Source organism: Eretmochelys imbricata, chromosome 7 (genome assembly GCF_965152235.1).
Source record: "Eretmochelys imbricata isolate rEreImb1 chromosome 7, rEreImb1.hap1, whole genome shotgun sequence".
In the NCBI taxonomy this organism is placed as follows: domain Eukaryota; kingdom Metazoa; phylum Chordata; order Testudines; family Cheloniidae; genus Eretmochelys; species Eretmochelys imbricata.
In genome coordinates, this window is record NC_135578.1 from 124844704 (window position 1) to 124904359 (window position 59656).

Below are 59656 nucleotides of genomic sequence, written 5' to 3' on the forward strand. Positions count from 1 at the left end.
TGGCTGAGCGGGCAGTTCCCAGAGTGCCAAAGAACAAGGGGGCAGGAAATCACAATGGAAAATCAGTGTGGGGGAGAGGGGGCTTCATCCTGGTGGGGGGCAGGGAGCGACCCTCTGCGGGCAGGACATTCGGCCCAGGCCTGGGGTTGGTGTGACGAGCCGGGCTGGGGGCTGCAGAGACGGGCCGAGGACTGTTTTAGCTGGGAAATGCTTTATTCATGCAGCGCCAGGCGTGAGTAGCCCAGGCTGGGCCAGAGCCCGGAGCCCGGCGGGTGGCTGGAGGGGAGGCCAGGCCCGAGGGGGAAGGAGCCAGGCTTGCATGGCCCCTGCAGCTGGGAACTTGTTCCCTCCCGCGGCTGCCATGGGCTGGGGGCTGCCATGGGCTGGGGGTTGCAGTGGGCCGGGGGCAGCCTGGGGGCTGCAGGGGGTGGCCGTGGGCCTGGGGGCTGCAGGGGCTGGGGGTGGCCCTGGGCTAGGGCTTGCCCTGGGTGTGGGGCAGCCCTGGGCTAGAGGGGCAGGCAGCGGTGCTGGTCGGGGCCCAGGGAGACGCCACGGCGGCAGTGGCAGGAGCCCTGCTCGTTGTGGCAGACGTGGTCGCACAGGCCCGGCTGCTCCCGGCACTCGTCCACGTCTGAAAGGGAAGGGGAGGGCGTCACCCCACTGAGCCCAGCGGGGCCATGGGCACTGGGCTCCCTTGCCCGCGGGCCAGGCCCGGGGCTGCTGGGCGGGATCAGGGAGGCGGTGCCAAGCTCTGTGTGACGCCCGGGCAGGGGGGTGGGCAGGGACAGCTGCGCCGGGGGGGGGGCCCCAGCTGCCCCTGGGGACCAGAAATCAGGGCCCTGGGACCTGCGTACCCATCCCATCAGCGGAGCAGCGAGGGGTCCTGCTGGGGCGCGAGAGGGGCTACGACCTCCTAGCACAAGGGGTGGGGGGACAGCGCTCTCATGCGCCACCTGCACCCCACGCAGGCCCAGGCCACAGGCACCCAGGGCGCTGGTGCCCGCCCTCAGGCCCTGCCCCGCCCTCGGCCGAGCTTGGAGCCAACAGGGCCCCCAGGCCAGGGCGTGGCCCCCGCAAGCAACTCAGCAGGCAGGTGCAAATAGACAGGATAGAGTTTATTGGGTCGCTTCCCTGGGGAGGGGCTGGAAGACTGAGCCGGGTCCAACTCCAGACAGTGGGGTCAATTCGCTAGAAAACACAGCGGTGAGCGTCCTCCCCCACAGCGAGTGGGGCCGGGTGCATCCTCAGTGGCCCAGATAGGGGCCAGGTGAGGCAAACCTTGCAGGCCAAACCAGCAGGCACATGCTACGGAATCGATTCGACTGAGCATCCATCTCTGTTAAGGGCAAGCTCCCACGACGGGGGCGCTGACGGGGTCACAGGGCGCCTCCCTGTCTGTTTTCTCAGAAAACATGCAAGGGGTGATTGGCACATGGCTCTGCCTCCAGCACGGTCGCTGCTGTGGCCCGGGCGGGTCCGTGCCCTTCTCAAAGATGGCCGCGGCACGGCCAGCGCTTCGAGGGGCATTGGACAGGGTGGGGGAAAGGGGCAGAGAGAGGAGGACAGAGAGGCGGAGGGACGGAGAGAGGCAGAGAGACCGTCCAGTCCGTACACACAGGTCATTGGCAAAGGTTAAAGTGCATAGAAGTGAAGGCAGAGTCCGAGGCCCAGCGGCAGGACGGGGGTTGGGGGGCGCCAGGCCCAGAGCCGGCTCCCTGCAGAGGGGTATCCACCGAAAAAGGCCACTTGCGCTGCACAGAGAAGGAGAGAGAGAGGAGGGGAGGGAGGGTCAGTGGCAGGCAGCTGGGGCAGAGGCGGGTCAGGGCCAGCCCTGCCATGGGGCTGGGAGCTCTGTGCTTGGACCAGCTCCAGGAGCATGGGCAGCTTCACGTGGCCTGCGGGGGGCGCCGAAACACCCTGAAACAGGTACCCAGGCTCCCCAGAGCGACCTGGGACTTGAACCGCCCCTGGGCCGCGGCTGGCCTGGCTCTCCCCCGGCTGCGGCACTCACCCACGCAGGCCGTGCCGTCCTCGCTGGGCTCGAACCCCCGGCCGCAGCGCCTGTTGCTGCGGCACCGGTACCCGCCGTACGTGTTGGCGCAGACGGGCTTTTCCCTGGGGCACACGAAGGGGAACGCGGCGCACTCGTCCGTGTCTGGAAGCGGACAGGGCACAGTGTGAGCCCTGGGCTCCGGGGAAGGCGCTAGGGCTCCCCACCCGCCCAGAGACGACAGCCCCCACGGCTGGGGCCCCAGCGCCCCCAGAGTGCAGCCCCCAGGCCGGCCAGGCTGCAGCCCTGCAGCAAATCTTTGCCCTACAGCCATGCAACAGCGCCCCACCTCCCACCCCCGCCAGGCTGCAGCCCCCCTGCCAAGTAACCAGCCCAGAAATGCCCTGGCACACAGCTCCTCCCCCGGCCATGCCACAGCCCAAGGCCCCCCGCCTGCCTGCCACGCAGCCAGAGCGATCCTGTGGCTCCTGCCTGGCACAGCCCCTCCCGCGGGCGCCTCACAAGCAGCGACTCACCAACACAGCGTCCGTTCTCGTGCTGGGAGAATCCCTGGCCGCACTGCATCAAGGGGAGAAGCAGAGACCCGGGGGGCTGGGATTAGTGTGGGGAGGGGCTGCCCCAGGCCTCCCAGCTCCTCCTGCTGGGCACTGGTCAGTGAGGGGCAGGCTCAGGGCCCACCCTGTCTGCAGCCAGGCAGGGGGCACGGGGCACTGACTCCCCAGCGCTCTGGAGCCCACACACCAGGGACGGCGTCGCACAGGGCAGGGCAGCTGGCAGGGGTGGCTGGGCCTTGCCTGCCTGGGTGAGCCTAGAGGCTCCATGTCCCTTGGCCTGTCCCATCCAAGCGGGTGTCTGCGTCCTGTCGGCTCCTTGTGCCACGTCCCCCGCCCTGCCTCTGGGAGGTGCCCCCGGCCCGGCCCTGCCCCACTCCGTGCCAGGTGCGCTGCATGGCACTCACCTCCAGCGAGGCGGGTGGGAGCTGCCCCTCAGCACCCTCGGGGTAGGGGATCTCCAGCACTGAGTTGATCTCGCTGCTGGCCACAGCCCGGGCCACGACCCTGCCATCTGGCCACGTCACCTCCAGGCTGCTGGCTTCGTCCTGGCCTGCAGAGGAGAAGCCATCAGAGCGGGCAGCCGCAGGCCTGGGCCCAGCCTGGAGCAGGACTAGAGGGAGCAGATCTCAGCAGAGAAAGCTGCTGTCTGCCCAGGGGACCCTCCTTTCCCTGCTGAGAGCAGCAGCTTGGGGGGCAGTGGGGTGAGCAGGGCGAGGGCCCAGCACCAAGACGCTGTTCGGTCTGGTTCCCGAGCGCTTGGCTGCCCTGCTCACCCCGCAGGCCTGGCTGGGCTGGAAACAGGCGTGGAGGGGTCGGGGGCTCATGGGGCATGGAAACACTCACCTCTCTGCAGAGCAGCAGCTGGGGAGGGCAGCAGGGGATGCTCAGCTCCCCCTCCCAGCCCAGGCAGCGGGCACCTTGCTGCAGCCAACGCTTTGAGCCCCAACAATGAGACCCTCCAAGCCCCCCAATCTGTTAGCCACCGACTATCCAGGACAGAGCGTTTTAAAGGAACAGACCCTTCCACAGCGGGGCCAGCAGGGGGCTGTGGGTCGGGAGTGAGGGGCACAGGCAGGTCTGGGGGGAGCCCAGGGCTGGTCTAGTAGGGGGCAGTGGGTCACAATTATGGGGCAGAGGCAGAGCTGGGGAACACAGCGTGGGAGTCTAATGCTGCCCTGACCCCATGTCTCAGCTCCAACCAGGAGCCAGAGACAGATGCCCAGGGCTTCCTGGGGGCCGGGGCAAGGGCCAGGCTTCCCTCAGACCAGGGGTCAGGCTGCCAGCGACTCACCTAGGCCAAAGTGCGCCACGGGCTCCATCTCGCACAGGTAGCCCGAGCCACCGTCGATGATGCGCAGGTGTGCCCCGCTGCGCCGGGTGAACAGCACCACCCTGGCCCCCCGCGCAAAGGCCCCGAAGCGGGTGCGCGGGATGACGCGGAGCCAGTTATTGCCAGCGCCCTGCAGGGGACAGACGGGTGAGACGAATCGGGCAGCGGGGTGGGGATTTTCTGGGAATAGTTTGTATGAATACTCTGTGTGCCTCAGTTTCCCCCTGTGAAGAAGTGGGACTGTTCTTAATGTTTTCTCTGAATATTGGGTGGGTGCCTCAGTTTCCCCTAGGCATTTCTTAAGTATCTAGGTGGGGGGATAAGGGGGTGTGATTGTTGCAGAGCCGGAGAGGGCCAGTGTGATGGTGTCTGCACAGAGAATGGCCGACACCCTGTCTCCTGGCCACTGATGGCCTGGGCCCCTCCCCTGCAAAGGTGCCAACTGAAGGGGTTGGAGAACAAAGAGATCAGGTGGCCTCCTGACCGGGAAAGACACAAAGGCAGAGGAGGGGCTGGAGAGTTTCAGTTTGGAGCTGGCTGGGGAAATGGAGGGAGGCCCACATGGGGCTCTGGCCTCCGTGCCCCCCAAGATGGACCTGACTGAGGGGTCCTGTTCTCTGTACCTACAAAGCTCTGTTCTAGACCATGTTCCTGTCATCTAATAAACCTCTGTTTTACTGGCTGGCTGAGAGTCACGTCTGACTGCGCAGTTGGGGGGCAGGACCCTCTGGCTTCTCCAGGAGCCCCGCCTGGGCGGACTCGCTGGGGGAAGCGCACGGAGGGGCAGAGGATGCTGAATGCTCCGCGGTCAGACCCAGGAAGGTAGAAGCTGTGTAAGGTGAGCTGTGAGTCCTGCAGACAGGCTGCTCAGAAAGAGGAGGCTCCCCCAGAGTCCTGCCTGGCTTCGTAGGGAGCAGTTCCAGAGCATCACTCGGGGACTCCGTGACACCCCCCACGCTGCTTTGTCACCTAGGGGTGGAGAAGGGCTGGATACTTGGGTGTGTGGGCCAGGCTGTAACTTCCTGCTCTTGGTACTACCCAAGGCCTGCCTAGCTCTGTTCCACATCCCTCATAACCCTCCTGATGTAACCATTCCGGCTGCGGCCCTGCAGGGGCTGGAGGTGGGGGGCATTGTGCTCCTTGGGGGTCCAAGTCTCTCTCAGGTGGACTCGCTGGAGGGAGCTCACAGCATGACCCAGGGGTGCTGAAGGCTCGGTCCAAGGAGGCAGTGAAGCCGAGGGGCTTCCCCTAGTGACAGAGCGAGCCCCTGGGAGGGTCTGGCTCCCTGAAGGGGGCCTTCTCGGGCTGTTGAAGAAAACCAGCCCTGTGGGTTGGTGATGGGGGAGCAGAGGCAGGCTGGGGAAGGCACCACGAGGATGGGAGGTTGCTGAACGCATCAGAAGTATTTTGCCGTAGGTGACTGGCAGCCAGGAAACAAGAGCAGCCAAAAGGAACAGCAGGAAAACGGCATGTGACCTGCCCCTGGGGGCACTGCCAGCCTCCGCAGGGAGAGGGGGCTCCGTGGGGGGAAGCGGGCAGCCGCTGGGACGGCTGGAGAAGGACGATCAGTCCAGGAAGCAGGTTCTAGGAGGGTCTGAGAGCAGCAGAGGCAGCAGCCCGCGCAGCAGCAGGGCCTCCGTGCGATCTGGGTCCCCAGTCTCGCAGGGGGTGTCCTCGCGACCTGGGTCCTGACAGTCTGACTGGAGTGGTGGGGAGCTGAGAGCAAAGGGGTGAGAGGACCCGGAGGAGCGAAAGCACGAGGTGGAGCAGCAGGAGAAGGAGCAGCAGGAGAAGCGGGAGCAGGAGGAGCCGAGGGGAGAGAGGCCCCACCAATGGGTATGTGGGGAAAGGCTGCCAATTCCGCAGGGAGCCTAGCTCCCCAATTGGTGCTCCAGTTTCAGTGGGGGGCTGAGATGCCGATCTCACTGCCCTTGGGAACACCTGCAGATTGAACTCAGGGACCCTGCGGCCCAGCTCCGCTCTGTAACCCCTTCCTCAGCCCCAGAGCGCTAGGAGCACACGGCCAGGTGGATGGAATCCATTCTGCGGCTATGAACAGGTCAAACAGGCTCCGCTGCTCAGGTCTGAATGGAGCCCGAGGCTTAGGGGACACAGTTCTGAGGTGTGCAGAAGGCCCCGGGGGGGGACCTGCATGGAAGCCGCCCCCCAGCTGAGGTCACCACACTGCAGGGGGTGCAGCCTGGCGGGGTTGGAGCAGCTCCGTGACCTGGGGCCCCTGACAGCTTGGAGGTGGGGGGAGCGGAGCGGAAAACGTGGCTAGCGGCCAGGAAGCCAAAGGATCTGCACAGCGCAGGCAGGCTGGCAGAGCAGTTCGTGGGCAGCAGGGCCAGGCATGGAGAGACCCGGAGGGACTGGCCCAGGTCGGGGACCCAAAGAGGGGCCACCCAGGGGTGCCCCAGAAGCAGGACTCTAGTAAGCCCAAACCAGGGGTGACGGTGGATGCGGCCGACCCCCTCCAAGGGACCTCAGAGACCTGTGTTGTAATTTCTGTAGGCAAAACACCCCAGGGTTATGGAAGCAGCAGCCAAGCAGAACCCATGACCGGTTAACTCAGCAGGAGCCCGGCGGGGGCACTCCAGCTCCCCACGGGACAGCCTGGCTGTGGCTCTGGGAGGAAGCTCTGGCGTGATCAATGTACAGGCTGCGCAGGGCAACCCGCAGGGAGCAGGCGTGTTTGTCCCCAGAGGGTGGATGGGAAGAAAGGGTAGGTTCTGGACACAGGTGCTGGGGTGATGTTGGCACAGCCCCAGTGGGGGGGCCCAGATCAGTTAGTGCCCCACGAATCTTGCGCCCTGGGGGGGTGTTTGGCCCCTCAGTGAAGAACTACTTGAGACAGGGGCCAAGAGGCAGGGGTGCAGGATCAGTGACCCGCGGAGGTGCTGATGGGGGATGATCTGGACATGTGGCTGGACATGTGGCTGCAGCCTGCACACACTCCCCAGCCTTGACCCGGGGTCGCAGACTGCCCGAGGGGGAGGGAGCCTCCGGCTGGGGGAGACACACTCCCGGGGACCAGGCTGAATAGGGCAGAGCCAGAGACTTCGTCTGGGGGGAAGCGGGGTGACACAGTGGGAATGTGCTTAATGTTTACTCTGAATACGCGGTGTGTGCCTCAGTTTCCCGTGTGTTACTCAAGTATCTAGGCTGCAGAGACTCCAAGAGGGCAGGTGTGACTGCTGATTGGCTGTCTGGGCACAGAGAACCTGGCACTTTGTATCCTGGCAACTGATGGCCAGAGCTCGTCCCCCGGCAAGAGGAAGAGACAAAGGACTGGGGGTGGGTGGGGGCAGCTGGGCGTGTCTGAGGCTGGGCGGCTGGAAGTGAGTCAGTCTTCTGGTTTGGGTCTCCGGGGAGAGGGCCCAGGGCTCTGGATCCCCCCGCAACAATGGACTTTTCTGAATGTCCCCGATTTCTGCACTCACAAGCTCTGTTCTACACTGGGGGCCCGACGACTAATAACCCGTCTGTGTCACACTCTGGCTGAGAGTCACGGCTGGCTGCGGAGTGGGGGGCAGGGCCCTTTGGGGGCGGGTGAGGCTTCCCCAGGGGTCCCATCCAGGGGCACTCGCTGCCGGGAGCTACCGGGGTGAACGGGGCCGAACGCTCCGAAGTCAGGCCCAGGAAGCACCGACGCCCAGGAGGCTTCTTGCCCTGGTAAGCGTGTGCCCTGAGGGGAGCCACACTGCCCGAGAGCCCTGCCCGACTTCATTCAGAGCGGTGCCCGCACCCCCAGCCTGTGACTCCGTGACAAGGGGAAACTGAGGCACGCACAGCAGTCATACAAAGTCTTTACAGCAAAGCCCCACTGTGGCCCAGCATGGGGCCCCAACGCACCTGGGTGCCCCTGAAGACTGAGAGTGGCTGTGCCATGGACTCGCCATGGGACAGGATCAGGTCCAGAAGCCCATCGCCATCGAAGTCAGTCACTGCACCCCCTGCAACGACAGCGGGGGCTGGGGGTCAGCCCCCATCGCAATCCCCCACCTCCCCGGCCCAGCTCTGCCCGTCTCTCACGCCAGCCCCTCCTAGCCCCGGTGCAGCCTGCACCTGGGACCGGCTCAGATGACCACAGGCTTGCAGGGATGATCCACCCCATGCCCAGTAGCCACGGTCGGTCGGGCTGCAGGCAGCCCAGAGGGACAGCAGCCGGGGAGGCAGCCCTGGCTAGAAAGGGCCGTTCCTTGCCTAAGATGAAAGAGAGTCAGTGTCAGAGGCAGGGGTAGAACCCAGGAGTCCTGACCCCTTAGAACCCACGCTCCTCCCAGAGCTCAGGATGGAACCCAGGAGTCTTGGCTCCCAGCCCCCCATGCTCTGACCACTAGATCATGCTGCCTGTCAGTAGCCTCTTCAACTTTCCTGACTGTCACCCTGCAGCACGCACGGAGCCACCCCAAGGTTCTGGTCCCTGGGGATGGGGTTACATCAGCAGCCACTGACCTGTGCTAGGCTTGGCTCCCTGGGGCCCCGCATCGAGGGGGCAGCACCCTGACCCCGACCCCCAGGAACTGACGGCGTCACTGGGCAGACGAGGGCGCAGAGGGGCCGGGCCAGACCAGGGCCCTGCTGTTCTGGGGCAGGGATGGGAGACAACAATGGAGCCATTGATCCAGCCGCCCGCAACCCGGAGCCAACCCAGGATTCGCCCGCCTGCTCCACCTCCCGCCCAGCGGCTGCAGCTCCCCACCCAGCCCTGCAGGCGCCCCCTGCTGACCGGGGCTGACTCATGTGTCACCCCACTGACCCCCACAGCGCCCCGGGGTCCCCAGGCAGTACAGCTTGGGGGCATCTCAGCACCTGGCCCTGCCGGGGTTGGCCCAGCCCCTGGGGGTCAGGGGAGCCCAACAGCAGGAGTGCAGTGTGGAGGACTCACCAGTGCCCCGGCCCTCGGGCTCCATGGCGTCTCCTGGGTTCAGCTCTTCGATGACGGGATCCGAGTGCTCCCTGCGGACGATCCTGCAGGGGACGAGGGTGAGAGCCAGGCCCCGGGCCCCCAACCCCACCGGCTGCCCAAACCCCTCCATGTCTGCTGGCCACGTGACCCCCTGCCACAGCGAGCCTCTGGCTCCACGCAGGGTCCCTGGGCTGCAAGGGGTAGGGTTGGCAGAGGGTGCAGCCCCTGTCGGGCGAGAGCCTATGCCAGTGCTGCAGCCCTGCCTGGCACACACAGCATCGCCTCCCTTCAGCACCAGGCAGGGACAGGGCGTGGCCAAGGGGCTCGGAGCCCCTGATGGAGAGACTGTGCCAGGATCCAGCAGAGCCAGATGGGCCTTGGTGTGGGTGAATGGCTGGGGTCGGAGGGTGGCCCTGTGGGGACTTAGCAGGCCCTATTCCCTCCTCTGAAATGGGGCAGGGCCTGTGTGACACAGCAGGGCGTGGGGCAGATTTAACCTGGGAATGTTGCAGGGGAGTTTCATTGGGGATGGGAGACTTCCCTTGAGGGAAGATACCTGAGCCTGTAACCTGAGCCAGGAGGGGGGTTGGGGCGGTGACACCTTCTGCCCAGGAAACTGGACAAAGGCTGGAGGAGGAGCTGCGGGGAGGCTGGGGAAGACCGCTGGAGGGGTTTCCAGTTTTGGGAGTTGGCTGGGGAAGAGGAGGGAGCCCCAAGGCTGGGGTCTAATCTCCCTGCCCCCCAGAAGGGCCTGACTAAGGGGTCCTGTTTATGCCTTCAAGCTCTGGTCTGGACTGTGTTCCTGTCGTTTCTAATAAACATTCTGTTCTACCGGCTGGCTGAGAGTCATGGTGAATCGCAGGAAGTGGGGGTGCAGGGCTCTGACTCCCCCTCATGCCGTGTCAGCCTGCCCCTGCGGCTGAGGCTGAGGCTGACCTCGCTATTGTATCTGGGCAGCCTGGGCCCTGGGCACTGCCCCGCAGGAGAGACAGCCCTGACCTGAAGAGCTGAGGCCCTGATCCGGCAGTGGGATTTGTGTGGGCCTGGCCGTGGGGCCCGTCCTCCCACACAGCAAATGGCAGGATGCGGCCTGAGCCCAGAGGTGCTGCTGTGAGAGGGTGTGGGGAACAGGGGGCGGGTGGGGGCAATGGGATAAGGAGGGCATGGGGGGGAGGCTCAGGGGCAGGCTCAGGGAGCTAATCCATCCTGGGAGCTGGGTCAGGGACATGAGGGGAGATGTGGGGCCCGGGCTCAGCCCATGCCAGCTGGCTGTGCAGAGCGGTGGGAGCAGAGGGGAGGGGTAACCTGGCTGGGGGATGCTCTGTGCCCACGGCCAGGACATGTCTCTTGGCATTGGCTGTCGCCATTGGCGGGGAGCTCACCCGCAGCAGCGTGTTGGCTGGGGCAAAGCAAGGGTGCCCCCCAGAAACCAGCAGTAGAGCCAGCAGCTGGAGGGGAAACCCCACAGGATGGCTTAACCCTTTCCCTGCCCACTGAGCAGACCCAGCTGGCACTGCCCGGGGGGCACCATAGAGCATGCAGAGCTGTGCCCCCAGGAGGCCCCGTCTGCGGGACACGCTGTCACCGCACAGGCAGCCGGGGCCTGGTTGCTGCACTGATACTCTCCATCTGGGACAAATGAGCGGTTTGGTGCTAATGAGCCATCGATCCCCACAATTAATGAGGGGCTGCTGCACAGAACCCAGGGCATTAGCACTGTGAGTGAGGGGCTGATAATGACATTGCAAAGGGCTTCGTCACAGCGGCTGGTGCCCATGGGCTCTTGAGGGCACACCTCCTGGCTCCTGGGCACTGAGCACACCTCCATGCCAGGGGCATCGGAATCCAGTCTGCCCGCCCTCCCTACCTCCTGGACACGCAGCTGTGGCCCCTGGCTCTCCTGGGCATGTTGCCCATCTCCTGGGTGGGCAGGTGAGCTGCTCTCATCCCCCGCCAGGTAGGCAGCCTGCCCTGTGACCCTGCCCCGGCGGGTGGCCCTACCGGAAGAGGCGGTTGGCAGAGGAGCCCCGGTACGCGATGTTGTTGAAGAACACCTCCAGCTCCTGGTCGTTGTCGAAGTCGGCTGCGAGGACAGTGCGGACGGGGGACGGCATGGAGAACTTGGGGGTGGCGATGTCCTGTGGGACAGACGGGTCAGGGGTAGTAGTAGGATTTATTTTTTGTATAATTTAGAATGAAGGATAAAGAATAAGAAGATCATAATGTAGCCATGACTGTTTTTCTTCTGCTTTGCAATTTGATGTTTCTGTTCAAAACGTTCCGTGTTGTGTGTGAATGAGGAATGGGTGTTAAGAGATAAGTGTGAAGGCAATCACTGAACCAGATGGTCTAGGGAGGAACCAGAGACAGACTGTCATAACCATAAGGGTAGCCTAAAATTCCTCCTTACCTGTAAAGGGTTAAGAAGCTCAGATAACCTGGTTGGCACCTGACCAAAAGAACCAATGGGGACAAAAGATACTTTCAAATCTGGGGAGAGGGGAGACTGTTTGTTTTGGGTTCTTTGTTTGTGTGGCCGTTCTCTCTTGGGACTCAGAGAGGCCAGACAGAAATCCATCTTCTCCAGCCCATCCTAATCCAAGTCTCCAATATTGCAACCAGTATAGGTAAGCCAGGCAAGGTGGATTCGTTTATCTTTTGTTTTATGTGAATTTTCCCTGTGTTAAGAGGGAGTTTTATTCCTGTTTTCTGTAACTTTAAGGTTTTGAATCTGGACACCCTGTAAAGTATTTTCCATCCTGATTGTACAGAGATGATTTTTACCTTTCTTTTTTTTTTTTTTAAATAAAATCCTTCTTTTAAGAACCTGACTGATTTTTCCATTGTTCCAAGACCCAGGGGTTTGGGTCTTTGATCATTTTGTAACCAATTGGTTAGGATATTATTCTCAAGCTTCCCCAGGAACGCGGGTATAAGGGCTTGGGGGGATTGCTGGGGGAAGAGGAACTCCAAGTGCTCCTTTTCCCTGGTTCTTTGTTAAATCACTTGGTGGTGGCAGCATACCTCAGTCCAAGGACAAATAGAGATTTGTGCCTTGGGGAAGTTTTTAACCTAAGCTGGTAGAAATAAGCTTAGGGGGTCTTTCATGCGGGTCCCCATGTCTGTACCCTAGAGTTCAGAGTGGGGAGGGAACCCTGACACAGATGCAAGGGCACCAGGAGGCTGCAACATGCCCCATTTGAGATGTCAGAGGAAGGCAGATTGATGACTCAAAAGATGAGATGGGCACCCATCAATGGGGACAAGGTAGCAGTGATCAAAACCAGCCTGGGGCAACTCCCTGAGAGACTTGATGAAAGAACAAGATCCAGGATGAGAAGGACAATGTAAGAAAACAAGCCCTCGTCAGATGACGATTGATTACAGCGTGAGGGTGCAGACCTCATGGGTCCCAAGGGAGGAAAATCATGAGAGAGAGAGAGAGAATGTATACGCTAATTGTTGTATCTTCAATAAACGCGGCATACTGCCTTTTCCCCTGAAAAAAGATCCCGTGTGCTTCTTATAAGCATAACAAGGGCCATGGAGTGATGGGGGAGCTGCAGCGCTCGGTGGGCTGGGCAGCACAGCTGGAAGTGCCAAGGGATATCTTTAGGAATGTGGTGTGCCTCAGTTTCCCCTGTGCTGTTCCCCCGTGGGTGGGATAGGACTCTTTCCTCTCAGGACAGGCTGAGACAAGGGTGGGGCGTCGCCTGGCTGTTTGGGCCTGGCCCCAGATCAGTGGAGATTTGAGACGCCGATGGCAAATCCAGTCCCCAGGACACTGACACCCAGCACCCCAGGGGACAGAGATCTCCCCGCCTCTGCGCAAGGAGGCTGAGACATGCCCCACAGCTGGAGATCAAAGGGCTGGGATGGGGGTGGGGGGCTCAGAGGGGGCTGCTGGAAGAAGTCGGGGTTCTCACCAGGAGTCGGACCAAGGAGGTCAGAGCCTGACAGAGCTGGAACCCAGGGGCTCCCTACAGCCTGGCCGGGCTCTGGGCTCCCCAGAAGGGGCAGTGAGTGTCTGTCCCCAGGGAGAGCTGGGACAGCAAGCCCCCGGGGAGGGTGTGGAAGGCTGGGGAGGCTGGGGGCCCTGGTCCCGGTGCCCCTCGGCAGCGTGTGTGCCCCACACTCACCCGGAAGCGGACCCGCCCGCCGGCGCTCATCTGCAGGTAGAGGCGGTGGGGCCCATTCCAGTTGCCGTAGACGATGTCCACTTTGCCGTCGCGGTTGAAGTCGGCCAGGGCCACGCCGCGTCCATGCTGGTAGGGGTCATCCAGGCCTGCGGGGCAGCAGAGGAGACTGGTTGGGAGTGGGGCCAAGGACAGCTCCAGTGCAGAGGGAGCCCCATCTCTGTCTGGGCCAGGCACCGTGGGGGGCTCTGCGTGGCATGCAGCCAGCTGCCCCCCCAGAGTGAGCGGGAGGGGGAGGGAGGCGGGGGGAGCTGCCCGGGTTGGGAGTGGACGCCCCAGACACGGCTCCTTAACCCGCTTTGCGATCCCCGCACGGTTCTTCGGCGGCCCTCGGCTCAGCGTGTTACAGTCGCAGTGCGGAGTCAGCCGGGCCCCACATCTGGGAACCTGCTCGGGGGGCCCAGGTCTGGGAACACGCTCGGGGGGCCCAGCTCGGCCTCCTACGGGCCCTGTGGGTATCGCTCGGCCGCTCTGGCTCCAGGGCTGGCCCCCCGGCCACGCCACCGTCCCCACCCGCCGGCTCACTCACCCGCACTGGCAGCCCGGTCGACGAAGCTGCCGTCCCCCTGGTTGTGGAAGAGGAAGTTGGGCCCGTTCTCGTTATCGCAGAATATGTCTGAGGCGCTGGCGCTCAGGATGGGGCCCACGGCCACCCCACGGCCGCCTGGGGACAGCAGGGCACTGGTCAGGGCACCCGGAGCAAACTCGGCCTCATGTGGCCGTCTTGTCCTCTCTGCGCCCCACACATTCCCCCCTCCCTCCCTCATTCCCTCAGGCTCCCTCCCTGCCCTCTCCCGCTCTGCCCCACACCTTCCCCTCCTATCTCCCCATCCCCTCCCCCTCCTGCTCAGCCCCCCACTCCCACTCCCACCCTGCCGCTCGGCCCCACACCTCCCCTCCGCCCCCTACTCCCACACCTTCCCCTCCTCCCTCAGGCCCCCACTCCCACCCTGCCCCCTCCCGCTCGGCCCCACACCTGCCCCTTCTCCTTCCCCTCAGCCGCCGACTCCCACCTCCGCTCCCTCCCGCTTGGCCCCACACCTTCCCCTCCCCCACCCCCTCTCATGCAGCCCCCGCTCACCCCCCGCCCCATGGCCCAGGTGCAGCCCCTCTGGCACCTGCCCCCTCGTACACTCCCAACCCATCATTGCCCCTGAGATCCCCCCCGGGGTCCCTGTGCAGACCCCCACCCGCCAGAAACTACCCCGGCCCTCTCTGCACTCCTCAGCGGCCAGTCACCCCTCGGACCCCTGCGCAGACCCCCACCCGCCAGAAACTACCCCGGCCCTCTCTGCACTCCCCAGCGGCCAGTCACCCCTCGGACCCCTGCGCAGACCCCCACCCGCCAGAAACTACCCCGGCCCTCTCTGCACTCCCCAGCGGCCAGTCACCCCTCGGACCCCTGCGCAGACCCCCACCCGCCAGAAACTACCCCGGCCCTCTCTGCACTCCCCAGCGCCCAGTCACCCCTCGGACCCCTGCGCAGACCCCCACCCGCCAGAAACTACCCCGGCCCTCTCTGCACTCCCCAGCGGCCAGTCACCCCTCGGACCCTTGCGCAGACCCCCACCCGCCAGAAACTACCCCGGCCCTCTCTGCACTCCTCAGCGGCCAGTCACCCCTCGGACCCCTGCGCAGACCCCCACCCGCCAGAAACTACCCCTGCCCTCTCTGCACTCCCCAGCGCCCAGTCACCCCTCGGACCCCTGCGCAGACCCCCACCCGCCAGAAACTATCCCGGCCCTCTCTGCACTCCCCAGCGCCCAGTCACCCCTCGGACCCCTGCGCAGACCCCCACCCGCCAGAAACTACCCCGGCCCTCTCTGGACTCCCCAGCGGCCAGTCACCCCTCGGACCCCTGCGCAGACCCCCACCCGCCAGAAACTACCCCGGCCCTCTCTGCACTCCTCAGCGGCCAGTCACCCCTCGGACCCCTGCGCAGACCCCCACCCGCCAGAAACTACCCCGGCCCTCTCTGCACTCCCCAGCGGCCAGTCACCCCTCGGACCCTTGCGCAGACCCCCACCCGCCAGAAACTACCCCGCCCTCTCTGCACTCCTCAGCGCCCAGTCACCCCTCGGACCCCTGCGCAGACCCCCACCCGCCAGAAACTACCCCGGCCCTCTCTGCACTCCCCAGCGCCCAGTCACCCCTCGGACCCCTGCGCAGACCCCCACCCGCCAGAAACTACCCCGGCCCTCTCTGCACTCCCCAGCGGCCAGTCACCCCTCGGACCCCTGCGCAGACCCCCACCCGCCAGAAACTACCCCGGCCCTCTCTGCACTCCTCAGCGGCCAGTCACCCCTCGGACCCCTGCGCAGACCCCCACCCGCCAGAAACTACCCCGGCCCTCTCTGCACTCCCCAGCGGCCAGTCACCCCTCGGACCCCTGCGCAGACCCCCACCCGCCAGAAACTACCCCGGCCCTCTCTGCACTCCTCAGCGGCCAGTCACCCCTCGGACCCCTGCGCAGACCCCCACCCGCCAGAAACTACCCCGGCCCTCTCTGCACTCCCCAGCGGCCAGTCACCCCTCGGACCCCTGCGCAGACCCCCACCCGCCAGAAACTACCCCGGCCCTCTCTGCACTCCCCAGCGCCCAGTCACCCCTCGGACCCCTGCGCAGACCCCCACACGCCAGAAACTACCCCGGCCCTCTCTGCACTCCCCAGCGCCCAGTCACCCCTCGGACCCCTGCGCAGACCCCCACCCGCCAGAAACTACCCCGGCCCTCTCTGCACTCCTCAGCAGCCAGTCACCCCTCGGACCCCTGCGCAGACCCCCACCCGCCAGAAACTACCCCGGCCCTCTCTGCACTCCCCAGCGCCCAGTCACCCCTCGGACCCCTGCGCAGACCCCCACCCGCCAGAAACTACCCCGGCCCTCTCTGCACTCCCCAGCGGCCAGTCACCCCTCGGACCCCTGCGCAGACCCCCACCCGCCAGAAACTACCCCGGCCCTCTCTGCACTCCCCAGCGCCCAGTCACCCCTCGGACCCCTGCGCAGACCCCCACCCGCCAGAAACTACCCCGGCCCTCTCTGCACTCCCCAGCGCCCAGTCACCCCTCGGACCCCTGCGCAGACCCCCACCCGCCAGAAACTACCCCGGCCCTCTCTGCGCTCCTCAGCGCCCAGTCACCCCTCGGACCCCTGCGCAGACCCCCACCCGCCAGAAACTACCCCGGCCCTCTCTGCGCTCCTCAGCGGCCAGTCATCCCTCGGACCCCTGCGCAGACCCCCACCCGCCAGAAACTACCCCGGCCCTCTCTGCACTCCCCAGCGGCCAGTCACCCCTCGGACCCCTGCGCAGACCCCCACCCGCCAGAAACTACCCCGGCCCTCTCTGCACTCCTCAGCGGCCAGTCACCCCTCAGACCCCTGCGCAGACCCCCACCCGCCAGAAACTACCCCGGCCCTCTCTGCACTTCCCAGCGCCCAGTCACCCCTCGGACCCCTGCGCAGACCCCCACCCGCCAGAAACTACCCCGGCCCTCTCTGCACTCCCCAGCGGCCAGTCACCCCTCGGACCCCTGCGCAGACCCCCACCCGCCAGAAACTACCCCGGCCCTCTCTGCACTTCCCAGCGGCCAGTCACCCCTCGGACCCCTGCGCAGACCCCCACCCGCCAGAAACTACCCCGGCCCTCTCTGCACTCCCCAGCGGCCAGTCACCCCTCGGACCCCTGCGCAGACCCCCACCCGCCAGAAACTACCCCGGCCCTCTCTGCACTCCCCAGCGGCCAGTCACCCCTCGGACCCCTGCGCAGACCCCCACCCGCCAGAAACTACCCCGGCCCTCTCTGCACTCCCCAGCGCCCAGTCACCCCTCGGACCCCTGCGCAGACCCCCACCCGCCAGAAACTACCCCGGCCCTCTCTGCACTCCCCAGCGCCCAGTCACCCCTCGGACCCCTGCGCAGACCCCCACCCGCCAGAAACTACCCCGGCCCTCTCTGCACTCCCCAGCGCCCAGTCACCCCTCGGACCCCTGCGCAGACCCCCACCCGCCAGAAACTACCCCGGCCCTCTCTGCACTCCCCAGCGGCCAGTCACCCCTCAGACCCCTGCGCAGACCCCCACCCGCCAGAAACTACCCCGGCCCTCTCTGCGCTCCTCAGCGCCCAGTCACCCCTCGGACCCCTGCGCAGACCCCCACCCGCCAGAAACTACCCCGGCCCTCTCTGCGCTCCCCAGCGCCCAGTCACCCCTCGGACCCCTGCGCAGACCCCCACCCGCCAGAAACTACCCCGGCCCTCTCTGCACTCCCCAGCGGCCAGTCACCCCTCAGACCCCTGCGCAGACCCCCACCCGCCAGAAACTACCCCGGCCCTCTCTGCGCTCCTCAGCGCCCAGTCACCCCTCGGACCCCTGCGCAGACCCCCACCCGCCAGAAACTACCCCGGCCCTCTCTGCGCTCCCCAGCGCCCAGTCACCCCTCGGACCCCTGCGCAGACCCCCACCCGCCAGAAACTACCCCGGCCCTCTCTGCGCTCCCCAGCGCCCAGTCACCCCTCGGACCCCTGCGCAGACCCCCACCCGCCAGAAACTACCCCGGCCCTCTCTGCACTCCCCAGCGCCCAGTCACCCCTCGGACCCCTGCGCAGACCCCCACCCGCCAGAAACTACCCCGGCCCTCTCTGCACTCCCCAGCGGCCAGTCACCCCTCGGACCCCTGCGCAGACCCCCACCCGCCAGAAACTACCCCAGCCCTCTCTGCGCTCCTCAGCGCCCAGTCACCCCTCGGACCCCTGCGCAGACCCCCACCCGCCAGAAACTACCCCGGCCCTCTCTGCACTCCCCAGCGCCCAGTCACCCCTCGGACCCCTGCGCAGACCCCCACCCGCCAGAAACTACCCCGGCCCTCTCTGCACTCCTCAGCGCCCAGTCACCCCTCGGACCCCTGCGCAGACCCCCACCCGCCAGAAACTACCCCAGCCCTCTCTGCACTCCCCAGCGCCCAGTCACCCCTCGGACCCCTGCGCAGACCCCCACCCGCCAGCCTCAGGCTCCGGCTGGCGCTGCCTCGCTGTAGCCCCACAGCGGTGCCCAAAGCGTTTGCCCGTGGCTGGAGCGGTGCCAGGCCCCCTCTCTGCCAGGCCTGGGCACAGCCATAGGGGCCCCCCTGGGGTGGGCATGCCCGGGGGGCAGACCAGGCCTGAGTCACTTAGCAGGGGCCAGGGGTCACCTCCACCCTAAGCACTACAGTTGCCATGGTAACGACACTCCTAATCACGGACAATTTACTGCCCATGGGGCAATTCCCACCGCCCCAGGGTGGGCTCCAGGGGGGCAGAGCCTGGGAGCAGGGCGCAGCTCCCACCGCCACACTGCACCCGCTCAGCCCCCGGCCCCTCCATGTGCTCAGCACCTTGGGGATGGGCCACAGGGGACTCACGCGCTGCCCCACTCAGACCCTGCCCCAGAGTCCCTGGCGTCTGCCCGGGATGCCCCAGCCGGGCCCCAGAGGGCTGGGCAGCATTCTCAGCGTGCCAGCTCATGCCAAGGGCCCAGGCCTCACCAGACGCTAACAGGAAGCATCCGGGCTCCCCTGTGCCAAGCACCCTCAGAGCAGACAGGAGAGGGGATGCTGAGGGTCCTGACTCAGCGAGCTCCTGCCTGTCACCCTCTGCGGCTGTGACGAAGTGGGGATTTCCCCTTGTTATGGGGTATGTGAGCCTTACTGGCGAGCCTAGGTGAGTTTTACTGTTTTGCGTGAATACTGTGTGTGCCTCAGTTTCCCTGTGTGGTGCACCAATACCTTGGTGGTGGGAATAGGGGCATGTGACTTTGGCTGAGACCTCTAGGGCAGGTGAGGCTGCTCCAGCTGCCTGCTCGTATGCTATGACCGGTTGTGACGAAGCAGGACTGTTCTTAATGTTTCCTCTGAATAGTGTGAGGGTGCCTCAGTTTCCCCTATGCAGTTCTTAAGTATCTAGGGGGTGGGGTAAGGGTGTATGATCATTGCAGAGCCCTAGAGGGCAGGTGTGTGCAGGGGTTTGGACACAGAGAATGGCCGACACCCTGTTTCCTGGCACCTGATGGCCTGGACCCTTCCCCCCTGCAAGGTGAGAGCTAAAGGGTTGGAGAACAAAGGAATCAGGTGACCTCCTGGCCCGGGAAAGGGACAAAGCCCAGAGGAGGAGGGGCTGGAGGGAGTTTCAGTTTGGGGCTGGCTGGGACATGGAGTGAAGGGCAGACGTGGTTGTCTGGCTCACTGCCCCCCAAAATGGACCCAGCTGAGGGATCCTGTTCTCTGCACCTACAAGCTCTGTGTTAGACCATGTCCCTGTCGTCTAATAAACCTTCTGTGTTACTGGCTGGCTGAGAGTCACGTCTGACTGCGAAGTTGGGGGGCAGGACCCTCTGGCTTCCCCAGGACCCCGCCTGGGCGGACTCGCTGGGGGAAGCGCACGGAGGGGCAGAGGATGCTGAATGCTCCGAGGTCAGACCCAGGAAGCTGGAAGCCGGGTGAGCTGTGTGTCCTGCAGACAGTCTGCTCCCAGAGAGGAGACTTCCCCAGAGTCCTGACTGGCTTCGTAGGGAGCAGCTCCAGAGCATCGCCCGGGGACTCCCTGACACCGGTGCCCTTCGGAACCAGGAGGGGGATGCAACCAGGTGAGGACCAGGTGACTTTTGCCAGGAAGCAAGACAAAGACAAGGAGGAGGAGCAATGGGGATGGCGGTCTGAGGTCGGGTCACCGGAAGCAGGCAGTCTGCTTGGGGGACTGGAAGAGGGGGAGTCCAGGCCATCTGACCCAGGACTCCCCAAGATGGACTTGGCTGAAAGTCACTGATTTCTGTGCTAACAAGTTCTGCCCTCCTATGTGTTCCTGTCAACTAATAAACCTTCCATTTTACGGTGACTGAGAGTCACGTCTGACTGCAGAGTTGGGGGGCAGGACCCTCTGGCCCCCCCAGGACCCCGCCTGGGCGGACTCGGTGTGGGAAGCGCACGGAGGGGCAGAGGATGCTGAATGCCCTGAGGTCAGACCCAGGAAGGTGGAAGCCGGGTGAGCTTCTTGCCCTGTTTTGCCCTGTTGTCACGGGGTCCCCAGGCGATGCTCTGGAACTGTTCCCTACGAAGCCAGGCAGGACTCCGGTGAAGTCTCCTCTCTGCGAGCAGCCTGTCAAACTGCTCACACGGCCAAAGTCACACACGCCTATTCCCACCACCAAGGTATTGGTGCAGCACACAGGGAAACTGAGGCACACGCAGTATTCATCCAAAACAGTAAAACTCACTTAGGCTGACGAGTAAGACTCACATACAACATAACAAGGGAAAATCCCCACTTTGTCACACTCCTCCATCAGCCAAAGCAGCTTTCCCTAAGCCGAAGGCTCGACCCGCACACAGGGGGGCCCCCACAGCAAATGCGGCACCCTGCTCACTGCATTCCTTGATCTCCAGGAAGCAGAGACCTACATGAGTTTCCTTGGGCTCTGGGCTGGAGGGGCTACATATCCCTGACAAGGGGAAACTGAGGCTCTTTCCCACTGTCTGGACCCTGAGGGGCAAACCCTGCTAGCCGTGGGTCAGCCCTGGAAGCCACTTGGCATGGAGATAACGGCAGCTCTGCCACCTTTGGAATGAGACAAGCTCCTCGGAGCGGCTGTTTGCCCGCTGGGAACTGTCTCTATCTCCTCGCTGGAGCTAGCTCCAGGGCCGGCTCCCCCACAGTCCCTGGTGTGAGACCTGGGGACAAGCCAAGCTGGGGGAAGCGACCGCTCTCTTGGGACTGGAAGCAGCTTGAACGTTGTGATTCTGGGGGTACGTTATGAGGCCGTGTGGCTGGTCAGGGGTGCGCTAGGCTGGAGAGCCCAAGGGGACTCCCTGGGACTCCACAGTAAGACCGTTTTAGGACTTTGGGAGTCCACATTTGTTACTGGCCTGGTGAAATCTAATTACAGACCCCACCACCGGTCTGGGGCGTCTGCCCCTCCAAACAGAGACACCCCATTCTAACCCTCAGCACCTGCCATCTCCCCTGGGGGCCTTTCCCGCCGGCTCCCCAGTGCAGGAGCAAGACAGCCCAGGGGGAGACTTTGGAGCCCAGACTCCCGACTGGGGGCGGGGTAGCCCTGGCTCCTCGCCCCTCGCACTGGGGATCGTCCTCATGCAGCCCCCTTCCTGGGCAGGAGTCACCTCCCCCAACCCCGTTCCTCCCCAGTCCTCACCCCATGGTACAGCCCCACTTCCCCTTACCTGACCCCCAAACACCCCACTCTGCAGCTCGGATCTGCTCCCCTGCCACCTACTACCCCACCCCACTCCACCCTGCCCCCCACACCCCACAGCTTGGCTCTGCACCCCACCCCATCCCCTGGGTAGGCCCTGCTCCCCCACACTCCCCGCCCCCATCCCATTGTTCCCCTGCAGCAGCCGGGCCCTGATTTAGTGTTAATCCTTGGAAAACAAACACCCAGCCCAGAGACAGCCCCAGCACCATGTGTGCCAGGCATGGCACCCGCTCTATGGGCAGCCCCGCGCCACCCCCTCCCCACGGGCCCCTCCCGCAGCACCCCATCCCCACGCTGCCCCCTCCCCATGGGCCAACCTGTCCCCACGGGCCCCTCCTGCAGCAGCCCCATGCCTGCGCCACCCCTGCCCACATTGTCCCCTCCCCATGGGCCCCTCTCGCAGCACCCCCTCCCCGCGCCGCCCCCTCTCCATGGGCCCCTCTCGCAGCACCCCCTCTCCACGCTGCCCCCTCTCCATGGGCCCCTCTCGCAGCACCCCCTCCCCGCACCGCCCCCTCTCCATGGGCCCCTCTCGCAGCACCCCCTCCCCACGCTGCCCCCTGTCCATGGGCCCCTCTCGCAGCACCCCCTCTCCACGCTGCCCCCTCTCCATGGGCCCCTCTCGCAGCACCCCATCCCCGCGCCGCCCCCTCTCCATGGGCCCCTCTCGCAGCACCCCCTCCCCGCGCCGCCCCCTCTCCATGGGCCCCTCTCGCAGCACCCCCTCCCCGCGCCGCCCCCTCTCCATGGGCCCCTCTCGCAGCACCCCCTCCCCGCACCGCCCCCTCTCCATGGGCCCCTCTCGCAGCACCCCATCCCCGCGCCGCCCCCTCTCCATGGGCCCCTCTCGCAGCACCCCCTCCCCGCACCGCCCCCTCTCCATGGGCCCCTCTCGCAGCACCCCCTCCCCGCACCGCCCCCTCTCCATGGGCCCCTCTCGCAGCACCCCCTCCCCACGCTGCCCCCTCTCCATGGGCCCCTCTCGCAGCACCCCCTCCCCACGCTGCCCCCTCCCAAGGTGTCCCAGCCCCGCGCAGGCTGCCCAGGACCTGTGTATTTGTTGACCCCGGCCTCGGCAGCCACGTCAGCCAGCACCACGATGCCGCGGGCAGGGTCGCTGGCGGTCACGTCCATCTCCAGCAGCGCGTGGGGGCCCAGGTTGCCGTTGGCGTAGTTGGCGATGTAGATGGCATATCGGCCGGAGCCCTGCGGGCAAGGGGCGGGCGGGTGAGGGCAGAGCCAGGCTGGGCAGGGCCCCCCCGGCTCGCCGGCCTGCAGCCGGCTGCGACACCCTGGCTGGGGCAGCAGCAGGCCTAGGAAGGGGCTTCCCTTGGCGGAGACGCCTGGGCCGGGCAGGGTCCTGGGGGCAGCCTGCGGCCTCTGGCCAGCCCCGCTGGGAGCGGATGAGAGTCCCGCAGCAGGGGTGGGGGTGGCGTGCGGGCTGCAGCCGTGTCAGGGCCCCGGGCCCCACGGGTCGCTCGAGGGCTGAGCCTGGGGCGGGGGAGCCAGTCGAGGCACGGACCTGGCAAGATTCGGTGTCTGTCCGGCTGCCCCCCCACCCCCGCATGCTGGGAATGCTCATGCTGCATCCCCCCCACCGCCCGGGTCCCCCACTGCGCCACGGCTCTGCCCTGCTGCCCCCCGTGTCGCAGTCCCGCTCCCCTCCACCTGCCCCCACCTCCCCCAACCCCGTTCCTCCCCAGTCCTCACCCCATGGTACAGCCCCACTTCCCCTTACCTGACCCCCAAACACCCCACTCTGCAGCTCGGCTCTGCTCCCCTGCCACCTACTACCCCACCCCACTCCACCCTGCCCCCCACACCCCACAGCTTGGCTCTGCACCCCACCCCATCCCCTGGGTAGGCCCTGCTCCCCCACACTCCCTGCCCCCCTCCCATTGTTCCCCTGCAGCAGCCGGGCCCTGATTTAGTGATAATCCTTGGAAAACAAACAGCAGGAGCAGGAGGAGGAAGAAGAAAGAGCAGGTGACAGGAGCATAAATCACCGAGAGCCGGGAGACAACTCCAGGGAAAGGCTCCAGGGCCCTAACAGCTGGGGGGGGTGGAGGAGGGAGCTGGGGCCCTGGCAGCCGGGGGGGCACTTAGGGGGCAGAGGGCTGAGGCCAGGATGGGAGAGGCTCGGAAGTGCCACCTCATCCCCACACAACCAGCGACAGCCTGCGAGGGGGGCGGGGGGGGGGAGTTTGGGGAACAGAGCCTGATCTGGGTGGGAAGGAAGCTCCCCCACGCCCCCATGACCCCGCTGCGCCCACGTCCTCAGCCCTGAGGGCCACCAGCCGGGCTTGCTGCCCACTCACCGCCCTGTCCACGCAGGCCACCGAGCGCCCGGCGAAGCGGCTGGCCACTGCCCGGTTCACCTCGTCGCTCAGGAGGTCCTCCCAGCGCCCCGCCCGGAACTTGAACAGCTTGTCCGTGTAGGTGGCCAGGCCTGGGGGGGAGAGAGGGTCAGGGGGGCGAGTGGGGGGCAGGCCCCACAGAGGCTCATTCATTCTTTGCTGAAAGCACAAGTGTGCAGGGAGAGGAGCAGGGGAGGAGCTGGCTTGGCGTGGATCTGCCCGGGCAGGGGGCAACGTGTGGGGGGGCGCTGCAGAACCCCCACTGTACTGCCCTGAGGAGTCCACCAATGTCACAGCACCCAGGCCCTGCTCTCTGGAGCCCCCCAGCCCCGCCGGGGCCCCTCAATCCCGGCCCCCAGCCCCCGCTCGTCTTTCCAGGGGGCTGGTGCCCAGTGGCGCAGGGGCAGGGGCTGCACCAGCGGAGAGCTGCCCGGCAGAACGAACTCATTAAGGTGAGCTGTGCAGAGCCTCGTAGATCAAGCAGGGGAGGGGGAAATCAATGGAGGGCCCGCGGCCGCAGGCCAGCCGACAGGAGTAATGGGACTGCTTGATTTAGGGACAGGCAACGCGCTGGCAGCTGCAGCCTGGGTAATTAGGTGTGTCAGGAAGATGGATCCATGGTGAGGAGTTCAGGTTGATGGCCACATGGCCCCCACTCAGCAGGGCCCCCGATGCCAAGAAAAACAAGGGGGGACCCCTCTGACGGGGGCCTGTGCCCTTCCCGTGGAGCCTGGGGGACCCCATTTCAGACACGCATCCCCGAGTTGTTAGTGGCTCCGAGAGCAGCACCAAAGCCAGGCCCGGAGGGCCCCTGCCCCAGCTCAGAGCTCAATGCACCGGGGCCCAGAACCCCAAGGGAGAGATGGAGGCACCCAGCAAGACCGGGGGCCTGGCAGAGCATGAGTGGGCCCAACCCACAGAGACCCCCCCCATGACCAGACCCCCCAGGCAGGGACAGGCTGCCGTGAGCGCCAGCTGCAGTGGCTGGGCAGGCTGGCGCTGCCCAGCGAGCCGGGGACTGTCTCCAAGGGAAGACACTGGGGCCAGGTGTTCGGAGGAGATTCCAGCGCACAATGGCCCTGCCTCCAGCAGCCAGGCCGTTAGCGGGGGAGGAAGGGCTGTCAGGCCCTTGGCGAGCCATTGGACCTGCCCGTCTCACATGCAGCTGAGGGCACTGGCAGGCCCCCATGACTCTGGACTGCCCCCACCGCGGCAGCGACTTGACACCGTCACACCCCTCCCCACTCCCTGGCAAGGTGTCCCATCACCGCCCTGGTCACTGCAGGGGCAGGCCGAGGCCAGGGGCACGCGGAGCATTGGGCAGACTCCTGCAGTGCCAGTCGGGGGGCCAGGCCAGGGCAGCCAGGGGCCATGGCCTGCAGGGAAGGCCATCCCTGGAGATGGAGTGCAGGGATAAGAGGCAGCTGCCCTGGCCTTGTGCGAGGGGTGTGAGATGGGCAGTCGCCTCAAATGCCATGGCAGGAGTGGGGCATACGAGGGGTTCAGGGACAGCCCCTGTCGCTACCCTGGGGATGGGGCTATGGGAACTAGTCAGCCCACCCCCCGCCTGGTGAGCAGCGCCCCGCAGCACCCCCTAGTGCCAGACTGGGGGTACTGGGACATGCACCATGCACCCCCTCCCCCGTTTCTCTTTGGCCCCAGCTTGACCCTAGTGCTGGCTCTGGGGAGAGGGCCCTGCACTGGGGCCTCCCCACAGCTCCCCCGTGGGTAGGGGACCCCTGTCCCAGCAGGGCCTCAGGGACGGTGGGCCCGGGCGCGGCGGGGAGGGCTGGGGGCCGCAGGCGCTGCTGACTCAGCGGCTGCGCTGGCTCCGCGTCCCGGCCGTGAATCAATGGAGTCACTCGACTGAGAAATTAACTCCAGGCTGCAGCCATCCCTCATGCGCCGAAGGTCACGGCAGCGCCGCCCGGCAGGCCCAGGGCGGGCGCCCCCGACGCCTCCAGGGACTTCCCCCCCACCCCCCCATGAAGTCCCAGTCCAGAGCTGTCGATGCGCCCTCCCGAGGACCCCCAGGCCTCTGATGCTCAACACAGGGACCCCCACACCCCTAGCCATGTGGGGTGGCATAGGGGAGTGGCTGGGGTTCAGGATCCATGGGGGGGGGCTGGGCAGAGAATGGGGAGCCAGCTCCATGGCAGGGGGTGCAGGCTCTGTGGTGGCGTGGAGGGGATGGGCCACATGTTCTGTGGTGGGGGGTGCAGGGACCGTGAGCACTGTGGTGGGGCGGGTGGAGGAGCCATGGGTTCTGTGGCGCAGGAGGTCCAGGAGGGTGGGGGGGGTTGACCTATGGGCTTGGTGGCGTGGGGTGCAGGGGGCCCGGGAAGGGTTTGACCCATGGGCTCGGTGGCACAGGGGGCCCGGGAGGGGTTTGACCCATGGGCTTCGGTGGCACAGGAGGTCCGGGGAGGGGGGAGGGGTTTGACCCATGGACTCGGTGGTGCAGGGGTCCCGGGGGGGGGTGGGGGTTTGACCCATGGGCTCGGTGGTGCAGGGGTCCCGGGGTGGGAGGGGTTTGACCCATGGGCACGGTGGCTCAGAGGATCCGGGGCGGGGGTTGACCCATGGGCTTCGTGGCACAGGAGGTCCGGGGAGGGGGGAGGGGTTTGACCCCTGGGCTCGGTGGCGCAGGGGGCCCCGGGGGGGTTGACCCCTGGGCTCGGTGGCGCAGGGGGCCCCGGGGGGGTTGACCCCTGGGCTCGGTGGCGCAGGGGGCCCCGGGGGGGTTGACCCCTGGGCTCGGTGGCGCAGGGGGCCCCGGGGGGTTGACCCCTGGGCTCGGTGGCGCAGGGGGCCCCGGGGGGGTTGACCCCTGGGCTCGGTGGCGCAGGGGGCCCCGGGGGGGTTGACCCCTGGGCTCGGTGGCGGGGCGGGTGCAGCTCACCCGAGAAGGCGTTGTTGGTGTTGAGGAAGTAGATCTCCTCGCGCCCGTCCCCGTCGATGTCGCAGGCTGTCACCCCGATGGCATTGCCCTGGCGATCCCGCAGCGCGTAGTACGGGGAGCTGCGCTCGTCCGGCGCCAGATTCACCAGCCGTTGCCGCGCCCGGTCATACTTCAGCACCAGGTTGGGCCCATTGTACCTGGGGGGGCGAGCGGGAGCGCTGGGGCAGGCATGTGGGACCCACCCCAGCCTGTGCCTTGGGGCTGGCTGGCAAGGCTGGGTCTGGGCCCCCAGAGGGTTTGGGGTGGCCCCAAGACCCTTTCCTTGAAGCCCCCACTTGAGCCCTGCCATGGGGAGGGAGTGGCACCGCCCGCCTGGTGCCAGCTTGGAGGGCTGCCGGGCGCTCACCAGGGGCTGCAGGGAAAAGCGTCCCCTCCGCTGCCCTGGGGCTGGGGGCAGCACGGAGGGGCCGCGGCGCTGGGGAATGGCTTGGGGCAGTCTCAGGCTACGTGGTCCCCGCTGGCCCAGGAATCTAGAAATCAGCAGGAATCCCCTGGAGCCCGAGGGCTGGGCAGGACCAGGCTGTGCCCAGCCCCACGGGGAGACGGACGCCCTCTCCAACTGCCCCCCACAGCAAGCCCTGGCTGGCAGGAGCTCGTTCCCTGCACCCCCAGAGGCAGGAGGGCGGCAGTGGCTGGGCAGGAAGGAGCAAGCGGGGGTGCTGCTGGTTGGGGGGGATCCTGGAACAAGCTGGGGGTGGGGGTGAGGTGCTGGGCAGCTTCTGCCCCTAACTGAGCCCCAGAGCCCCAGAGCGTCTGCCAGGAGGGGAGGATCAGGGTGGCCACCTCCAGCCCTGCCACACAGCAGTGCTGGGGCAGGGGGTCCCAGCCGGGCAGCGGGGGGAGCTGCAGGCGTGGCCGGGGGGAGACAACCCATGCCCCCCCACCTCCTGCCAGGCCCTGGGAGGCACCATGTACCCTCGCAGCAGGATCACCCCCATCACGTGGCCCCCAACGGTGGAGGGTCACTGCCCACCCCTCTGCCCCACATGGCCAGGCCATGAACGCAGTGGGTGCTGCCCGGGCCACCCAAGTGGCCTGCTGCTGCTCAGAGATGCCGCTCCTTGGCATGAGTGAGGTGACTGGCCCCATCTGGCCTCTGCCCTGCCATGGGGCCCACAGGCTCCAGCAGACAGAGTTGCCCGCTCCCCCCGAGCACCCTGCCAGCACGCAAGGAAACAGCCGGGCGCAGCAGCAGGGCTGGCCCCTCTGCTCACCACCCCAGAACTGGCTGCCCCAGGCAAGGCTCAGTGGGGCTGGGTCCCCCAGCTGAGGGAGGAGCAAGACTGCACCATGGCCTCAGGGCAGGGGAAAGCATGGCACAGTGACGGGCAGCCACAGGGGAACGGGCCCAGGCCCACGGCTCCGGTGCCAGCGATCCAGGCGGCTGCCCCGGAGGGAGAGGAGCCTCTCTGGGCCCTGCTGCCCGGGAGGAAGCCTGGGCGCTCGGGGAGAGGGTGGTCGGGCGCTGGACTCAGCAGCTCCCCCCAGAGGCTGCACCTGCCAGCCCCGGGCACGGCTGTGGACAGGTCGGGGCGCTGCCCTGCTGGGGCCCCTGGGGCACAGCCTGGGCGAGGACATGGCCCAGTGCCAGGAGCGGAGCGTTTGCCCCTCTGCAGACTCCGTGCCGTGCCCTGCCCCTCTAGGGGCAGCCCTAGAGCAGGACCTGGGAGCCATGGCAGCCGGCAGGGCAAGGCCCCTCCACAGGAGATTTGGGAGGCCTGGAACAAGGCAGACCCCGGCTGAGCTCTGCCCACCCCGGAGGGGCCCTGCCCTGCCCTCAGCTCCAGTAAACAGTTACACAAGTGGTGCCAGGGCTGGTTACACAACCCTCCTTCCAGCGGCTGCTGACTCTGCTCCGCATGGCCTGGGAGGGGAGCAGGCCCAGCTCCCGGGGGCGGGGGGAGCAGTAGCCTGCACTTCCAGCCCAGCCACACACCCCCAGGAACGCAGACTACCCCCCCTGCGACGTGCCTGCCCCACGCGGCGAGAGCCGAGGCCTTGGTGCCCCAGTCCCCGGGAGCTGGGGCTCTGGCTGAGCTGGGGGTCCCTCCAAGCAGCCCGGTCAGGGCGGGGCTAAGGGCCATCGTGGGATTTGGGGGAGCACTTCCGGGGGTGCTGCTTGGGCCTCTCTTGTCCAGGGGATACAGGCCTCAGGGACAGTGCTCCAGCCCCACCCCTACTCCTGGGTAGTGGGGGCAGGCCAGCGGGTGCTGTCCAGCGTGGTGAGGCCCACGTTCCCCCACACTGGACCGTGGCACGGGGCACTGCTCGTGGGGGAGCAGTCGAGCCTCCTGCCACCCAGCCAGACCCCCGTGCCGCCCTAACGAGGGAAAGCCCCGTCCGTCTGCTCGGCGCGATCGGTCACCACCGCCCAGCACCGCTGAACGAGCCGGAGCACGGGGAGCAGCTGCTGCTGTGCCCAGGGGTGCATGGCCCCCCACGCTGCCCTCACCTGGAGACACCCACCCAGGGGTGCTGCGGGCAGCCAGGAGCTGTCCCTCTGAGATAATCCGACTCGGGCACAGCAAGGTCTGAGAGGGGGAAGAAAGAGGGGGCAGCACCTCGGCTGGGTGAGGATGGGCATTTACAGGGCCAGGTCTTACCCAGCCAAGCCTCAGGCAACAGCAACAGAGCTGGGAACCCCCCCCCCCCCCGCACCCTGCCCCAGCTGGCCAGGTCACTGGCCACCCAGCAGGGTCCCCCAGGGCAGGGACAGACCAGTCCTCAGCTGCCCCAGGGTGGGGCCAGGGCACAGCTGGAAGCCAGAGCCTGGCACACAGAGACCACGGCAGAGATGGAAACTCCCTGGTCAGGCGCCTCCAGCCCGACTGTCTGATGGGGCCTTCGCCAGCCGGGCCCCCAGCCAGATCCATGGGCAGGGGAGCCCATGGGGCATGCTGTGGGTTCCTGCTGCAACGGGGCCCAGAACCCGCCTTCAAGTGCCCACAGGTCCCAAACGAGGCCACACGGGCAGGGGGGGCAGGGACCTCAGCCCCCTGCAATGGGTGTTGGGGAGGCTTTAAACACTGAGGCCCGGGTGTGACTCCGGCTCTCCCACCTGCCACAGCCTCTCAGGCGGTCTACACTGCCATTAGCCCCCCCGCGAGCCTCCTCCAGCCCCTGGCCGATGCAGGGCACGCCAAGCGGGTCGGCCGCGTCAGCAGGGTTCTGGCCTGGGCAGCGCGGCTCTCGCTGGGCTTTGCTGGCTTCCCTTCTCCCCCTGCTGGCGCTGGGGGGCCTGGTGGCAGGGCCACGACAAGGGTCTGGGGGTGATACCCAGAGATCCAGCTCTGGGGCTGCTGTGGGCGGGAGGAGTGAGCAGCAGGAGGGCTCTACGCAGCGGCTAGGGCCCAGGCAGCCATGCCCCACAGCCGCTGGACGGGGCTGGCAGGCCTGGGTTGTGCGGGTATCCGTGGGGGATGGGCCGAGGGCCACGAGATCCACAGACCTAGCTGGTTACGTGTGCAGACACCCCTGAGCACGCACCCCCCCCCCACACGCAGTGCTGGCAGGTTCCCTCCCTCGCTGCACCACCGCCAGGCCCCTCCACAGCCAGCTCCCATGGGTGCTGCAGAGGACGGGGTGTGCAGGGAGCAAAGGGCTGGCCTGCACCCGGGGGCCCTGCTGAGGGGGCCACAGTAAAGGGCTATACAAAACCTCCAGCCCATCAGCAGCATCACAGGTGAGTGGGGCCCCAGCCCAACAGGGATGAGCTGGTAGTGCCCTGCAGAAGGGACCTGGAGGCCAGGGCACCCTGCCACCCTTCCTGCGCCACCCCCCATCTCCCATTGGAGGCCGAGTGGGTCATGGGTGGGGCTGAGTCCCCGAGACAACGGGCCTCTCTCGCGGGGTGGGAGCCCCACACGGCCAGGCTGGGGAGACATGGCAGGGGCAGAAGGGCAGCCCAGCGTGCCATGGAGTCTCCTGGAGACTGGGCACGGGAGCAGGCAGCCAGGGCCCTGTCCTGGGGCACTGTTCTTTTTCGGAGGAGTGAAATGCACAAACGGGCCCCTGTGACACCTCCCCAGGGCGCTGGCTGCCAGAGGCTTTTCCCTCGCCAGGGGCCCTGCCACCGGCCCAGAGCACCTCCTCCAGCCAGACACGCCCCAGGCCAGAGGCAGTGCCCGGGAGCCGGGCAGCCAGGATGGGAGCTCAGCTCCGCCCCATCCCATGCCAGGGTTGGGCACCCGAGCCCCGGCCCAGCCCCAGGGAAGAGGGAAGGGTGAGACCGGGAGCACCAGGGACCCTGCTCCCCGCCCCCCCCCGCTACCCACCCTGCCACCACGATCTCCAAGTCCCCGTCGGCATCCACGTCGGTGACGGCCACGCCGTAGTTGAGCTGCGTGGGGTTGCTGTCGTAGTCGGGCGGGAGGACATGGCTGGTGACGGCCGTGAACGTGGCCTCGCCGCGCGGGGAGCCCTCGCCGGGCCACGCCAGCCACAGCAGCAGCCACAGCATCCTCGGCACCTGGAACCAGACCCATACGGGGCTCAGCCTGGGCCACACCCGAGCGCCTGGCCCCCTGCCCAGCCTCCCGGCCCTTTACCCCCCCGTGACAAAGCGGGACTGTTCTTAATGGTTCCTCTGAATACTGTAGGGGTGCCTCAGTTTCCCCTAGGCAGTTCTTAAGTCTCTAGGGGGTGGGATAAGGGGGTGTAATGGTTGCAGAGCAAAGGGCCAGGGTACATAAATGGAGACACCCTGTCTCCTGGCCACTGATGGCCTGGGCCCTTCCCCCTGACAAGGTGAGAGCTAAAGGGTTGGAGAACAAAGGGATCTGGTGACCTCCTGGCCCAGGAAAGGGACAAAGCCCAGAGGAGGAGGGGTTGGAGAGAGTTTCAGTTTGGGGCTGGCTGGGACATGGAGTGAAGGGCAGACGGGGTTGTCTGGCTCATGGCCCCCCAAAATGGACCCAGCTGAGGGGTCCTGTTCTCTGCACCTACAAGCTCTGTGTTAGACCATGTTCCTGTCGTCTCATAAACCTCTGTTTTACTGGCTGGCTGAGAGTCACGTCTGACTGTGGAGTTGGGGGGCAGGACCCTCTGGCTTCCCCAGGACCCGCCCCCCCAGACACCAGCCAGAGCACGCTGCTGTTTGAGCCTCCACACCCACCCCTTGCCCCTCAGCTGCCATCGCGTCACTGCCCACACCCTGCCCCCAGGCCCAGCTGCCCCAGAGTTCAGCCCCTCAAAGGCCCCCAGGCGGGGAGGTCAGCGCTACAGCCAGCACCCAGGGCTGGGCTACGCCCCGGCTGCCTGTCCATGCTGGCCTGTGCCCCCAGGCAGGGACTGGCCCTGTGCCCGGCTGGCCCAGGGCAGGCAGATGAGCCACTTGCGCCAAGGGTGCAGCTGGCTCTGGGGAGGCCTGGGCCATGTGGCGCCCAGGTGGCTGCACTGGGCCGGGGGTGGCCGTTTTCTCGTGCGGACCAGGCCCCGGGGACCAGGCGAGGCTGCTGGGGGAGCACGGCCACAGGCTGCGCAGGGCAACCAGACAGCGAGGTTGGGCCCGGAGACGGGCATGCCCAGCCCAGCGCAGTGACCGCAGCACGAGCTCCCCAGGCCCTGGCCTCACAGCCCCGGGGACACGGCTGAGACTACCATGACCTGAGAGCCCCCAGCCCATAGATTGGGCAGCTTCCCAGGCTCCTGCACCCACAGACCTGGCCAGCAGGCGCCAGCGTGGCTGGGCCTGGGACCCGTCCCCCCCTGCAGCTCCCCCTGGGGCCGGAGTGGGGCTGTTCTTGTGGCCAAAGGCAAATGGCAGGGCTGCAAGGCTGGCCAGGAGCCCACGCTGTCTAGCAGGCCGGGCTGAGCGAGGACAACGTGAGCCAGGTCAGACAGAAGAGGAGCGTCCCAGACCCAGCACCGCTGGGGGCCAGGCCATGCAACGGCAACTTGCCCGGGAAAAGCTCCCGCCTGCCCAGGCTTTGCATTAGCTCTCACCCAGCGGAGGGCACTGGTGCCCGTGGGGCAGCTCCACAGAGCCCTTGCACTGTGCCCAGCTGTGCCCAGACAGGGCCGCGGGGCAGGAGCAGACCCAGAGCAAGGCAGGCAATGCTGACAGTAGCCCCATGATGCTCTGTAAGGAAGACGTGCTCTGGCCTGCGTGTCCCAGACCCGTCTCACGAGGGAGAGCAGGAAGAGAAGGGCTCAGCTGGGCACAGGCTGAGTCCAGCCTTGGAGAGCTGGCCCGGTGGGTGGGGAGGGGAGTAGCAATCTGCTCAGCGGGGGTGGGGACACAGCCCAGTGCGGGCAAAGGGTGACTGGCTGGAACAAGGGGACAGTCAAGGACGTTGGAAGGAACCGATTCCGCACTCAGCACCGTTAGCAGGTGGAACTCTCTGCCACAAGACCTGCAGAGTGTAAACAATGAGACATCTCCATGGCTCATGAGCACATCCCCCAGGCCACCCATCAGTGAAATGCTGACGGCTGTGAACCCCTGACGGGGCAAGAGCCAGCCACTGTCCCCGAGGGCAGCAGCCCCTTCCTGCACAGCGGGAGGCCCTCCGCCTGGTCTGGTCTACCTGTGTTCCGGCAAGAGCCGGAGAGGAGCCGGGTGGAACAGGAGCCTCGGCAACATTGGCTCAGCCACTCCCAGCTCAGCCAGCCGGGCGCGGACACGCCTTGGCAGCGGGCACGGGGGATTTCCCGGGGATAGGCCGGCTGCAGCAGAGCCTCTTGGGCAACACTGGGAGGGTGTTCAGGGCTGCGGACGCCAGCCGGTCCCCAGGAAGGCCCAGATGGCCATAGGGTGAAAGGTCACCCCGGCCATAGGAGCTGCCTGGCTGGAAGGGGCATGTGAATGGCAGAACAAGGAGGGGTCCATTCCCAGACTCCATGGATTCAAGCGCCCAGGTGTTGTGATTCAGGGCTTGTGGCAGAGTTGGCTGCCTCCTGAGCACCCCCTTGGGGCCTAGTGTGTGCTGCAGTGCCCTGCCTCAGTTTCCCCATGTTTCTGGCTCTCTCAAACAGCTCTCCTCCGGGTCGGCAGTACCCCTTGCTGGGCTGGATTTATTCCAACAACAAAATCATTCCCAAAAAAGCTTTTACACCTGCCTCCTGCCTGTACTCCCAGCCTTTCCCACTGGGGGCCCCAGGCCTTCCCCACAAAGGCACAGAGTTCCTGGCCCCTCACTCCAGCTTCACTCTGGTGGTGTCCCCCCAAGGACCCCCCCTCTTCACCGCTTACCACAGCTCTTCCCAGGGGAACTGGCTCTGCCGCACCCCAGGAGAGGCAGCAGGGAGGAGATGGAGCGCCAGTCCCATCTCCAGGTGCTCCAGGGCCTTGGGAGTCCCTGAGATGAACCCACAGCCACCCGGACCCTCGCTGCTGTGAGCCCCGGCTCGCAGCAGCCAGCATAGCGCTAACACCCTCCCCAGGGCAGGGAGGAAGTGCAGAGTGGGGATGCCCCTAGGAGGGGTCAACTGCCAGGCTGGAGCACCAGGTGAGAGCTGCCTCAGCCCCCAGCAGCCCTGGCCCCGAGACACCTAGGGCAGCTCAGCCACCTGCTCAGCACTCACGGATGGGGATGCCAGCAGCCCCTCACGAGGCACCACCATCAGCCCAGCTGCTGGCTCTCCCCCTCCACTCAGCCAGGACCAGCGTCTTCCCAGCCGCTGAGCTTCACACCCAGGGCACATCACTGAAGTCAAAGGACTCTGTCTTGCAGCAGCGCCAGCTCTCAGCGGCTGGCACGCTCAGGAGGGCTGGCTGGCAGCTCCCACTCACCCGTGGCTGGCAGACTCCAGAACCTGGCCCAATCTCAGCATGAGAGAGATTTGTGGACAGCATGGTTTGGAGCCAAACGGGACGTGTATGACGGTAGGGTCGAGGCCCCAGCTGGGACTGGGCTGAGGTGCCAGGCGCTGCACAGACAGGGCAGAGCTGCCCTCACTCAGTGAGTTCCCAGGGCATGGGCGCAATGATTCTCGGACAGCCGCTGGATCATTGCAGCCAGGGTAGGGTCTGTAGTAGAAAATTCCCCAGGCAATTCCTAGAGGGGGAAGCCAGAGCCCCTGAGAAGGAGCTGGTCAGTCCCAGCCAGGCAGCACGGTGCTCCCAGTAACAGGCCAGGCCGAGTGACACTTTGTACCACATGGGAACACTCTACACCCCCATGTTTGTCCTTATAAGATTGTGTGGTATCCAGTGCAAAGTTTGTCACATCAGGTGTCTTCGGAAGGCTCATGATGCCCTGAGCAGTATTATAGGTTATATAGTTACACATACATAGTTATGAGGCTGAAAGTGTGTCCTCATGGCTTAAAACAAGCCCAGGCAAAAACTCTCCAAGAGCATAGAGGCAGTTCACACCTCATCACGGCAGGTATGGAACAAACCCTGCCCAGCCCCACGGGAACAAAGGACGCTGGCCTAGGTGGCAACAAAAGGATCTGTTGGACTCTCGAGTGAGTCACCCCCCTTCCCATGGCCAGTTGGGGACTACGATGAGGTAATGCTCACCTGACTCTGAAGGGGAGGGGGCAAAGCCAAGAGAGAAGAACGAACATGATAAAAGGGAGAGACGTTTGCCATGCTCTTCCTCTCTCTTCCATCTATATCCACAGACACCACCACCAAGTGACTGAAGCGCTGATCAAAGGGGAGAGCCTGGCTGAAGGGCAACCAGCCAGCCTGTGGTGAGAAGCATCTAAGTTTGTAAGGGCACTGAAAGTGTTAAGATCAGCTTCGAATGAGTTTTGCTTTTATTTTGTTTATAAGCCAAAATATAAGTCAGACTTGGTCAATCACTTAATAAATCTGTTGGTTTCTTCTATCTGAAGCAGCGTTTGGTTTGCAGCGTGTCAGAGACTCCGCTTGGGATAACAAACCTGGTATATGTCAATTTAACAAAGAAATCGACAAACTCATAAGCTTGCAGCATCCAGCGGGCATAACTGGACTCTGCAAGATGGAGGTTCCTGGGGTTGTGTCTGGGACCGGAGGTACTGGCTAGTGTCATTCGGTTGCACAATCCAAGGAGCAGCTGACATGCCAGAGGCTGTGAGTGACCAGCCCAGGCGTGGGGGTTCTCACAGCAGAGCAGGGTCAGGCTGGCTCCCAGAGTCACGGATTGGAGTGACCCAGCAGATCACTGGTCCAGATAACATCGGGGAACGTCACACCGAGCCATTCCCATGGCGCAGCAGCAGCTCCTCTGGGGGCATAACGCAGCCTCTTGGCTCCGAGCCAGAGGGACACTGAGCAGAGCTGTGTGCCCCTTGGCCCTTTGCCACCAGCTCCAATTCCCTCAGGGCCAGCGAGGCCATCACCAGAGGCCCAGGGACGGGCAGCCCCACAGGTGCCCCAGTTGAACTCAGGCCAGATACCTACTGTGGGGCAGTAACAGAGGCCGTGCTCGGCCGGCCTGAGAGGCCGGAAGGACACCCCCCCGGGAGACAAGGGCTGGGTTCGCCGAGTGATTCAGGCCGTGGCCTGCAACCCTGGGGGTCGATTCCTGGCTCTGCAGCAGACCCTGTGTGGCCTTGGCCAGTCTGTCACTCTGGCCGTGGGCTGCCCGGCCTGGTGGCCGGGGCGAGGGTAAACAGAGTACTGTTGTGAGATGCCCAACACTATGGACCTGGGGGCTAGAAAAGCCCCTCCCTTGCGAGGTCGTGGGGAGAGATGGGAGCGGCTGGATCACCCTGTGCAATAAGGGCGTTCGGTGGAGGTTCATGGCTCCCCCCCAAGACCAGCCAACAGCCACCCGTGCTGTTGGGGCCATTAACAGGACTAGGTGTGCATCACAACAGAGACAGGCAGGCAGCTGGATCCCCTGGGCTCAACCTGACCAGCCGCTGGCAGGCTCAGGACTCTGCCTGAGACTAGCTTGTCATTACCTGAGAAAGGAGGATGTGATCGGCACCGAGCGCGGGGCCAGCTCATTGCACACCCGGCCCTCGGATTTGGCTAATTAAACTAATACATCAGAGGGCTCCTTGGCAAGATTGGGAGGGAAAAGCCCATTAATTAGCAAAACCTGTCACACTGCACACACCTCCACCTCTACACCAGCCCCTCCCACACCATCCACCCCCACCCCAGCCCCAGCCCAGCTCTGCCCTGGGGAAGAGGCTCATGCAGGAGGCAGAGTCTGCATGGGCAGGTGGCAGGACAGAGCCTGGCCCTTGTGGGTGCCCCTGGGCAGGGGGTGCTGGCACCCCCACACTCTGGGCAGTCCCTCGCTCCCTGAAGCTCTTGCTCGCTCCAGCTTGCCCCCCCGCCCAGCTGCAGGCAAAATCCTCCAGGGCTGATGGAGTCTTTCCAAGAGGGAACAATGTCCCTGATTGGCGACAACAGGCCTCCCCAGGGATCCGCTCCTTAGCGACACCCAGGGGGGCGGTGTGGCCTGTAGCCAGCTCCCTGCTGGGGGCTGCGCAGGACCCTGGGCTGGGAGAAGCCAAGCACGTGTCCCATGGCTCCCAAGGGCAGCCAGGTTTGGCTCTGTGGAGCTGGAGGGTGCTGTGCCCAGCACCTGCAGGCTGCAGCCTGGCTCTGCCTGGGCCCCATGCCGCACAGACCCATGGCCAGGCTCGCCTCAAAAAAACACGTCTCCCGGCAGCCTCTCAAAGGGCTGCAACCCCCACTGACTGTGCTCAGCCCCATGGGCCCTACCCTGGGGCACCTGCTGCAGGAGACACGGGCAGGACGGGGCCCAGGTGCCATCAGAGATGATCCCGCAGGCACGGGGTGTGGCCAGGGGCATCCTGCAGCAGGGGCGGGGGCCGTGTCCCGCAGCGCAGCTCTGCGCGGCCCAGCAGCAAGGTCACAGCCCGTAAGGACAGGGACGGCCGCCCCATGCGGCACCGTCTCGCTCAGCAGTCTGCCCATCCACCCCAACCCCAGGTGGGACCTGGCAGGGCTGGGGGCCGAGCAAGCAACTGAAAACAGCCCCTGGGCCCAATGCCAGCAGACCCCTGGGCGGCTGCCCCTGCCCTGACGCCCAGGGAGTCAGCCCAGCAGCGAGCGGCATCATGCCACGGCTAGGCCCAGAGCTGCAGGCAGCCCTTGGGCCCAGACAGGGGGACCTCACTCCTGCATGGGATAAACCCAGAGCCAGAAAACAAGGGAGGGGCAGGGCAGCCTGGGACCCAGGCCAAAATAGTCACCCTGACCCCTCCCCAGTAACCCAGCCCAGCTGCAATGGGGTGCCCTTTGCTGGGGACAATACCCCCAGGCTCCCACCTCTGCCTAGTCTCCCCCTCCTCCCCCCATCACACTTCCAGGGCAGGGAACAAAGCACAAGGGGCAGACCCAAGGGCCAGATGTGGGGCTCAGAGCTCCTGGGCAGCCTTCAGGGCCAGGAGGGGCACGAGGCTTCACCCTCAGGCAGGAGGCAGAGGTGAGCCTTAGAGAGTTCTTGGCCTGGCTCTAAGCCCAGGGGCAGCCATGGGGCGAGGCCAGAGAGAAGAGGGGCACAGGGAGTAGGGCATGCTGGAGTAAGCACCGCCTCCAGGGCAGGGAGCAGCCCAGTAAAGAGTGCTGTGCTGGCCTGGCCCGGCCCATGGGGCCCAATCCTGTGGGAATGGGGGAGGCAGAGACTGCTCTTTGAGGCCTCCCTGGGGGACACCAAGGGGGAGCGAGTGGCAACATCCCAGCCCCCCAAGGCTCAGAGCAGACAGGGCACCTAGCACTGAGCTGGGGTCACCTCTGCCAGGAGCTGGGGCTGGAAGATGGGATGGATCACTCCACCGTGCCTGGTTCCCTTCTCTCCCTCTCAAGCTCCTGGCACCAGGTGACTGACTCACGGCTCTCTCCTGTGGGCAGTCCAGATCCCACAGCCCCCCAGGTAGCCCCAACCTCCCACCCCCTCCAGAAGCTGCACCCACAGGCTGGATCCCTGAGCATTCCAGGTGCCCGGGCAGGGGGAAGCACAGCCCAGGCCACCCCAGCCCCACCTTCTCAGTGTGCAGGGACCCCACCCCAGGTGGGCTGGGCCAGGTCACTTCCCAGCCATGGGGACAGTCCAGCACCCCTCGCAGCATCCTGGTGAGGTCACAACTCCCCAGCCACGGCCTCGCCCCAGTGAACGGCATCACAGAGCGCCACGCAGCCACATGCCATGACCTCCCAGCACCCCAGGGGTGTTACAGCCCCCCCGCTGGCAGCCCAGGGGGCTCATCCCACCCAAAGCTCTCCTGCTGGTCACGTCCAGGCACCGCTTGGAACCAGAGCCCAGCAAAGTGCCAGGTACCAGGTGGTGCCGCAGTGAACCCAGGTCCCAGCCCGGAGCCTGCAGATCCGGCCCAGGGCTGCAAGCAGCTGGTCACACTGGACCCCGGCTGGAGGAATCCGCCAAGCGCCGACAGCCCCAGGGTGTTCGGACCCCCAGAGGCGCTGGAGCTAGGGGTGCTGCCAAATGCCCTGGCTTGGCGTGGTCTCCATCGTATCCAGGGGCTATGGTCTGGTTCAGTGGCTCTCAGCCCCCCCATACTACACCCTGCTCCAGCCCCCCACTGACCCAGCCGGCACGGTCCCATCGCTGCACTGGGCAGCTCTGAGGGGCTGTAACCGGCAGAACCTGGATAGCCGGCTCCCCCAGCCAGTCTGGTGCCACTCAGCCCCCTCGGCTTTGGAGCCCTGGGCTCTGGGGCTCAGCCAGCTGCTAATGCAGTGTGGCGCTGGGCAGTCACCTTAGCATCCGAGCGCCAGCCCGACGGGACGTGGGCTCCTCGGAGGAGAGCGGCCACTTCCACCTGCAGGCTGCCCGCCAGCCGCCCGCTGTGCCAGGGGACTCTGCAGATAGAGAGCCCCCAACCCCCCCAAGGGCCATCACCCCCCCACCCCATGCCCTCCCATCCATAACCACTCCCTAGCATCCCTCCCCATGCCTGTCACCCACCCCTTCCCTTGGCCCCAGAGCCCTACCGCCAGCCATACCGCCTCCTTCCCCATCAGCCCCCCTCCCCAATATCCCTCACCCCAGCCACTGCCCCCACCCCATGGCAGCCCTTCGGGGAGGCAGAAGAGAACTTTGCCCCAGGGGCTACCAAGCCCCCCACGCCCCGCCGCCTGCGCCCATCCCCGTCGCCTCTGCCCAGCCTCGGGGAACCTGACCCGCCCACGGCTACTCACGGGGCCCGGCGCAGCCCGCACGCTGCTCCCCGCTGCCGGCCCGGCTCCCGCGGCTGCAGCCCAGCCAGCCCCGCGGACCACTTATAGGGAGCCAGCCACGGCCCGGCGGCCAATGGGCTCGGGAGCTGCGCCGGCGGCGGCCAATGGGGAGCTGGGAGGCGGGGCCGGCGGCGCTGATTTACTGCCCGGCGTGGCAGAGCTCTCGGGGCCCGGGCGCGGAGGGGCGGTGGGAGCCCGGAGCTGCCCGGGCGGGTCCTGCACCCCGGGGCGCTGCGCTGCGCTGCGCTCGCAGGACGGTAGCACGTGGCCCGGCAGCTCCCGGCCCCTGGACCCCCAGGTGCCCCCCACACCCAGCGCTGGCCCTTTGCCTTCCCTTCCCTTGCTGCCCGAGGTGTGGGGCTGTCAGGCGAGCGCCCTGGGGAGCAGTCCTGGGCCCTCCCTGCCTGGAGCCAGGGGCTCGGGGCGGGAGAGGCCCAGCCTGGAGGGGGGAGCCCCAGGGGGTGGGGACGAGGAGTGGGGGTTACTCGCTGGTTGGGGAGGGGCCGGGGCGGGGGTCTGCGGGGGAGCTGGAGCCAGGGCAGCCGGGGGAGTCTCCTGCCATGGGAAGCCAGAGCACAGGGAGGTTCCCACCCCTGTCTGAGCCTGCAGCCCGAGGCTCAGTCCTGGCTGGGGGGGTGGAAGATGCTGCTGGTGGGATCCCGCCAGGGGCTGGGCCCACGGTCCCCGAGGCAGCCCCCAGCAGGCCCCGTGCAGAGCCTTGGCCCAGCCGCCGGTCGGGCCCTCGGGTCTCGCTGGCCCAGGTGGCTTGGAGATGGGTTTGGTGATGGGTGAGGAGCTGATACCATGGCAGTCCCACTGGCCTGGCAGCCGGGAGCCGGCCAGTCGCTGGGCTGCCATCTCCGTCCCCCACAAACAGAAACAAGGCCACACGTGCGGGACCTGCACCCTTCGCTGCCCGCGGCCGATAGCAGCACTGCCCGCTGTGCCCGGTGCTGCCCGGACTCCTGTGGCGCAATCTTTCCTACCCAGAGGGAGGAGGCAGGACTGTCCCCCCCACACTGTACGGGGTGCTGGGGCTCAGAGAGAAGCCAGGAGCTGCCCGAGGGTAACAGGGAGTTGGCGTCAGAGCCAGGAACTGAACCTGGATCACCTTAGTCCCAGTCCAAAGTCGGAAGCACCCGGTCTGCCGTAGCAATTGTCCCCATGCCCGGCCCCTGCTGCCGCCCTGCGCCCGAGCACTCCGCCCAGCACGCCGTGCCCCGGGTGCACAGGTGTTCGGGGCCCAGGAAGAGGGCCTGCCCCAGCCACACACCCGCTCCAGGCGCCACAACCCCTGCTCTGTGCCCCCCGGGGCAGCGCGGGGGCCCAGGAGCCCATCCAGCTGCTTCAGGCCTCGACACTGCAACCGGTCCCTCAGCCAGCGCCCCTGCCAACTCCCCCAGCCCCGCGGAGCTGTGAGCAGCCGCAGCTGGATGTCTCTCAGCCTCAGCGACCCGCTTGGTGTTATCAGCACAGTGCGTAGCACCCGCTCCCCTGCCCCCCACGACAGCCAGGTACCAAAACAAGCAGGCAGGCAGCCAGGCCGAGCATGCTGAGACTGCCAATGGGGCCGGGCCCGCTGGCTCCCTGGGGCCTTCGAGCAGGCTCATTACGCCACTGGGGATGCAACATGCAACCATCCTCCTGTGTGAGCATCGGAGCGTATCCACGTCCCCCGTGCGCACGGTGCGCTGTCCGTCACGGCTCACGCCTGGCGCCCGCCCCTGCCTCACACCCGTCTTTGCCCCGGACGGGCCGATCGGAGAACCTCTGCCCTCCCTCCAGCCCTCTCCTGCTGGGGCACACAGGGGCTGGGCCCCTGGGTTGTTTCAGCCCCGGGGTGCTGCAGGTGGTTTTATCCGTCCGAGGCGCTGGTCTGTCTGTTCCCCCCGTACCTGGGTGCCCCTCACCCCCCAGTGGCCGGGCACAGGTGGGGAGACTCCGAGAGACTGAGGGACTCATCCAGGGCCACCTAGGAAGTCTGGGGCCGAGGAGGGCGGGTAGAGCCCCAGGCCAGGCTTCTAAGCACAGGGTAGCCCTTCTTCTGCCCTTGCCCTTGGACCTTCCCTTCTGGCCACCCTGTTTCAGAAAGGGGGGCTCCAAGGCATGCACTGGGGGTGGAACAGTGGGAGCGGCTGGTGCAGGAAGTGGGGGGCCATGAGGGGACAGGACAGCAGGGCACAAGCTGCCTAGCACAGGGATGGCACTGACAGCTTCTCCCGCACCCTGCCCCTAGACAGGGACAAGGGGACCCTGGGGGCAGGTGAGGAAAGCACACTCCAGCTGATCAAAGGAGGTGCTCTTAACCCAAGCTACAATTAGCCTGGGGAACTCACAGCCACTGGAAGCCACAGAGGCCACAACCTGAGCAGGAGCCAAAACGAGATGGGACATTTCGCTGAGTGAGACTGGCCAGAGTCACATTCCATGGGATAGAAGGAACAGGAACCCCCTTAACTCCAGTGACCTATCCTAGCACCCCAGCACCCAGCCCCTCCCCCTTCACACTCCAACCCAGCACCCCTCCCCTCCCCCACCCTGCACACTCCCCCCCCCCAGCATCCACCCCTCCCCCAGCCCACCTTAGCACATGGGTGGGGAGGGGCTGAGCAGCAGCAGGGTCTGGGGGAGGATGTCCGGGGGCTGGCCCCGGTGGCAGGCAGGTGGGGAGGGGGGGTGAGCAGCAGCAGCAGCAGGGTGTGGGGGAGGGTGCCCGGGGGCTGGCATGTGGCAGGCAGGGGGCAGAGGGGGTGCGTAGCAGCAGCAGGGTCTGGGGGAGGGCGCCTGGGGGCTGGCATGTGGCAGGCAGGGGGCAGAGGGGGTGCGTAGCAGCAGCAGGGTGTGGGGGAGGGTGCCCGGGGGCTGGCATGTGGCAGGCAGAGGGCAGAGGGGGTGCGTAGCAGCAGCAGGGTCTGGGGGAGGGCGCAGGGGGCTGGCATGTGGCAGGCAGAGGGCACAGGGGGTGTGTAGCAGCAGCAGGGTGTGGGGGAGGGCGCCCGGGGGCTGGCATCTGGCAGGCAGGAGGCAGTGGGGGTGCGTAGCAGCAGCAGGGTGTGGGGGAGGGCGCCGGGGGCTGGCATGTGGCAGGCAGGGGGCAGAGGGGGTGCGTAGCAGCAGCAGGGTGTGGGGGAGGGCGCCGGGGGCTGGCATGTGGCAGGCAGGGGGCAGAGGGGGTGCGTAGCAGCAGCAGTGTCTGGGGGAGGGTGCCCGGGGGCTGGCATGTGGCAGGCAGGGGGCAGAGGGGGTGCGTAGCAGCAGCAGGGTGTGGGGGAGGGCGCCGGGGGCTGGCATGTGGCAGGCAGGGGGCAGAGGGGGTGCGTAGCAGCAGCAGGGTGTGGGGGAGGGCGCCCGGGGGCTGGCATGTGGCAGGCAGGGGGCAGAGGGGGTGCTTAGCAGCAGCAGGGTGTGGGGGAGGGTGCCCGGGGGCTGGCATGTGGCAGGCAGGGGGCAGAGGGGGGTGCGTAGTAGCAGCAGGGTGTTTGGGAGGGCGCCCGGGGGCTGGCATGTGGCAGGCAGGGGGCAGAGGGGGGTGAGCAGCAGCAGCAGGGTGTGGGGGAGGGTGCCCGGGGGCTGGCATGTGGCAGGCAGGGGGCAGAGGGGGTGCGTAGCAGCAGCAGGGTCTGGGGGAGGGCGCCTGGGGGCTGGCATGTGGCAGGCAGGGGGCAGAGGGGGTGCGTAGCAGCAGCAGGGTGTGGGGGAGGGCGCCGGGGGCTGGCATGTGGCAGGCAGGGGGCAGAGGGGGTGCTTAGCAGCAGCAGGGTGTGGGGGAGGGTGCCCGGGGGCTGGCATGTGGCAGGCAGGGGGCAGAGGGGGGTGCGTAGTAGCAGCAGGGTGTTTGGGAGGGCGCCCGGGGGCTGGCATGTGGCAGGCAGGGGGCAGAGGGGGGTGAGCAGCAGCAGCAGGGTGTGGGGGAGGGTGCCCGGGGGCTGGCATGTGGCAGGCAGGGGGCAGAGGGGGTGCGTAGCAGCAGCAGGGTCTGGGGGAGGGCGCCGGGGGCTGGCATGTGGCAGGCAGGGGGAAGAGGGGGTGCGTAGCAGCAGCAGGGTGTGGGGGAGGGCGCCCGGGGGCTGGCATGTGGCAGGCAGAGGGCAGAGGGGGTGCGTAGCAGCAGCAGGGTGTGGGGGAGGGTGCCCGGGAGCTGGCATGTGGCAGGCAGGGGGCAGAGGGGGTGCGTAGCAGCAGCAGGGTGTGGGGGAGGGTGCCCGGGGGCTGGCATGTGGCAGGAAGGGGGCAGAGGGGGGTGCGTAGCAGCAGCAGGGTGTGGGGGAGGGCGCCCGGGGGCTGGCATGTGGCAGGCAGGGGGCAGAGGGGGGTGAGCAGCAGCAGCAGGGGGGGAGGGTGCCCGGGGGCTGGCATGTGGCAGGCAGGGGGAAGAGGGGGTGCGTAGCAGCAGCAGGGTGTGGGGGAGGGTGCCCGGGGGCTGGCATGTGGCAGGCAGAGGGCAGAGGGGGGTGCGTAGCAGCAGCAGTGTCTGGGGGAGGGTGCCCGGGGGCTGGCATGTGGCAGGCAGAGGGCACAGGGGGTGAGTAGCAGCAGCAGGGTCTGGGGGAGGGTGCCCGGGGGCTGGCATGTGGCAGGCAGGAGGCAGAGGGGGTGCGTAGCAGCAGCAGGGTGTGGGGGAGGGTGCCCGGGGGCTGGCATGTGGCAGGCAGAGGGCACAGGGGGTGAGTAGCAGCAGCAGGGTCTGGGGGAGGGCGCCGGGGGCTGGCATGTGGCAGGCAGGGGGCAGAGGGGGTGCGTAGCAGCAGCAGGGTGTGGGGGAGGGTGCCCGGGGGCTGGCATGTGGCAGGCAGGGGGCAGAGGGGGTGCGTAGCAGCAGCAGGGTGTGGGGGAGGGTGCCCGGGGGCTGGCATGTGGCAGGCAGGGGGCAGAGGGGGTGCGTAGCAGCAGCAGGGTCTGGGGGAGGGCGCCGGGGGCTGGCATGTGGCAGGCAGGGGGAAGAGGGGGTGCGTAGCAGCAGCAGGGTGTGGGGGAGGGTGCCCGGGGGCTGGCATGTGGCAGGCAGGGGGCAGAGGGGGTGCGTAGCAGCAGCAGGGTGTGGGGGAGGGCGCCGGGGGCTGGCATGTGGCAGGCAGGGGGCACAGGGGGTGCGTAGCAGCAGCAGGGTGTGGGGGAGGGTGCCCGGGGGCTGGCATGTGGCAGGCAGAGGGCACAGGGGGTGAGTAGCAGCAGCAGGGTCTGGGGGAGGGCGCCGGGGGCTGGCATGTGGCAGGCAGGGGGCACAGGGGGTGAGTAGCAGCAGCAGGGTGTGGGGGAGGGTGCCCGGGGGCTGGCATGTGGCAGGCAGGGGGCACAGGGGGTGAGTAGCAGCAGCAGGGTGTGGGGGAGGGTGCCCGGGGGCTGGCATGTGGCAGGCAGGGGGCAGAGGGGGTGCGTAGCAGCAGCAGGGTGTGGGGGAGGGCGCCCGGGGGCTGGCATGTGGCAGGCAGGGGGCAGAGGGGGTGCGTAGCAGCAACAGGGTGTGGGGGAGGGTGCCCGGGGGCTGGCATGTGGCAGGCAGAGGGCACAGGGGGTGAGTAGCAGCAGCAGGGTCTGGGGGAGGGCGCCGGGGGCTGGCATGTGGCAGGCAGGAGGCAGAGGGGGTGCGTAGCAGCAGCAGGGTGTGGGGGAGGGTGCCCGGGGGCTGGCATGTGGCAGGCAGGGGGAAGAGGGGGTGCGTAGCAGCAGCAGGGTCTGGGGGAGGGTGCCCGGGGGCTGGCATGTGGCAGGCAGGGGGCAGAGGGGGTGCGTAGCAGCAGCAGGGTGTGGGGGAGGGTGCCCGGGGGCTGGCATGTGGCAGGCAGGGGGCAGAGGGGGTGCGTAGCAGCAGCAGTGTCTGGGGGAGGGCGCCGGGGGCTGGCATGTGGCAGGCAGGGGGCAGAGGGGGTGCGTAGCAGCAGCAGGGTGTGGGGGAGGGTGCCCGGGGGCTGGCATGTGGCAGGCAGGGGGCAGAGGGGGTGCGTAGCAGCAGCAGGGTGTGGGGGAGGGCGCCGGGGGCTGGCATGTGGCAGGCAGGGGGCACAGGGGGTGCGTAGCAGCAGCAGGGTGTGGGGGAGGGTGCCCGGGGGCTGGCATGTGGCAGGCAGAGGGTACAGGGGGTGCGTAGCAGCAGCAGGGTGTGGGGGAGGGCGCCGGGGGCTGGCATGTGGCAGGCAGGGGGCAGAGGGGGTGCGTAGCAGCAGCAGTGTCTGGGGGAGGGTGCCCGGGGGCTGGCATGTGGCAGGCAGGAGGCAGAGGGGGTGCGTAGCAGCAGCAGGGTGTGGGGGAGGGTGCCCGGGGGCTGGCATGTGGCAGGCAGGGGGCAGAGGGGGTGCGTAGCAGCAGCAGGGTGTGGGGGAGGGTGCCCGGGGGCTGGCATGTGGCAGGCAGGGGGCAGAGGGGGTGCGTAGCAGCAGCAGGGTGTGGGGGAGGGCGCTGGGGGCTGGCATGTGGCAGGCAGAGGGCACAGGGGGTGCGTAGCAGCAGCAGGGTGTGGGGGAGGGTGCCCGGGGGCTGGCATGTGGCAGGCAGGGGGCAGAGGGGGTGCGTAGCAGCAGCAGGGTGTGGGGGAGGGCGCTGGGGGCTGGCATGTGGCAGGCAGAGGGCACAGGGGGTGCGTAGCAGCAGCAGGGTGTGGGGGAGGGTGCCCGGGGGCTGGCATGTGGCAGGCAGGGGGCAGAGGGGGTGCGTAGCAGCAGCAGGGTGTGGGGGAGGGCGCCCGGGGGCTGGCATGTGGCAGGCAGGGGGCAGAGGGGGTGCGTAGCAGCAGCAGTGTCTGGGGGAGGGTGCCCGGGGGCTGGCATGTGGCAGGCAGAGGGCACAGGGGGTGAGTAGCAGCAGCAGGGTCTGGGGGAGGGCGCCGGGGGCTGGCATGTGGCAGGCAGAGGGCACAGGGGGTGAGTAGCAGCAGCAGGGTGTGGGGGAGGGTGCCGGGGGCTGGCATGTGGCAGGCAGAGGGCACAGGGGGTGAGTAGCAGCAGCAGGGTCTGGGGGAGGGCGCCGGGGGCTGGCATGTGGCAGGCAGGAGGCAGAGGGGGTGCGTAGCAGCAGCAGGGTGTGGGGGAGGGTGCCCGGGGGCTGGCATGTGGCAGGCAGGGGGCAGAGGGGGTGCGTAGCAGCAGCAGGGTCTGGGGGAGGGCGCCGGGGGCTGGCATGTGGCAGGCAGGGGGCAGAGGGGGTGCGTAGCAGCAGCAGGGTGTGGGGGAGGGCGCCCGGGGGCTGGCATGTGGCAGGCAGGGGGCAGAGGGGGTGCGTAGCAGCAGCAGGGTGTGGGGGAGGGCGCCGGGGGCTGGCATGTGGCAGGCAGGGGGCACAGGGGGTGCGTAGCAGCAGCAGGGTGTGGGGGAGGGTGCCCGGGGGCTGGCATGTGGCAGGCAGAGGGCACAGGGGGTGAGTAGCAGCAGCAGGGTCTGGGGGAGGGCGCCGGGGGCTGGCATGTGGCAGGCAGGAGGCAGAGGGGGTGCGTAGCAGCAGCAGGGTGTGGGGGAGGGCGCCCGGGGGCTGGCATGTGGCAGGCAGGGGGCAGAGGGGGTGCGTAGCAGCAGCAGGGTCTGGGGGAGGGTGCCCGGGGGCTGGCATGTGGCAGGCAGGGGGCAGAGGGGGTGCGTAGCAGCAGCAGGGTCTGGGGGAGGGCGCCCGGGGGCTGGCATGTGGCAGGCAGGGGGAAGAGGGGGTGCGTAGCAGCAGCAGGGTGTGGGGGAGGGCGCCGGGGGCTGGCATGTGGCAGGCAGGGGGCACAGGGGGTGCGTAGCAGCAGCAGGGTGTGGGGGAGGGTGCCCGGGGGCTGGCATGTGGCAGGCAGAGGGCACAGGGGGTGAGTAGCAGCAGCAGGGTCTGGGGGAGGGCGCCGGGGGCTGGCATGTGGCAGGCAGGAGGCAGAGGGGGTGCGTAGCAGCAGCAGGGTGTGGGGGAGGGCGCCCGGGGGCTGGCATGTGGCAGGCAGGGGGCAGAGGGGGTGCGTAGCAGCAGCAGGGTCTGGGGGAGGGTGCCCGGGGGCTGGCATGTGGCAGGCAGGGGGCAGAGGGGGTGCGTAGCAGCAGCAGGGTGTGGGGGAGGGCGCCCGGGGGCTGGCATGTGGCAGGCAGGAGGCAGAGGGGGTGCGTAGCAGGAGCAGGGTGTGGGGGAGGGCGCTGGGGGCTGGCATGTGGCAGGCAGAGGGCACAGGGGGTGCGTAGCAGCAGCAGGGTCTGGGGGAGGGCGCCCGGGGGCTGGCATGTGGCAGGCAGGGGGAAGAGGGGGTGCGTAGCAGCAGCAGGGTGTGGGGGAGGGCGCCGGGGGGCAGGAGGCACAGACATGGCTGTGGAAAGGAGCCGTTGGAGTGTGCGAGGGCTGGGCGCAGGACTCGGCCCCACACGGCAGGCGGGGCTGGCAGCGGGGACAATGGACAGGAAATTAGAGCCGAGCTGGCAGCGAGATAGGGCTGCGGGGGGAGCACACACAGAGGCAGTGCCACGTGGGGATGGGGGGCTGTGCAGCTGGTGGGCTGGCACGGGTGTAGCCAGGGCTGTGAGTGCCAAGCACAGCATCCACCTCCCGGCGTCCAGCCCTACCCATGGGTCCACCCCACCCCAGCCCCATAGGGTCCCCCAGCACCCATGGCAGGGGGGCACCCAGCGCTGGGCTCCCCAGAGGGTCCGTCCCATCCCACCCCCAACATGTACTGCATGGCTGCGGACACCCCAACGTTGCCATTCCCAAGATCCCCACGTAGCCCCATGGAACTAGCGCCTCCCCCTCACTGGGCGGTGGAACGCCCAGTCCCCCCACCTGCCTCACCCCACTGCTCACCCTCCCTGCGCAGGTCACAGCCCCACCCAGACACCTCGCCCGGCGCGGGACGGGGCGACAGGAGGGGCTGGGGTTAGTGGACGTCGGTGGCCGGCGACACGGGGGCAGCGGGCGGTAGATGTCCCTGCAGATGGGTGCCGCAGGGCACAGAGAAGGCAGAGGGCTGAGTGTGCACCTTGGCCGTTTCAGCACCTGCACGCACCCGCGGGAGCCATGTGCGGTGCCCTGCCTGCCCGTGGCAGTGCGGGTCCCGGCTGGACGTGCTCAGGGGATGAGGCCCCGTCCATGCTGAAGGCCGGTGCGGAGGGAGGCTGTGCAGGGGCTCTAAGCCCAGTGTCGGGCAGTGTCACTTAGCTCCTGGACTGGCAGAGGCAGAAGCCCCAAGGGCCCATTCTGACCACCCCCTCTGAGCCCCTGCGCTGCCCTGGCAGACGATCCGCCCAGGGATTGTTGAGCCACGGTAGCTAGGCTGTGTCTGCAGTGCGCTATGGCACTGCGGCTACGCCGCTGGAGGGCTGGCGTCTCTTCCCTCGCTGGCAGGGGCTGTTCTGCCCTGCTCTCCGGGAGGCACTAGCTCTAGTCCTGTGACGAAGGGGGACTGTTCTTAATGTTTCCTCTGAATACTGTGTGGGTGCCTCAGTTTCCCCTAGGCAGTTCTTAAGTATCTAGGTGGGGGGATAAGGGGGTGTGATTGTTGCAGAGCCGGAGAGGGCCAGTGTGATGGTGTCTGCACAGAGAATGGCCGACACCCTGTCTCCTGGCAACTGATGGCCTGGGCCCCTCCTCTGCAAAGATGCCGACTGAAGGGGTTGGAGAACAAAGAGATCAGGTGGCCTCCTGGCCTTGGAAAGACAGAAAGGCCAGAGGAGGGGCGGGAGAGTTTCAGTTTGGAGCTGGCTGGGGAAATGGAGGGAGGCCCAGATGGGGCTCTGGCCTCCCTGCCCTCCAAAATGGACCGGGCTGAGGGGTTCTGTTCTCTGCACCTACAAGCTCTGTTCTAGACCGTGTTCCTGTCGTCTAATAAACCTCTGTTTTACTGGCTGCCTGAGAGTCACGTCTGACTGCGAAGTTGGGGGGCAGGACTCTCTGGCTTCCCCGGGAGCCTGCCTGGGCAGACTCGCTGTGGGAAGCGCACAGAGGGGCAGAGGATGCTGAATGCTCCGAGGTCAGACCCAGGAAGGTGGAAGCCGGGTGAGCTGTGTGTCCTGAAGACAGGCTGCTCACAGAAAGGAGACTTCCCCAGAGTCCTGCCTGGCTTCGCAGTGAGCAGCTCCAGAGCATCGCCCGGGGACTCCGTGACAACTGGTGGCAGAGGTGGGATGTACTGTACCCCATGAATGGCGCTTCTTGCAGTAAGTGACTGGGGAGCAGTAAAACGAAGGGGGATTGATGAGGCGTGCTGAAGGCTCAGAGAGGAGCAGTTTCAGGAGTGGAGGAGTCTGCAGCTCAACCCTGGGAGAGAGGTGGTGACCTCGAGAAGGTTCTAGGGGTTCTTCCTGGAAACCGTGGGGAGCTGAGAGCACACAGGTGTGTGAGTCCACAACAACTTGGGAAGAGTGGAGTGATGGCCTGTCACCATCTCCTTAAGAAGGACATTGTAACCCTGTGCAGGAAGAGAGGGTTGAGCATTGGAAAGTTCACCAAAGCACAGTTCATCGTGCAGCTGGAGGAGGATGACCGCTCTAAGGAACAGATTCCTGACCCCAAATGGGGCTACAGCAGGATCTGGGAGCAGCTGGAGTGGGAGCCAGGCATCCCCAAGACTCCTGTCCCCGACCAGACGAGGGTCTTCACGATCGGGATTGGAGCTGAGTCCGAGAGAGCAAGAGGACTGTGAGAGACAGCGAGAGCCCAAGAAAGAGCTGCAGAAGCAGCAGCAGGATGAACTGGCGGTGGGGGAGCGGAGAGGCCTAGGGGACCTCCCAGGGGTGAGTGGGGATAGACCCCGGGGGGCCAGTTCCGCAGGGAACCTCAAGACTAAATTGCTGCCCCTGGTTAAGGGGGGGTGTGTGTGGATGCCCACCTCACTGCCTTTGAGCAGGCTGGCGATTTGAACCAGGGGGACCCTGCGGAAAAGCCCCGGTGTCTAGCTCTCTTGCTGGGTCCCAAGGCCATAGACTCCGTCAGCCAGATGGGTGGGGAGGTGGACAGGCTCCCACTCCTGACCCCAACCTGTATGTCTGTGTGGAGTCTCCTGGGGCCAGGCCCCTCGGACCTCCAGTGGGAGGGGAAGGTGATGGTCAATGGGGAGACTTTCCTGGGGTGGCGAGATCCTGGGACAGAGAGAACTGGTGTCAGGCCCTGGGTGGTGCGGCCTCAGAGGCTGAGGGGCTGGGTGAGGGTCCCAGGGACGAAGCCCCTCGCCCTGCCTATGGCCCAGATCCCTGTGCAGACCCAGGAGGGGTGGGGCTGCCTGGCCGTTGGGATTCTCCAGGATACCAGCTGCGAGACCCTGTTGTGGGGTGACTGTGTCTCTTTGGGACAGGATCCAGGCCCTGCTCCTGTAACTGCCAAGGGTTTGAATTTGAATCCAGGGAACCAATCGGCGGAGAGGGAAATGGTCAGTGAAAATGCAGATGACCTGGCTGGCAGGGGGGAGGAGCCGCTAGGCTCAGGCTACCTGCCTGCCTGTAACCAGACCCCTGGGACTGGGTGGGACAGAGAGATGTTCCCCGCCCCCTTGCACACCAAAAAGGGGGCTCACGCTGGCTCTGATGCTGTAAGGAGAGCAGGGAGCTCGCTGCCTGCCCCCACTGGGACAGCAAGGGCAGTGTTGAGCAAGGGGGGAGATAAGACCCCAGCTGAGTGGGGGGACCCAGAGGCAGGGCAGATCGGCTGCCAACCAGGTTTGCCTGGTCCAGAGGCGCTGCTGGGAAGTGAGTCCACGGCAGGGAGGGAGCGACCAGGGACAGGGCTCAGCGGGGCTGTGACCCCAGGCCCAGCCAGCGAGAGGAAACAGGTCCCCATCCCTTCCCCAGCACCTGAATTCCAGACCGAGCTGCTGGTGACAGAGACACATGGTCAGAGGGTGGCCAAGGTCAAGATGGGGGCTCTTAACCAAGAAGGCCCAAATCACAGCTCTCCAGACTGGAGAGCTGGGAGAAGACTTGATCTCAGTTTGAACCCCAGGGGTTTTGGGGTGGCAAAAGGGCATGGGCCACTTAAACCTTCCCACATGGCGCCAGCAAGTGCCATCAAGCTCACCCGACCTAAGGGAGGGCGTGAAACTGGAAGGGCCTGGTGTAACTCCCACCAAGGAACGGGAGAGATGCTCGGGCATCCATGGGAACGTTGGTGGGTTCGAACTTCCCCAGGTCACTGGCTAAAGTGACCTTGCTCAGTTCGGTCTTGAAGTGGGGAGAGATGTGACGAAGTGGGATCGTTCTTAATGTTTCCTCTGAATATTGTAGGGGTGCCTCAGTTTCCCCTATGCAGTTCTTAAGTATCTAGGTGGTGGGATAAGGGAGTGTGATTGTTTCAGAGCCCTAGAGGGCTAGTGTGATGGTGTCTGCACAAAGAATGGCCGACACCCTGTCTCCTGGCCACTGATGGCCTGGGGCCCTCCCATGCGAGGTGCCAACTGAAGGTCTTGGAGAACAAAGTAATCAGGTGGCCTCCTGGCCTGGGACAGGGACAAAAGTGAGAGGAGGGTCTGGAGAGTTTCACTTTGGAGCTGGCTGGGGACATGGAGGGAGTCCTAGATGGGGGTCTGGCCTCCCTGCCCCCCAAATTGGACCTGGCTGAGGGGTCCTGTTCTCTGTACCTACAAGCTCTATGTTAGACCATGTTCCTGTCATCTAATAAACCTTCTGTTTTACTGGCTGGCTGAGAGTCCCGTCTGACTGCGGAGTTGGGGGGCAGGATCCTCTGGCTTCCCCAGGACTCCGCCTGGGCGGACTCGCTGTGGAAAGTGCATGGAGGGGAGAGGATGCTGAATGCTCCGAGGTCAGACCCAGGAAGGTGGAAGCCGGGTGAGCTGTGTGTCCTGCAGACAGGCTGCTCCCAGAAAGGAGACTTCCCTAGAGTCCTGCCTGGCTTCGTAGGGAGCAGTTCCAGGGCATCGCCCGGGGACTCCGTGACACACCCTGCGAGTTAGATCAACCTAAGCACTCTGCACGGGGTGTAGACCCGGCCTGCGTGTGTCCACATGGGGCCTCGAGGGTCTAAATCCAGTTCAAATCCACCAGCCTTGACACCAGGGCAGCTTTACCAGACAAAGAGGACGTGGAGCCTCTTCCAGCGTGCGTGAGCCATGGGAGCTCCCACCCTGCCCGGACACAGGGCCACACACGCCCACCCGGAGCCGGGGTGCAGAGGTCCCAGAGCATCTTGTGCACACGCTTGTTCCTTGTCAGCAGGTCTCTTCGAGCTGCTCGACACAAACTGGCGCCACAACAGCGCGTGCCCCCGCAATGCCCCCGCAATGCCCCCTACCGCCTTCCGCTCCCGGGGTGACAGCCTAAGGCAAACAGCGAGTCTCCAGGCCCGGGGCAGCAGACTGGAGCCAGCAGGGCTCACGCCAGCGCTCGCTGTGTGCCCAGCTTTACCTTGCTGGGCGCTGAAGCCTGGGCAAGGGCACCGTGCAGCATGTCCCCTGCCAACCGGCGCTGCTCCCGGTTCCCTGGCTCTGCCCCCCGGGCTGCAGTGCCCAGCACTCCCCAGTCTGGTCCTTGGGTGCCTGAGCGCCAGGGCTGCCGTGGAGATGGCTGGGGCTCTGGGGCTCTGCTGGGTCAGTTCTTTGCAGGAGATGGGCAGGGCTGGGGACCGTCTGTTCCTCTGGCCTGGCTCGTCCTGTCCCACCTCTCTTGGGCTCACTTCTCCCCCGGCTGACTGGCCTCAGGGAGGGGCCCTGGTAGGGTGACCATAAGGCCTGGTTTGGCTGGGACAGTCCCTTCTTAAGCCCTGTCCTGGACTTCCCAACTTTTTTTGGCGAACGTGGGCATTTGTCCTGTTGGCTTTTGCCAAACACGTGGGGTGCGGAGAAGCAAGGGGCAATGCCAGCCCTGTGCGGAGGGAGGCAGGGCTCCGGCGAGCAGCTCGGGCCAGCCCATGGAGGGGCTCGGGCCAGCCCCAGGCAGGGAGGGGGGCTTGGGCTAGCCCCATTTGCCCTTTAGGAAATACAGTCACCCTAGGCCCTGGGACCCAGCGGGGCGGTGCTCTCTGGCTCTGCGGACGCCAACTCCCACCGACCGACCGCGCTGGGCTGATTCTTGGCTTCGAGTCTCTGGTGCATTTCCCCGTGGCCTAGTCTGCAGTGACGGAAAGGAAAGTACAAGTTCCAGCCCCGTTCTCCCCCGGCCCCCGAGCTCTGTGAGGTTCCCATTTCCCCCCCTCCCCAGTGGGCTTCCCCTTCTCTCCCCTCCCCAAGATCTGTGGGGTTCCTGTTCTCCCCCTGCCCCTGAGCTCTGTGGGGTTCCCGTTCTTCCCCCCTCCCCTGAGCTCTGTGGGGTTCCTGTTCTCCCCCCACCGATCTCTGTGAGGTTCCCATTCTCCCCCCATCCCCCAAGCTCTGTGGGGCCCTGGCTCTTGCCCTCCTAAAGGGACCCAATAAACCCGACCAAACGCTCCCGTGGGGGGGAGGGGTCATGATGTGCAGCTCACAATAACTTGTGGGGCCAAGTTGGTCCCGTGCCGCCAGCAGCCCCCGAGCGCACAGGCCACCCACCCTGCCCAGCCAGGCCTAGACCCCCGGCCCGCTACGGGCCCCGCTACGGGGCGCTCGGCTCCCTGCTGCCCGTTACAGCCTGAGGGCCAGGCAGGGCTCTCGCTCGGGGCACGGGGGCACCAGAGCGAAGGTACCCATGGTACACGCCCACCCGGCAGGGCCTGCGTGAAACTCATCAGCCTGGCACCTCCCTCGGCCAGCCAGTCCCCCGCCCCCCCCCCCCCGGCACTCCCCACTCCCAAGCACCCTCCCCCCGGGCGCAAGCCCCCTGGCCATGCTGCAGGCTGCCCTGCTCCCACTCAGTGCTGCGTCCCCCTTTGTCCCCTCGCTGCGGGCTGGGGCCAGGCCCCGCTCAGCTGCTTCCTGTCGCCGGTCGCCATTGGCGATGTTAATTATTAATTATCACTAAAAGCCCTTGTGCTGCGTCTGTTCTCGAGCTCTGCCCCGCGCTGCCTGTAACCAGATCCCACGCCTGTCCCTGCCTCGCAATCCCTTCGCTCCGGCCCAGGCCGGGGGCGCCAGGCCCGGACGTGCTGACACAGCCCCCGCCAGACACCCCCGGGGGACGCGGCAAACCGCGCCCTCAGCAAGACAGCTCCGCTCAGGCCCTCTCCCAACCCCGGGCAGCTCTGGGCGGCACCACGGATGGGCCTGGAGGAGATGCACTGGGCCCGGACTTGGCCGAGGCGACAGGCTTGCTGGGCCATGGGCACAGAAGAGACGGGGCAGGGCAGGCCTGTCTTTTTTTGCTTGGATGGCACTCCGGCTGCCCTCGTCTTTTCTTTTTCGCTTGGGCAGTTGCGCTCTCGGAGCTTGAAGTGGCAAATTTTTTGCTTGGGGCGGCAAAAGCCCTAGGACCGGCCCTGGTCCCACGGCTCACCGGGCCACCCCCTCCATTGGGCAGGGCTCCACGGCTGGCCGGGCCACCACCTCCAAGCTGGGGGCCGTTTGCACCTGGCTGAGCAGCGCTTTGCACACAGGCCCTGAAAGCTGCTCCAGGGAACTCGGCCACTAGCCCAGGCATCAGGCCCAGCGGGGCTCTGGCAGGGGGCAGCCGGGGAGCTAGGGGCCCTGTGGCAGGGTGCCAGGCTGCAGCCAGAACCCCTGGGCAGAGAAGCAAAGGACAAGGGCACCAGGCACCGGACAGGAGCCGAGGAGGCACCAGTTCGCTCAGGCTGGCGTGCTGGGTAGGGTTTGCCAGGCATCTGGTTTTCGACCTGAGCACCTGGTTGAAAAGGGACCCTGGCGGCTCTGGTCAGCACTGCTGACTGGGCCATTTAAAGTCCGGTCAGCAGTGCAGTGGGGCTAAGGCAGCTGGCTCTGTGCGGCTCTTGGAAGCAGCCGGCATGTCTGGCCCTGGGCACAGAGGCGATCAGAGAAGCTCCGCGTGCTGCCCCCGTCCCCAGTGCTGGCTCCCCAGATCCCATTGGTCAGGAACTGCAGCCAGTGGGAGCTGCAGGGCCGGTGCCTGTGGGCGCGGGCAGCGTGCACCGCACAGAGCTGCCTGGCTGTGCCTCTGCCTAGGGGCCGGACATGGCGGCTGCTTCCGGGAACCGCACAGAGCCAGGGCAGGCAGGGAACCTGCCTTAGCCCCACTGCGCACTGACCGGGAGCCGCCCGAGGTAAGTGACGCCCGGCTGGAGCCCACACCCTGAACCCCCTGCCCCAGGTTGGACCCCCCTCCCCGCACCCAAACTCCCTCTCAGAGCCCGCACCCCGAGCCCCTGCCCCAGGTCGGAATCCCTTCTTGCACCCCAACCCCCCTACCCACCCCTGAGCCTTCTCCCACACCCAAACTCCCTCCCAGACCCTGCACCCCCACCTGCACTCCACACCCCCTACCCACCCCTGAGCCTCCTCCCACACCCAAACTCCCTCCCAGACCCTGCACCCCCACCTGCACCCCCAACCCCCTACCCACCCCTGAGCCCCCTCCCACACCCAAACTCCCTCCCAGACCCCGCACCCCCACCTGCACTCCACACCCCCTACCCACCCCTGAGCCTCCTCCCACACCCAAACTCCCTCCCAGGACCCCACACCCCCACCTGCACTCCACACCCCCTACCCACCCCTGAGCCCCCTCCCACACCCAAACTCCCTCCCAGACCCTGCACCCCCACCTGCACTCCACACCCCCTACCCACCCCTGAGCCCCCTCCCACACCCAAACTCCCTCCCAGACCCCGCACCCCCACCTGCACTCCACACCCCCTACCCACCCCTGAGCCTCCTCCCACACCCAAACTCCCTCCCAGACCCTGCACCCCCACCTGCACTCCACACCCCCTACCCACCCCTGAGCCCCCTCCCACACCCAAACTCCCTCCCAGACCCTGCACCCCCACCTGCACTCCACACCCCCTACCCACCCCTGAGCCTCCTCCCACACCCCAAACTCCCTCCCAGACCCGCACCCCCACCTGCACTCCACACCCCCTACCCACCCCTGAGCCCCCTCCCACACCCAAACTCCCTCCCAGACCCCGCACCCCCACCTGCACTCCACACCCCCTACCCACCCCTGAGCCTCCTCCCACACCCAAACTCCCTCCCAGACCCCGCACCCCCACCTGCACTCCACACCCCCTACCCACCCTGAGCCCCCTCCCACACCCAAACTCCCTCCCAGACCCCGCACCCCCACCTGCACTCCACACCCCCTACCCACCCCTGAGCCCCCTCCCACACCCAAACTCCCTCCCAGACCCCGCACCCCCACCTGCACTCCAAACCCCCTACCCACCCCTGAGCATCCTCCCACACCCAAACTCCCTCCCAGACCCCGCACCCCCACGTGCACTCCACACCCCCTACCCACCCCTGAGCCCCCTCCCACACCCAAACTCCCTCCCAGACCCCGCACCCCCACCTGCACTCCACACCCCCCTACCCACCCCTGAGCCTCCTCCCACACCCAAACTCCCTCCCAGACCCTGCACCCCCACCTGCACTCCACACACCCCTACCCACCCCTGAGCCTCCTCCCACACCCAAACTCCCTCCCAGACCCTGCATCCCCACCTGCACTCCAAACCTCTCGGCTCTAGCCCAGAGCCCCCTCGTGTACCCCAAGCCCCTCATACCTGGCCTCACCCCAGAGCCCACACCCCCAGCTGGAGGCCTGCACCTCCTTCCACACCTCAACCCCCTGCCCCAGCCCTAAGCCCCCGCCCCCAGCACTCAAAACCTCTTGGCAGCAGCCTGAAACCCCCTCCTGTACCCCAAACCCCCCATCCCCAGTGTGACGTTGACTCCGTATGCTTTATGGAAATATGCTTATGAATATGACATAACTGGAATATACTTTACGCTAAATACCCCTTGTATGGTGTCATTAGAAAGATTATTTGGGCATAAGCTTTTGTGGGCTAAAACCCACTTCATCAGGTGCATGGAGTGGAAAATACAGTAGGACGAGATATATATATATATATATATATATACAGAGAACATGAAAAGATGGGGGGGCCTCACAAAAGTGGCAGGGAAGGGGGCGGGGCAAGGGTGTTCAGTTTTGAGCAGTTAGAAAGTTGGCAACCCTAGTGCTAGGCATGCTGCTGGCCCTCGGTTGCAAGCCCATTGCCTGAGCTGGGAGCAGGGGGCCTCCCCAGCTGGAGCCAGATCGGCTCAGACCTGCGGGCTGAACAGTTCTGAACGTGGGCCCAGTGCGCCGGGGAGCGGGAGGACATCTCACCGGCTGGGCCCCTTGCCCCTGGGGGGCCGATGTCCAACGGGCCCTGGGCGCAGCTCAGCCCAGGGTTGCTGGGGAGGCGGGGGGGCATGCCTGGCCCAGCCCAGCCTCCTCTGCCAAAACTTGGTCAGCTCCAAGTGGATCCCGCCGACGAATCGGATCAAATCACCGCCTACCCATGCAGGTCAGGTTCCTTCCCCAGCACCCAGCTGGGTGTCATCCACCCACGGCCCCTCTCCCCGCCCCCAGTCAGAGCCAGCCACTGGGCATGACCTTAATCCCTGAGCACTGCTGAAAAGAGCCCCTCTCCTAGGACCACGCCCAGGGTCTGGGGTCATCAATGCCAGTGCCCCGGCCCGCCACCCCAAAGCACTGCCCGTCAGGGGATGGGGTAACCCCACCCCAGCAGCTGCCTCTGATACAATCTGGACTGGGGCGAAACAGGGACAGGGAGTTCTGTGGGCGGGGTGGGGGGGAGGAAACACCGGGACAGATAAAGAGAACTGGACTGGGGAGAGAAGCAGGGTGTCTAAAGCAGGCGGGGCACTGCCCTCCTCAGCGGGTTTCGAAGGGGAGGCTGGGCAGTGACAGAGACCCAGGGCAGGGCTGGAGGGGCCCTGGGACAGGAATGGGCTGCATGGGCTGGGTGGCAGGCCAGGGTGGGACAGGGCTGGGGGGCCCATGGCAGGGCTGGGTGGCAGGGCCCAGGATGGGCGGGGCACTGTGCCTGGTGACGTGTCCAGCTGATTCCAGCCACCACGCTGCCAGGGATCCGCGCCGCTCAGCCTCCCGCAGACATAAATCATTCTCTAATTTCTAACATGAATAATTGATTTTGCCTTCGCAGCCAGCGATCAATCTGCTGCGTGCACATGCATAAGAAAATCCTAATAATGAAGGGGATCAGGATCTGCCGCCATCGATTGGCTGTGTGAACGGCCACTTTCCCTGCAATTCATGCCTTCTCGTTTCCCGGGCAGGGCTCCCGCTGGGCAAACAGCTGCCCCCTGTGCTCAGCCCCAGGAAGGCCGAGGTGGGCCCCTCTCTGGTCCTGCGCCGGGGAATGGCACCTGCCTGGGGTTCAGGGCTGGCCCTGGCTCAGGGGCGGGTCCCTGGGGCTGTTGCCTGTTCGCAGAAGGGCAAGCCCCAGCCATGCCCCATGCACCTCTCAGTGCTCGTGCCTGGGCTGGGCAGTAGACGCTGGCCCAGAGACAGCCTTTCTCCACGTGCTCATTGCATTCAGTGCCACCGTTCTGCTGGCAGGGCCCCGGCCCCTTGTGGGCACTGCAGCACCGGTGCCCTGGGGTGCCCTGGCTCCCGCCCTGCACTCCGCTCCCCAGTGGGGCACATGGGGCGAAATGTCTAACACAACCCCTGTCTGCTGGACCCGCGCAGGCCCCTCTCACTGGGGGCAGAGATGTAAAGCCAGGTGGCTTCAGCCTGGCACGTCACCTGCCAAGTGGGTCCCGCAGACCTGCCTGGCATCGTGTGTCCCAGGGCCGCAGCTGGGCTGGCTCAATCCTTGGTGTAAGGCCGGCAGGTTCACCCCGTGGAGGATTCCCCGGGTCTGGGCCAGACAGAATGACCAGGGAGGAGCCCCCGGGTGATGTGGGAGAGTGGCAGGGCGGGGCCGAGAAATGCCAGGTGGGGCGGGGCTGGGGCCAGGGAATGCTGGACAGGGAGGGACGGGGCCAGGGACTGCTGAGCGGGATGGGGACGGGGAATGCCAGGCAGGGAGGGGTGGGGCTGGGAAATGCTGGGCAGGGCAGGGCGGGGCCGGGATATACCAGGCAGGGAGGGGTGGGGCCAGGGAATACCAGCCAGTCCCAGCCCCGGGGTATGGACCTGCTGGGGTCTCTGTCCCTGGCTGCCCGC

General features: G+C 66.4%; 1 protein-coding gene across 2 annotated transcripts; it reads right to left on the reverse strand.

The window, feature by feature from the left end:
• Positions 1-506: 506 nt before the first annotated feature.
• On the reverse strand, positions 507-39675 carry CRTAC1 (cartilage acidic protein 1). Of its 2 annotated transcripts, none has more exons than XM_077823364.1 (15): positions 39639-39675; positions 30835-31028; positions 26501-26697; positions 23560-23690; positions 22291-22447; positions 13533-13667; positions 12947-13092; positions 10809-10945; positions 8787-8869; positions 7751-7851; positions 3857-4025; positions 2970-3115; positions 2527-2569; positions 2012-2155; positions 507-631 (listed from the first exon to the last, which is right to left on the reverse strand). In XM_077823364.1, the coding sequence occupies exons 2-15, from the start codon at positions 31017-31019 to the stop codon at positions 507-509; spliced, it is 1899 nt and encodes a 632-aa protein (XP_077679490.1). In that variant the 5' UTR covers positions 31020-31028; positions 39639-39675. The 2 variants fall into 2 exon arrangements, with proteins under 2 accessions (XP_077679490.1, XP_077679491.1); XM_077823365.1 differs by lacking the exon at positions 507-631 and adding an exon at positions 1548-1751.
• Between the last annotated feature and the right edge of the window lie 19981 nt (positions 39676-59656).

Bases quoted from the DNA above. Each gene is read 5' to 3' on its own strand.
- CRTAC1 (XM_077823364.1), bottom strand. From the start codon at position 31,019: ATGCTGTGGCTGCTGCTGTGGCTGGCGTGGCCCGGCGAGGGCTCCCCG. The intron at 22,448-23,559 runs GTGAGTGGGCAG...CCTTGCCCGCAG, and splicing joins TGGCCTGCGTGGACAGGGCG to GGCTCCGGCCGATATGCCAT. The intron at 632-2,011 runs GTGAGTGCCGCA...CTTCCCTTTCAG, and splicing joins GGACGGCACGGCCTGCGTGG to ACGTGGACGAGTGCCGGGAG.